The sequence below is a fragment of the Vicugna pacos genome, unplaced genomic scaffold (assembly GCF_048564905.1).
Source record: "Vicugna pacos unplaced genomic scaffold, VicPac4 scaffold_19, whole genome shotgun sequence".
NCBI lineage: Eukaryota > Metazoa > Chordata > Mammalia > Artiodactyla > Camelidae > Vicugna > Vicugna pacos.
The window spans coordinates 23,536,958-23,609,046 of record NW_027328740.1 but is presented as its reverse complement, the minus strand read 5'-3'; the positions used below and the strand labels follow the sequence as shown (position 1 = coordinate 23,609,046).

Sequence of the window (72,089 nt, the reverse complement as noted above, 5' to 3'; positions counted from 1 at the left end):
GATAAAAGAAATCTAAATTTTTAAGATTAAATAATTATCTACTTCACACACCCATGTAATATTTATGCTATTAAATTAACTAAGTGCATCACAGTACAACATTACTAAAGAATATTGAACTATTAAGTATCATACCCAAAATATGCAGTATTTGTAAAGCTGTATTTTAGAAAGATGCAGAGATAATTACCCTAGTGAATATGTAAGAATTAGGTTCCAATTAAATGTAAACTGCTGCATTTTCCTAAACAAATATGGTTAAGATTTAGGTATGTAATATGCTTATAAATTATGCCATAATATTTTAGATAGGTTTAAAAGATAAATTTAGTATTTAATAAAATTGTTTTATCATAAATTTAATTTTGCTAATAAAATATCAATATACACAGTGATAGAAAATAAGTTGGAATTCAAGTTAAGCAAGACAAATTTTCTATATAGACTACCAGAAAATATTTTCTATATGATTAACATTTTTAAACACATCATGATTGATGTAGTTCATTTATCATGAATTGTACATTTATCTGGAAAATCAACCATTATTAATAACAAAGATCTTAAATTACTCCACAGTAAAAAAGAATAGATGATTGAACCTTTACACTGACCTCAGTAAAACCTCAGCAAGAGATTGCTATTTGCCAAAGGGATGAAAATTCAAGCCTTAATCAGATGATTTTTTACATGAATGGATGCTATGTTTTTCTCTGTATAGCTTCCAAATTTTGTGATGTTTAACACACTTACATTTGTGTCTTTCAGCCAGAGGTCCTCGGCAACAAGCTGATAGCCCACAGGATATCTCCTTAAAATCTATGTGGCTGTCATGATTTCCACCAAAAGCATTAAATAAACCTGTAAAATAGGAACACAGACAGAATAAATCACAGCCAACAAACTTCCTGTTAATAATGACATGCTTATGAAAGGAGGCATGACTCGCATAAACTGATTTAGTTTTTAAAAGTTATCAGTAGTTTCCACTGTCTTAGGAAGTTTATTTTTTTTCCCCTGGCATAATTATAACCAAAATTTAACTTCCTAGAAGAAAATACTATCATTTAGTGTTTGGTTTTGTCTGCATACCTATCTCTATCTTATATTAATTCCAAAAGTCAAAAGTGATTGTAGAATGTAAAAAATAAAAATGTATTTTAAAAATTTAACTGGAAAAAAGTCAGAGACCACAATTATCCTACTTTGGAAAGACTAAGAAGAAAAAGGAAAAAGGAAGAAGAAAAGTTGAACTCTATCAAAGATATACTGTGTTGTTATTAATGAGCGTCATACGGCTCCTTCATGAAGCAAAGAAAACTAACACACTATATTATAAGAGACAGAAATTCTGTACTGCAGTCTTCATTGTACCACTTAATCTGTACAACTAAATATATTAAATTTCAGAAATAAAGGACAATATATAATCTAATCCTGTGGTTTTTAAACTTTTCATAAAAAATAAAAGGAATCATTTTATTTTCAAATGAAATGATTTCTCAATCTCTAATTATAAAAAGGTAAAAACATAACTGCACTGAAGTGGAAACCCTGTCTGTTCTAGCTACCCTAACAAATAAATATTTCTAAAACACACTAGAAACCTGAAGAATACAGACTGTCTATTTCAAGAATCTAATTCTGTGCCCTCAAAGAGCAGAAAATTGGAGCTAAGAAGTAGTTAAATGACTTGCTAAAAGTAAGAAATTTTTTTAAAAAGGTCTGAATCAGAAGAAAAACCCAAGCTTTCAGATTTCAAATACAGTTTTTGGGATTATCACCCACAACTGCTCCTTGTAAACCTCATTTAAAATAAATATATATATATATATATATATATATATATATATATATATATATATATATATATATAGTAGTGAAAAGTTTAGAGCTAAGTGGGGACCTTAAAGATGGTCTAGTGGTTTCTTAATTTTTTAAGGGTGGGGGAAGGATACAGCAGTGGAACCTTCTTCTATATAAAAGAAATACAATAGACACTCCTCAGTTGAGGAAGAGGTGGGGTCATGTGTGGAAGCTAGAGCTTTGCCTATTCAGTGTCCACCACCCTGACCCTGCACCAGATGCTGAGGCACCGCCCTGAAGCACACTTTCATAATGATTGTCTTGGTCAAACTGATTTTATATATGAGAATATTCAAGTGCAGAAAGGTAAACCGACTTACACAAGGCTCCAAAGGTGGAACAAGGCTCACGTGTTTAGCAAAGAACATTTGTAGAAAATAGAAGGATTCCCACCTTCACTCAGAGATGGACGAATTGGTGGTGAAGCCAATGGGCCAAATGTCTCTAAATCAAATCATCCAGTTTGGGATTGAGCCCTCAGCAACCAATAGCATTTCTCCAGATGAATGATGTCTGATTCTTCCACTGACAATCAAATCAAACAAGATTATAAAATCTCACTCTTCTCTTCTGGACAATTAATTAGTTCATCCTGATAATGTGACTTCTAAATATACATTTTAATTTCCCAGTTAAACTGTTAAAATCTACCTAAAACAAAAACTCTGAAAGACAAATATATTGTATCTAAAGTGGCATGAAAATTAAATTCAAATTAACATAAAAGAGGCTTTAAAATGGGAAAAAAATTTGCAATTTCCCATTAAGCAGGCTGTTTAATTCCAACATGTAAAATAATAAACTAAGATACTTATTTTTTTGCTTCCCAAACTTTTATCTGTATTTGCGTTGGTGATTTTAATCTCTTATCTTCGGTTTGAAAATTCTTGATCATAGTCTCTCCTGGCTACACAGGTAACACACTAATAGAAACTATGTTTGATTTATCCTGTCACTATGGTAACCACTTACACACTTAATACTTATTAAATAAATGTACAAAGGGGATAGACCTAAGCTTCTCCTTCTTGGCCCTAAAATTCTTACTACCCCTCCTATAAAGGCAGGAGCCTCCTCTGTAGGACAGAGAGTAAATGTATCTCCTGAGAAGGATTCCCCAACAAGGGCTGTCTTTTCAGCGTGCTTTTAGATGTTTTTATGGGACATTTCAATAAAAGGATCAAGGACCTAAGCTTCCCAGTATGGTGGGAGTTGTGATGGGCATGGGAGGATGCTCACTTGGGAGGATGAGATGTTAAAGACACTAACAGTGAAAAGGACAGGGCAAGATGAAGGGCGATTTGGAAACAGGACCACAGAGATGTGACATCTACTTCCCACTGTCATCTAAGTGATACCTACTTGAAAGAAACATTTCTACAGTTAAATTCTATAATGGGGGGTTATTTAAATGAAGCACACATATACTCAATGAGTAGATCACATAATTTTTAGAGATTCAGAGTGCAGTAGCATTTTCAGAGTACTTTTTACATCAATAACTAGTATTTATTAATTCCTGTGTGCTAAATAAGTATGTGGAATTATTTCCATTTTGCTTTTAGACTTACTACAGCTTAACCTATTCACTGCACTGATACAGAGTAATTTTTCTAACGAATAAAAATGATAATGTACAACCTTGTTAAAGATTCTTTAATTTCACCATCACCAGATTTATGAACATTTAGGCCTATGTGTCAGGCCCCATTTCTTACCAGCTTTTTCACCAACACCTTACATTTAGGTTATATTGCATTACCCAGAGGTCAGGAAATGTTTTTCACACATCCACATCTTTATTAGGTCCTGTGTCCTCTGAGGAGAAACATTCTCCCCACTTTCACATCCTTCCATTTTACAGCCTAACCACTAATCCTTCTCTAAACACCTTCTAATGCTTTCCAACCTCACCAGCTACCCCAGGATTTTAACTTCTCTCTTCTGCAACTGTCCTCCACTGTATATAGCATCCAATATTCAAGTGAAGTATGAGTCCTCATTTACAGGTCTGTGGCCTCTCTAGATTACAAAGTATTTGGATTCAGTAACCTTGTCCTTTTATCACTGTTGCTGCTAGAGTTCCTTTCATAGGACCTGATACATAGTAACCACACAATAAATACTTCCTGAATGAATGAATAAATGAATGAATAGCCAAGGCAATCTTCACAGCCAAGGCTTCCCCAACCCAGGTCAGTATTCTTTCTGTTATATCAAAGAGACTCTGCCGCATGAAACAATAGACCCTGCACATTTTAACAAATGTATACAATTATTAGGAACTATTATTAGAACAGAGACTAGCACTACTGTTCTCATAGTTATGTCACATAAGTAGTGTATTAAAACTCGTTCTGATTTCTTGTTTATACAAATCAGCTGTCTGTCACCAGTTTAAATATTAGTAATTTAGAAAACAAAAGATATTGATTTATCTACTCATCAGAAATCATTACGAAAGATCTACTTACATACCTCTTTTGTCAGTTTATATACCAACTGGAAAAGAAGGGGTGTACAGTCAACTCTGAGAGTATAATTCCTGCAAAATAAATAAAAGAGAATCTTAATACCTCCAAATGGACTACAAACCTGTATTTAATTCTAACTTTATTTTCTAATTATAAACAATATATAACAGATTTCAAATTGAAGGCATCATTCCTGGAGAATTAAAAATAGGGTGGACCCTACAGATTATCATATTCAGTGAAGTATGTCAGACAGAGAAAGGCAAATATCACATTCCTTCACTTATATGTGGAATGTAAACAAACAAAAAAAATGATACAAATGAACTTATTTACAAACCAGAAATAGACTCATGACATAGAAAAGAAACTATGGTTACCCAAGGGGAAAGGGGGAAGGGAAGAGATATGTTAGGAGTTCAGGATTAACAGATATACACTATTATATATGAAACAGATAACCAACAAGGACCTACTGTATAGCACAGGGAATTATATTCAGTATCTTATAATAACCTATAATGGAAAAGAATCTAAAAACATGTATATGTATATGTATATGTATATGTATATGTATATGTATATGTATATGTATATGTATATGTATATGTATATAACTGAGTAACTTTGCTGTACACCTGAAACTAATATTACAAATCAGATGTACTTCAGTAAAAAGAAATAAATAAAATTTTAGAATAGATAGGTAGGGAGATAAATAGACAGACAGGCAGACAGTCTGGCTAAAACTAAAACACAAGGTGGAAATAACTCTTCAGGAGCCAGAGAGGCTGCAGCACACACTCAGGATAGGAGACTGCAGAGGCAGACTCTGCTGCTAAGGCTGCAGCTCCTGCAGTAACAGTAAGGGTCATTGCTCATTACGGCAGCAGTACCTAGGGGTCTTTGGCAAAGGAAGTGTTAAGGCCATAATGTTCATGTTTTTATTCATTCATTCAATTCAATATCAAGACTTTAGACTAGAGCATGTCAGTAACTAACATGTGTCCTGTGACACTTACCTAGAAATAACCATAATACGATGAAAGCCTACAGATGCACATGCCACATGTCAGGGTCAAAAGGAAGTCTGTAGTGGGTGCTTATTTGAGTTGTTCCAATACATACAGGAACTATTTCTGTATGAAATATTTTAGCCCAACTTTTAAAAATAGCTCCACAGGAAGAATGTCAAAAGTACTAAAGTTTTAAGTAGTAATCCAAGATACGCAAATGGTAAATAGACTAAAGAAATTAGGATCAATAGCTTAGTTATGAATCATATTGATTCATTTGAATCATAATAATGTTCTCTCTGGTAAAATGGAGAAATGGAGGTATTATTGAGGCATCTCATAGAAAGAGGATAATCCTAGTTTATGAGTTGGAGTTGATAGACTTAAATACTGGTATACTATTTAATGACAATCTGAAATAAAATTTACCTTCTGTGTATGAGTCTGCATTGATATATGCAACCTCTCTCTCCTGGAGTGTTTTCACATTGTCCTGTAGTTGAAGCAAAGCAGTCATTTAACTCACAGCGTTTACAATTTTGGAAATACAAGCAAAACAAATTAATTCAGTAAAAGAGTGGTTTGCAGATACCATTATAAATCAAACACCTATGCTTTTGACCATAATTTTAAGAAAATGCTATTAACTGGTTGATAATATTAATGCAATTAAAACAAGAAAGAAAAATATTAGTGATGCTGTAACCACTGTTCATAGCAAAAGCAGGGATACCCAGAGGAAAACTGCCCCTGATCCCCTGCACCATAATATGAAGGGGGAAGGCTCGGAGATGCTCAGCCTCACCCTGGATCTACTGGAAGAGGACTGCTCAAAGTAAGGCCTGGAAATCTGTATTTTTGAAAGGTGTCCCTGGCAATCCTTACGGACATTAAAGTATGAGATCACTTGATGTTGGGGATCCAAGTAACTTTACCATATTAAAAGTGAGGAAGTTGGAAATTTGATTTATCAAGAATTTTTTGAAAGAGAAGATATTGATGAAAAAGAAAAATATAGGAGGGGAGGATAGAGAAAAAACTAGAGGGAGAGAAGAGTGGCTATTAGGACAAAGACAAGACATTTCTCACACATACATGCACATACGCACACACATTCTAGAAAAATACAGCAGAAGAAGACTAATGCCATCACACACATGGGAATATGCAGAGAGAACTCTTTTCTTCTCTCTGTTTCTCTCTCTCTCTCTAGCTTGCTACCTTATAAAAGCAGTTACAGTAAATACATTTAAAGCTGTGAGTGGTCATCCAACAAATGAGAATTCTCACCTCTGCACTTGACCACATGGGATAGATAACAGCTGATTCTGCTGCAGAGTTTCCATTATGACAGAGCTACAGTAGAAATAAAAAAGATTCCTTAACTATATGTAAATATAAATGTGCTGCCGAATATGATCAAGAAGCTAGTAGAAAATGGGAAACAATATTCAAATTGTCTTTTAACTCACATGAATTTAAATTAATGCAAGGCATATTATCTTGTATCTTGGATTTATTTTATCTGTATTTTAAGCTGCTTAAATTATAAAAAGACACATGTATTTCTATATACATGTATTCACAAGAAACTACATATTTCTAAAAGTAAATGGCCTTAATGAATAAGCTCTGATTCATCTAAATAAGTGTATTATGAAATGCATGTTCATAACACCAACATAATAATAAGACTTTGCCATATAAGTGGAATCAAATGTGATACAAGTAACTGTGATTTTATTCCCATACTTATTTGATTCATATTATTACTTTAAAGTATGCAGAAATGAGTCAGAAGGAAAGCATTTTAAAAACCATTCACAATAATAAGAAAGATATGACATTCTTTAAATCAATTCTATAAAATTTGGACTCATAAATGATGAACAAAACAGAGGATAGTCACAGGAAAGTGCTTTTTGGTGCACCTGCCTTTAAAAAAATACACAAGCCTACCTTGAACATGTAAGAACTTAGAGTTACTGGACAGAGAGCCTAAGGGAAGAAGATGAAAGAAGGGGGTCTATGAGAGACACTTTAAAATAAAGCATTAAGAGTCAGTGACAAATGAAAATTAATCATAATTGAATTAAAAATAAATCCTTGAAATTTTAGAGTAATTCAATTTACAAAATCATTGTACTATACTTCCCAACCAGACACTTTTGTAAATGGTAAAATATACCTATGGTTACAATTTAGTATGGAATCCATAAAGGAGAGACTATAATCAGAGTATAGTCATCTAAAAAGAGCATGTTGTTTTCCTGGATAGAAGAAATCCGAGGAAACTGTAAAAACTTGAAAATTAATGCCAAAGATCTAAATCAGATTTTCAATAGGCTAATTCACTTGTCAGAAGCAGCTTCCTAGGTTTGACTATTTTCTGAGCTTACAGATTTTACTTACTTATCACAAAACCAATATAAATAGAAACTAAAATATTTTAAAAATAATGAAAAAGTTGGTTTGTGCTTAGTAATTAAGAGGTTGTTCTGTTTTGCCAAACTGATGTAAAAGCAAAACCAAACTCTATTTCTTAAATTTTCTTGTTTTTATCCAAATTAAAACAGTATCAGGTAATGGAACACATCTGTGATTACCCTGAGATACATGTTGACCAAGAAGATATGTTTACTGTCTTAGTTACCTCAGCCCATATGTGGAACCCAGAAGTCCAAATTTTTCTGCATCCCAGCTGGCAAAAATGGCAGTTCTTCTCAGTCTCCAGCTTGTAATCATTGTTAACATACATGGTTAGGTACATCTGCCTAAAAACAAAGGAATATTCACTGAAGTCACTTTCTGTCATCACTTGCCAAGGAAACATTATTTACCTCTACTAATCAGTTTTCCAAAATTCTGGACAACTTCTTATAAATCAGCAGTTCCACTGGTTAGGTCAATACCTCCAAATACCCAGAGGTCCTGATGATCACCCAGAATAACACATCTGTCTGGAAAGGAAGGCATTCAAAAGAATGACAACTTAGAATGTATTATAAAGAGCAGTAATTTATGTTTTTAAATTAAACTTCCTCCTGCTTGAGTTTCCTCCATAGAAAACCATCAAGGTAGTATCTCCTTTTAAAATTTATCTTTTTTTCCCCACATTTAATTATATCACATCAACCAGGAAAAAAATATTAAGAGTTGATTAAGATTTATCTTCTCTTACTCCTGTAATCTTTGTAAAAACAAAATGTTTTAAGACATTTTAAAAAATTCACCAACTCACCAAGTTTCACAGATCCTCAGGTAGTTCTGATTACATCGTAAATGCTTGTGATTTTCTTGATGTTATGAACATGCATTTTAACCTTCCTAGAATTTCACAAAGGGAACAAATTACTTCACATAGAGCATTATGTCTAACAGGTTCCTTCCAATGTTTTATTATAAGTCTCAGAAGTACAGAAAACTGTTTAATAGGATGATAAATTCCCATATGCCCACCACCTAAATTCAATCATTGTTAATACTGTTGAACTATTTGCAAGCGAGTTGCGCAAATCATGACAGTTCTCTCCTATGTATTTAAGAATGCACCTTACGGTGAAATAAAAAAAAAATCAGTATTTTATATTTTTCCTCCCTCATAGCTCTATTGTTGGTATTTATTTAAACTCCAAAATTATTATTCAACATGAAAAAGAATCTTGTTCTTAGCAATTTTTTTTTAAAATGTGTATTTGTCCATTTAGAGCTCAAATCAATTAAGAGATATAAGCCCCAGGTGCTTTTTTTGATATTTTGACCAGGGAAAATTTCTGTTTCTGACTTTTCTCTTAAACTGTTACTGAAGCTACATGCTCTGTTTTCCTTGTGTCTGTATTTATCTGTTTATAAATCACATTTTTCATTGTGTACCTCTAGAGGGTATTAATACATGAGATAATAAAGTCTCCTATGTTAAAGGAACTCTGTTCTAATTGAGTTAAATAAACACTTTTTAAAAATTCTTATAAAATAAAACTGAACTTCTGTTTCTGACTTTTCTCTTAAACTGTTACTGAAGCTACATGCTCTGTTTTCCTTGTGTCTGTATGTATCTGTTTATAAATCACATTTTTCATTGTGTACCTCTAGAGGGTATTAATACATGAGATAATAAAGTCTCCTATGTTAAAGGAACTCTGTTCTAATTGAGTTAAATAAACACTTTTTAAAAATTCTTATAAAATAAAACTGAACTTCTAATACCTTAAGAGTTCTGAAATTTTAAAACAAGCTTCTTACAGAACTTGTAAAATACTTGCAGAATCCAAATTCAAATTGCTAAGGCAAATCATTAATCAACAAGGCTCATTCAACCATTTTAGTTTAATAAAAAACAGCTATCTCCTCTCTGATTCATCAGTGTGAAGTTTCCCTTTCCCTCTACATTTCAAGCCAGTCAAACTAAAGTTCTGATCATGCCATGCTATTTCCCAGCCCTGCACAAGCTGTCCTCTGCAGCTGGCGTTTACTGCCTGTCTTGATTCCGTGGAAATCTTACTGTTTGTGTAAACTTAAGCTCAATGAGCACATGTTCTGTGGTCATGCCTCCTTAATACCAGGGCTGTCCGGGGTTAGTAACAGTAACGACTATGATGGTAAGCGCACGGGGCCATGTAGCAGTTACGCGTTCACCACTGTGACCACCTAACCCACCCCCACAGAAGTGACCGGTGAACTTCGCTCCTTTCCCCCTTCTCTCCTACTCCTTCCCTTAAGTTAACCTAGTATTTTGCATATACAGTGTTTTGACAGTTATCTGAAACACTGTTTTAAACCGTCAGTTGAAAAGGGAAGACAAAATGTTACACCTGGCCCAGAGGAGGAGAGGGGTGGGGAGTGGCTCAGAGGAAGTCAAACAGGACGCGCGGCCTCGGATCACAACACAGACCCGTTCCTTCCCGAGTTTCGCAGCCGGGAAAGCAGAGGCGTGGGGCCCGGACCGCTTCGGGGCCTTCGTGGGAGGCCGAGGGAGGGACGGAGACCCGCGCAGCGCTGGGGAGGGGCCCGCAGGGATTCACCGTCTGTGCAGCGGCTCCTGACCCATAGCTGGGAGGGTGGCGGTGGCGGTAGAGGGTGCGGTGCCGGCTGAAGGGGCTGAGGCGGCATCGGCGGCGGTACCGGCTGACGCGGCGGCGGCTGCGGTGCCGGGTGAGGGGGCTGGGCGTTCGGCGGTGGCGGTTGAGGCTGTGGTGCCGGCTTAGGGGGCTGAGGCGGCGGCGGCTGCTGGAAGGACTTGAGGCACTCGAAGGCCTTCGCCAGCTTTTCCAGGTTCACCATGGCGGCCTCCCGCCACGCGGGGACAGCCCCCGGAGTCGCCGGGCCGACCGGCGGCTTCGGTCAGCAGCGGTGGCAGTGAACGGGGCTCGGGGACGCCAGCAGGTGAGGACCCCAAGCGCGCGGCCATCTTGGAGCCGTCCCGACAGTCCCCGCGGCTCTGCGTCCTGCCACGCTCGGCCGGTGGGGCGGGGCCGGGCCGCGGGATTGACAGCCAGCGTCAGCGGCCTCCGCCAATGGCTGCCTCGCTCGCCCCTTGGGCTCAAAGAGCCGCCACGGCTGCTGGAGTCACTGCCTTTCTTCCCGGCGAGGAGCGGGGGGTACTGCACGGGGATCGGGAGGGCGGTTCGGGGGCGGGGTTGCAAGGCACGGCGAGGAGGATGGGGAGGGCGGGTGACTTGTGATTGAGGGTCTCTCTCGGCGAGGGGTGTCCCCGGATGACGCATAGCATGTGGCAGGGAGGCCGGGCAGTGGGCTGGGGGCCCGAGACCCCAGCGGGGCGCTTTCCCACCCCGCGGCGCGGGCGGAGGGCCGGCTCGCCGGACAGCCTGCTATAATATGTTGACTGTTACATGTTTGGCCTTACCTTTGTTAGTAGCCTCAAATCACTCCTTGTTCACCTTCAGGATCATTACCATAGATATACTTCTGACAATCCTCGTACTTAACTATGTTCCCTCATGCTACAGGGGCATGCACATGCTATTCTCACTCTTAGAAATAATCTTTTACAGATCAATCCCCTACTCCCCTCAAGGGATTTGACTATCTAATTCCAATCACTCTCATTGCTCAGCTAATTTGTGATTTCATAAAGCCCATTACATTAACATAATTCCTTAATACCATGTAATTCTCCTTTATCACAATTATTAAAGTATACTTTATAATAACATAAAAACGCTTCCATGCATGAAGGTTGATATTCAACAATTAAGTTCACTGTATGAAGTTGTAAGTACATATACTGTATATTATGAAAAATGTTAAGGAATTACATACTATAGTTAAATTCATTCATATTTTTTCATAGAAATATGGAAATATTTATTCCAAGTTGGATCATCACTATATGTGTGTGTGTATATATGTATATATCTTTCATCCTTCATTCACATTATAAGTTCTGATAAAATATTGCCAACAATTAACTTTTATACCAAGGAAGGAAGGAAGGAAAGAGGAAGGAAGGAAGGAAGGAAAGAAGGAAATGGAGGGGTTTTAGAACTCTTGAGATTGAGACATATTAGATAATAACTCAGATCTGTACATTTGTATATGATAATTATTTTCCTGAAATTATATAAAAACGCATAAAAAAACTGAAAGCTAAATATAAAATTATTTACAACCCAAATTTGAGGTTAATTTATATCTTCAATTGATATGCATTTTTTTAAATTTAATACTGCACTGTTCCATTGCTATAATCAAATTCATAAACAGAAAACTATATATGATATATAATCCTCTCACCATTTATAACATCTCCGAAAGCATTTTTGAAGCAGAATATTTTATATTTAAAGTGTTTATCATTAGAAAGGCTGTGAATAATTTAACACCATTAGATTTAATTTACTTCATCGTATTATTTTTTCAATACATGTGAAATAATATCTTATATGGTTTTGAGTCATTCTTTAAGTAGTTTGTTAATATTGTGTAATAAGTGAATTCATGGAATATTGTTATAGAGTTAGACATTTTTATTTGAAGATGTCATCTTTTGTAGTATAATAGTAAGGCCATTATTGTAGGAATGTGAAGGAGTTTGACATTGCTTTTAGTAAAATCATCACTCTAACGGGCATATTGGCAATAGCAGCATGTGGTTAAGATCATGTCAATTTTTTGTAAATCTTTAACAAATTCTGAAATCACTCTGGTTGCTTGCAAATTTATAAAACACAATTACTTAGTGGAAGAACAAGGCTGTAGTCAGTGCATGACAAAGGAATGCTGCTTAATAAATAAGTGAGAAGAATTAAGTTTAATTCAAGGAAAGCAGCATTCTTAAAATATTTTGAATTGATTCGAGAAACAGAGATTTTATGATTATTTAGCAGAGTTTATATAGACATTTATGTGTGTGTGTGTGTATCCTTCATCTCTGTATCAATTCAAATAAGATTTTGCCAAAAAAATAAATTTTAGAGCCAAAAATACCAATCAAAAAGAAAGAAAAGAAGAGGGAAGGAAAGCAGGAAGGCAACTTAACATCAAAAAATTTCATCATTATTTAAAGTAAAGATCTATATCAACTAAACATTTGTATTGTGACCTCCACATTACACTAAAACTTATGCCATTTACCTACAAATATAAGCTTTTATTTGCTTCTACAATAAATAACACATAAATTTAATGAAACTGCAGCTCAAAAGGCGGAAATAGCATTAGAAATTCAGTCATCCAGTGCAGTATCTAAAGCATGGGTATGACCTGACTCTAAGCAATCAGAGAACAACCAAGAAAATGTGCCAAACTGTTGGATATCCAGATTTGTTCCCAGGGCAGGGAAATAGGCCTATCAAGATAAGTAAAAGAATATACCATGTTTAAAGCTTAATTATAATGCAAAATAGATATATATCTATATCTATTTCAAAATGTTAAATTTAAAAGTGGACCAGAAAAAAAATAAACAAAATTACTTCTATAGAGAAAATAAAGAATAGCCTTGTCTTCTTCTATTAAAGACTGACTAGCCACAAAATATTATGGAAATAGCTATAAAGCTTTGAGAGAAATTATTATAATTCTATAATTGTGTTACCACTAATGTTGTTATGTTTGTAGTTAAGCCAAAGTAATACCAAGACATTCAAAGAATCAGAAGGAATGGTAACTATATATTTATCCTAAAAAATAAATATAAATACTAAGAAAAGGATACATTTTTTAAAATTTAAGAAGTACGATATGATTATATAAATGCTATGTTAAAGGGTATTGAGTCTACAGGTAGACAAAATAAGGATCACGTCTATTTTGAAAATATTTCAAAATAAATGCCAATAAATAAAAGTAATTCTTAAAATGATACTTCCGTCTAACTTGTTTGATTTTGTAAATGCATGTTACTTTATATCAATTTGCATTATTGATTATTATATGGTTAATAACACAGATACAATTAAAAGAAAATTATAAAAAAGTTGAGATAGCAAAAATAACTTTCTTTTCTAATATTTACAAATAAAAGATTAAACAGTGAATTTTTTATCAATCATAAGTCTTTATATTTTCAGTAAAATATAAAATTATAATGGAGAAAAAAGTAAGCAAAAATGATTCAAATAAAAATGTTAAGGGGAATAATCGTTTATAACATTTGACATCTACCTCTGCTTGGTACTATAACCAATCACAAGCCACTGTAGCCACTGACCTCCAACACTCCCTAAAAGTTCACAGTGGAGATCAGGAATGGAGCACATTGTGCTGTGGGAAAACTGACAAAATAGAGCTTCAGATAGATGTTTTCAGGAAAAGATTTTATAAGCCCCAATTCTTGCATCTCCTTATATCGAGAAGAGCACTAAATTCATTAATGGTGATGTCTGCTCCTCATATCTGGCAAAAGAACTCAATGTGTGTTTGATTGCACGTACTCCCCTTCACTAAAATTACATATATAATATTGAATTTCCCCCTGCCTCTTCAGAAAAGGTCCTCAGAGCCATCTGAGGTGCTGTCTCCTAGATTATAGTTCTCATTTTGCCCCAAATAAAACAACTCTCATGTTATACAATTTTATTTTAGTAAACAGCATGTATATTAAAATAGTTCAAAACATTGATGTAACAATTGGTGAAAAGATACCTCTGCCTATATAATTTCAAATTGAAATAAAAAAAAAAAACTGGGCCACCATGATAATGAATCTGTGTAAGGAGAGACATTTTCAGCATGATGAAGGGAAGATAAATCACTCGAAGCTTAAAACTATGCATCTGGACAAATTAGCAGTTGTGAGAGTAATAACCAAATATACTTCTAGAAATAAAAAGGATGAAAAAAAATTTACACCCAGACATCTTCACAGAGAGAATTTCTGGAGGATGTACTTCAGCCCAGTCTGCTTGATGATCTACAATCTGGTCCAACACAGAGGGGAAGGAGAGACCATAGAAAGAAGCAGAGCCCTGCAGCTTAGTGGGCAGCAGGTTTTATCAGCAAGATAACTTACTTATGAGACTTGTCTTGAGCAGCCACAAGAGTCTACCTGCAACCCCACCAGAATCTTAAAAGTTTATATAGAAGCCTTAAAATACTGTCCGATGGTCTCGGCAACAACCACATTACTGTCACAAGGCTGAGTACTTGGTGGGGCTTCTGCAGGGAAGGCAAGCGAAACACATTCCAGTAGTCATGTCCTCTTGATGATCCCTTCAAGACTGATCCCTATCAGGTATAAGTAGTGGGGAAAAAGAAGAAAAGTAAAACAGAGTTAATGACTTCTTGGATATGTAAAACATTTTAAAATTTCTGTGCAAAATTTATAATTAAAATAATGAGTATATTTTTAATGATACCATTCTGGAAGTCTCTATATCAAAGATTAAATTTAGTTAATTATGGGCTTGTGAGTAATATTTTTTCTGTTTCTAAATTTCATAACCTATATTATTCACTAAAGATTTTTAAGAATTTAGTTACAAAGTTAAAATCATTTCAAATGTATATATAAAGAGATATTAGAATGGTTATTTTAATAGAAAAATGACAGTGTGAAGCATTAAAAACAATGTAACAACATCAGTAAAGCTGAGTAATTATATTTCTTATGGTTTTCACAAATAAAAAGTTACTTTGTTATTAATAATTATATTTACAGTCTTTGAAAACCATCAGGGATTCTCAATATAGAGTGTCTATTGTTCATAAAGCAAAATTGTGTGCATAATTTGATTCTAGGGCAAAAATATACATATATATAATATACACACACATAATACCCAGGAATTACTTACAAAAAAGAATGTTTAATTCTTTATTTGTTACATTACAGTAAGATTTGATTGTATTTTTTATTTGCATTTCTAAATTATGAAACATTTGATACATACAGGTTATGATTATAAAATATTTATCCATTACTCTACCACCCAAACTGAGAAATAAAACATGACATTTCCAATATATTTACTCTTGCTCATTTATGTTGCTTAAAACTAAAACTGATATAACTACATTTTATAGTAATAGGTATTTCTTTCTGGTGTTTCTTTTTCTATATTTTTATTTTCAATAATTTTTGCAGCATGTTTAAGTGTTCCTCTTGCAAATATCCTAGAGATTCCCCCCAAATATCTGAGAATTTATGCATTTTAATGGATTTTAATAGGAAAATTGACTCAATTTAGGCTTATCCATATGTATTATTGACTAATTTATTTATGACTTTATTTTGTTTTCCACATATAACTTTGTTCATTAATTTTCTTTTTTTTGAGTGACTTTCTTTTGTTTTTCCTTCAGATGTGTTTTTCAGGCATTAAACACCTCATTCGTTATACCACTGAAGTTAATTTCATTTATTTCATACTTGTATAATATTTTGGCTATTTCTAGATTTTAAAATTCAGGATGACTTTTCTACAAAACATACATTTCAAGAAGCTGTCTTCTAATCCAGTTTTGCCAATATTATATAAAAAACAACCTGTTTATTGTTATTTTCTGATAGTTATTATTCTATCCTACACAAGGATAGTTAAATTTTTTCTAATTATATATTTTTATATATATTTTCTACTTTATATCAAGAAAATAGTCATGTTAACTGTTTTTTATATTGTAAGTTCATTATGGTATTTTGCTCCATCTTTGGAAATTAGTTTCTGCTATTTAAAGGATTATCTAGTCCATATTTTGAGTTTGTTCACTTTACTTTTTGATATAGCACCAAAGGCATGATCAACGAAAGGAATAATTTCTAAGCTGAACTTTAAAAAAAATTACAATTTGTTTTCTTTGCAAAAGACATTGTCAAAAGAATGATAAGACGCCACAGATTGGGAGGATGCATATTCAAAAGATATAGCTGATAAAAGACTATTAGCCAAAATATACAAAGAATTCTAAAAAGCTCAACAATAGAACATTAAACAACCTGATTTAAAAAATGAGCAATTTACCTGAGCAAATACCTCACCAAAGATGATGACAGATAGCAAACATACGAAAATATGTTCAGCATTATATGCCATTAGGAAACTACAAATTAAAACAAGAAGATACTACTACATACCTATTAGACTAACCAAATGTAGAACACTGACAACACCAAACATCCTGCCAAGATGTAGAGCAACAGGAACTCTTACTTATTGCTGATGGAAATACAAAATGATTAAAACAGTTTGGAAGGTAGTTTGGCAGTTTCTTACAAAACTAAATGTGCTCTTACCATAAAATCCTTCAAGTCTACTCTTTACAGTTTACCTAAAGGAGCTGAAAACTATGTCCACATGAGAACCTACACAAGGATATTTACATCAGATTTGTTTGTATTTATCAAAACATGGAAGCAACAAAAATATCCTTCAGTAGGAGAATGGATAAACCATAGCACAATCAGACAATGGATTGTTATTCAGTGCTGAAAATAAATGAGCTATTAAGCCACAAAAAGATAATATAGATCCTTAAATGTATAATGATAAGTGAAAGAAGCCAATCTACAAAGGCTATGTATTATATGATTCCAACCTCATGATATTCTGGAAAAAAACAATACTATGGAGATAATAAAAAGATGAAAAGATGCTAAGTGTTATGAGAAAGGGAAGATTGATTAGGTAAAGCATAGAGGATTTTTAGGGCAGTGAAACAATTGTGTGTGGTACTGTAACAGTGGATAAATAACATTGTACACTTGTCCAGACACATAGAGTATTCAACACCAAGAGTGAGTCCAAAGGTAATTATGAGTGATTATAATGTGCCAGTGTAGATAAGTATATATTTATATATGCTGCTGGGTCCTATAGATCCCAGGACATGGGCTTTCTCTGGGAAGAATGATTGTTGAATCAGGGTCTTGGTCCTCTCACATATGTAGATATAGGGTAGACTGATAAAAAAAGAATGTCTGGATATTGAGAAATGCAAAATTAAAGTGAGAAGATTTACAGTAATAAAAACCAACTAATCCCTTGAAGATTTCTAGATTAATTAGACAAAAAAGAACAGGGAGGATTTTCTTATAGAGTTTCCAACCTTTGTCTAACAATTTGTACACCTCACAGAATATATATTTTTAAATGTACATATAAAAATGACAAAAAATAACTATATAGTAAGTCAGAAAGGAAGTGTCCACAAATTTCATGATGCTAAAGTTGTACTATTTTCATAAAAATAAGTAAGATAAAATTTAAACAACAAAAATGGCTAATTGTCTGGCTAACTGAAATTTATAAACCTTTTTTTGTAATTAACTAAAACATGTACTTTATTATTAAAGCCCTTAATGTGCTTTTATTTTTATCCTATTTACCTCTCTTTCTTCACTACGGAGTATCCTGAGATTTTAAAATGCATTCTCCTGCTTTTCTTTATAATTTCTTGAACACACTTATATATAAATAAAATGATATCATTTAGTTTAAGTTGCCATTTATATTTATTAAATGTTATATTGTTGTTCAATTTCCCCTGAAACATTCTCTTTACTGCAATTTTTATATTTAGAATTATTAATTTTTATAAAACTGAAATTTTTAGAATGCAACGTAAAAATTACTCCATTAATCCATTTTCCAAAAAGTGGATATTTGAGTTATTTACAATGTTTGATTACTATAAGCAATGATGTTATAAACATACTTGTATATTTATCTTGGTGCACACTGAACACAGGCAGAAGGTTGAAGGTAACTTAGGAAAGAAATTGCTAGATTTCGTGTGTTGAAACCTTTAATTTATAAGGATATTATAATTTTCTGAAGTTAATGTAATAGAGGAGAACAAATCTGACTTTATATTAGATCTGTTCCTTTAGCTTTGACCACTGTGCCCTGTTTCCTAGGCTTGGTCTTGCTAGCTTTGCACTCACATAAAGATAACAAGCTGTAGAATAGAGAATAACATTTGTTTGTTGGAGGTTTACAGGGACACCATGAACTGACCCACATGGACAGCTGCAAGAACAAAGAATTTCTACAGCAAGATGTTTGCAACAACCAACCATACACCCTCCCTTGTTTTTTGTTTGTTTGTTGTTGTTGTTTGTTTTTGTTTTTGTTTTGTATAAAAGAAGCCTGTATTGTGACTGGACCTGGATGGTTCTCCAAGACATTATTCAGCCATCCTCTCGGTCTGCCAGCTTTCCAAATAAAGTCGCTATTCCTTGCCCCAACACCACATCTCTTGTACTTAAAGTTTAAAGTTTAAACTTAAAGTTTCACGTTTGGGTAAGTGTTTTTCTAAGTTTTCTGCTAAGTGTTACTGTCTAATATTTATGGCTGGAATTTACACTCACCTAAATTTCTTCAAGAATAACTTGACTATCATTGGCTGTGTCTTTTTCCATATAAATTTCAGAGTAAGTTTGTTGAGTACCATTCAAACCTCTGCCAGCATTTAATCATAGAGATTAAATCTGTGAATCACTTTGGTAAGATTTTATATGGTTAAAATATAGGCTTTCCATATTCATGAAGAAGCTATATTTCTCCATTTACTTTTGTATCTTTAATGCATTTCCACACAGTCATATTTTTTTTTTCTGATGGCTCACAAGACTTTTATTTGGTGAATTTCTTTTCTTCATATTTTCTGTGGTTAAAATTGTATCTGTTTATTGTATTTCTAACATTTTGTTTCTAGGCATAGAAATACACCTGATATTTAGTCCCTGAAAACTACTCTTTTATATCTATTTTTTTAACATAAACAGTTTAGATTATTTCTTTCAGATTTCTAGTAAATAATACATTTGATTCTGTTTCTTACTAAGTTCTTATGTACCTCCCTTACAATGATGAATGGAAGAGGTCATAGAGGATATTGTTATCTTGTTTCTAATATTGAATTTAATGTTTTTACCTTTTTTTATTAATCACAATAGTTTACTTTGGGTGTTTTTTTTTCCAGATATTCTTTGTCAGAATAAAGAAGTTCTTTCATTTCTTGTTTTCTAAGAGATTTTATCAGGAATAGTATTGGACTTTAATCACGTACTTTCTCTGCATCTTCTGAAATAATCAATTGCTTTTCCCCTTGTAGTTTTGTAATCTATTAGTGTACCATACTACATTAATTTATTGTGTACAGGCAAACTAATTTGCATTGTTGGAATAATCCCATTTATTTTTACAGGTCAATTTTGCCTACAGATTCATATTTTTCTACTGTATTTACTTATTTTTGTTCTGTTATTTTGTGTGATAGTAAATATGAGACAGTTTACGCTTTAAGAATTAAATATGCAATGCTGAATCTCACTTTTTTCATAAGGGGTACCTGAGCTCAAACTATTTAAATTGTGAGTTATGAACAAGTAACATTTAGTCAACCTGTGATGAAAGAGTCATGGTGACAAAACGCCCACTATAAAACTATGTAAAGTGAACGCTAGGTCCTTGCTTCACCTAATCCACATAACTGGATATTTGCATTTGCTTTTCTCACAGGAGGGTACATCCTTCTTTTAATTTTATATTTATATATAATATGCTGGAAGGAGCATATTCTTGTCAGAGATTTTATAGTTACTAAAAATTTAATCTAATTTTAAAGGGGTCAATGTCAAAGTGTACCAAATAACTACTTCCAGAGATTTGAGGTGTGACCATAATCACTGAAAATACAGTTAATTTATGCCAAATGACTTTCTATTATTAATGTACATATGTACATGAAAAGGTTGTTTTAGTAAATTTAGTACATTATACAAGGACTAACAATACAAAGGTCCCTAAACATTTAAATTTTCATTAGTAATATATTTATGTGTGATCATTGTTTTAATCATGTAATACTATTTATTGCTCATACATGATATACCAAAATCATGAAAGACATAGCTCTAAGGACTAGAGGTGTATAATATAAAATAAGAGTGTGCTTTATTTTAAGGAGTTAACAGTTACATATTAATGGCTTTAAGTCTAGCATGTATTTCTTTCTCTTAATGGCCTTGAATTTTTATATTTACATTGCCTATTTGTCATTTTTTGAGCCAACTCAGATGAAACACAAACACAACTCTAAAAAATTACCTAAACACACTGACACAACTTTTTTTTAAATCAAGAAGCAACTCCATCACTGTCTTCCATGTTTATGTAAACTGGTTAACTACACAGGGAGCTTACAGGGCCTTCTGAGGAGAATAATTTGCCTATACTTTGATGATCACTTAAGAAATTGTCATGGATACATTTGGTAGAATATAATCATTCATATTATTACATTTATACCATTGATGTTTTCACTGTTTCTGCCTTTGTTGCTTGGCTCTTAAATTATAGTTAAATAATGATGAAGCCTCTGTTTCCTTAAAACAGGGAACACATATTTATACTCCTGTAAATATTTTTAAATACAAGATCTAAAAAGAAAAACATATCTGATATTGCAATCACTGTAAAACACAGATTCATTTGTGTTTGTCAGCTATGGGTCTGCAACAAAACATCCCATAACTTAGAGGCTGATAAAGATAAATATTCTTATGCACTGACTAATTGTTCAGCTGGGGTTCTAACTCAAACTGCTGACCCACTGGGCCAGCTCTGCTGAGACCTCTGATGCCCTCACTTTTGTTTAGTTCTAGGACATGGGTTCAGTTCAGGTCTAATCTTAAGTGCCTTTGATTTGTTTGAAACCAATCAGCCTACTCAGCATGTCTTCATGGTAGAGGTAGAGTACAAGAGAGAAAGCCCAGTGCATAGGCACATTTCAAGCCTTGGCTTGCATCACATCATATCTGCTGGTAGCCTAAGGGCCAAAGCAGGTTACAAGTTCAAGCCCAAAAGTAGGAGAAGATAAATACTCCTCATGTGGAAATATAATGGCAAAGGATATTCTAATATGCACCATAACCTTCCCTGACCTCCACTCAAAAGTTCCCCACTGAAAATTAGAAGCTTAATTGTAATGGTTAGTAATTTTAAAAAAGATCTTTTTTAGAAAAAGGACTCTATATTAATGCTTTCTATATCACTGACATTTAAGACAGTGCTGGTCACGTATTAGGCACTCTCTAAATGTTTACTGGCTAGCTGGCTGGGTGACCTGGTGTCAGACACATAGACATGTTATCAATATAATAATGTCCAACTAAAAGAAAGTTACATTATTGTACCAAGAACTGGATTGTCTTGCCCACGCAGTTTTTAAAAAATATGCATATAAAATATAATATACAGTATAATTCACTCAATTCACAATATGAAACACAACAATGAAGGTAATATTCCCACTGGGTATTCCCCATTGACATTCTCTGATGTATTAACTCTCCTGGAAGGAGTTGCATTAATTATTAGATATTTAATTAGATTTTCACTAATGGTGTAAACACAATATGAAAATTCACTTTGATTTGCATTGTCATTTAGATTCACTAATCAACTGAGAGATATGAACAATCGTGGCAGGAGACTGAAACTTCAGCATTGAGGGGTTTTTAAAATATGCTTGGCATCATTAGATGAACATATAGTCTCAATTACAGAATGTGAAATTCCATTAAATTACCCCATATGAGTCAATGCCCAGAGGACCATTTTTGATCAGGGTAGAATAACTCATTCTCTAGGACCTTAGGATGGAAAATTTTATATTTTAATGAAAAGTAACATCATGAATACTCTTTATTCCTTCACTGTAAAAGGCAGGAACTGTTATTCCCCTTCAGTAAGTATAACAGTTGCTTGAAATAATAAACAGACTTTGAATTTAAAAACTAGAAAAATTCTTTGTTTTTGTTTGTTTGTTTTTGTTTTTGTGATTTAGATTCCACGTATGAGCGATCTCATATGGTATTTTTCTTTCTCTTTCTGGCATACTTCACTAAGAATGACATTCTCCAGGAGCATCCATGTTGCTGCAAATGGCATTATGTTGTCAGTTTTTATGGCTGAATAGAATTCCATTGTATAAATATACCACATCTTCTTTATCCAGTCACCTGTTGATGGACATTTAGGCTGTTTCCATGTTTTGGCTTTTGTAAATAGTGCTGCTATGAACATTGGGGTGCAGATGTCATCCTGAAGTAGATTTCCTTCTGGATACAAGCCCAGAAGTGGGATACCTGGGTCATGTGGTAAGTCTATTCCTAGTCTTTTGAGGAATCTCCACACTTTTTTCCATAGTGGCTGCACCAAACAGGGCAGAAGTAGACTCACAGACAGAGAATACAGACTTGTGGTTACCAGGGTGGTGGAGGGTGGGAAGGGTAGACTGGGATTTTAAAATTGTAGAATAGATAAACAAGATTACACTCTATAGCACATGGAAATATACACAAAATGTTATGATAACTCACAGAGAAAAAAATGTGACAATGAGTGTGTATATGTCCATTTTTGACTGAAAAATTGTGCTGAACACTGGAATTTGACACAACATTGTAAAATGATTATAAATCAATAAAAATGTTAAAAAAAGAAAATAAAAAAATAAAAAATAATAAAAAACTAGAAAAATTCTGTACTTTTTACTTATTTTGCTAATGTTTTTCTTTATAATATTAGAAGTAAAAATCACAAAGTCACTTGGGATCTATTGTCCCCCCCCCTTATTTTTTAGTATTGGCTAAATGAGCTAACCCTGCAAATAACACATTATCTTTGCCCACAACAGGCATGTGTGTGTGTGCCCCCACATACACAACACAATATATCCACACGCCCTCCTTACTACTATTTATTGTAGTATAAAATCTCCTTAGTTTAGGACCAAAGTCATTGTTTTGAAATCTATGTCTCTGATGAAAACACAGAAATTAATTCTTCACTGCCTCTCCTATGAAATAGTCATTGTCAAACACTTGCACTGCTCTGTAACTACTGACTACATGTCTTTCACTATCTTAATAAGACCACATACTCCCAACATCAGGCACTGTGGTTTGAACCTCAGTCTATATACCGTGTACATAACAAGGCCTAGCCCAGATTTGTTTAAAATCTGTTTTCTGCAATAGGGCCATAGGTTTGATTGGGATAGTCTCTTGCAAAGTCTCCTTTGATTTTTGTTTAAAATGAATTTCTAATTCCTCAGTTGTCTTAGTTATGATAAGGTTTGCAAACCCAAATGAAATTGGAACACACCATAATCAACATTTGTATGAATGAATCATAGAAATATGTGCACAATTGGTAAAATATATACCACAGTGGTTGGTGTAAGTAGTCAGTTGTATTACAAAAAACAATAATAAAATAAAACAGGCACATGAAAAGTTCAGTAAATTATACAAAAAGTTTATTTACGATCTATATAATTTTTCTTACTTTATCTGGGTAATTTTCTATTTTATCTATCAAATGATAGGATTAAGAAAGATAATTTTGAAATTTCTCTTCATTTCCAAGAAAAATATAGTAGAACTTTAGAAATCTATATATTAATGGCATTTGCATTTATTTATACACAGTTCCTATGTGTTTCTGGCTAGAAGTAGAAATTACTGGCTTAAATGTGTGCTGGTTTCCACTGTTCACTAGCTAAAATTGAAGTAAATAACTATTAAAAATAATAACTATTTAAAATTCAAAGCACTGAATTTTCTTCCAACTAATTTTATCAGAGCAGCAGTTACATAAGATTCAAATCTATATTTATATTTTTCTTGGTAGTACATGAACTTCAGAATTCCATGTAATAGAATTTGTAAGCTATCCACCTCTTTGTATGTGTCATGAATATTAAATTATTAATATATTATCTTAGAAGTTACAAGTAAGGATTTAGTCAACAAATGATTATTGAATTTTTTATGTAAATTTTGTGCCCTGCACTGTAAAAATTTGAAATCTACAATCATAGACTATAGAACAAGCAGATATACACAAGACAAGTTAAGCCCACACTGTTTCAAGAGGCTTCTATTTTTAAAATGTATTAAATATTTATTTTCACAGATTGATGTGTTTAGGCAAATCGTTTTAAAATATGTTGTCACAATTACTTTGGAAACAACAATAATTTTTATCACTATCCTAATTTTCAGTGTATATTCACATGTGATTCCAACAACTATGACACTGAGTTGCTGAAGCAAAATCAAACATTTTAGAAATAAAGAAATTAAAGTATAGGAAAATTAATTGACTTGCAGCAATTTTTTGCACTGTCATCTTGGCTAAGCTACAATAGTTTACAAGAATCCCCTATCCTGTATGATACTTTGTTAACTGGCCCAAATAAGAAATTCTTTTTACAAATTTTGGAAGGGGAAAATAAAGCAGCTCATCTGAAATCTGTTATTTTAGAGGTACGAGTAACAAACAAACAGATACATGTGGATTCTAGCTAGTTCTTGCTGTCTTTCGCTCCATACCCACATCATCTTCCCAAATGAAACTCTTGCTGACCAAGAGCCACTGAGACCCAACAGATAATTGGAGACAGCAGCTTTCCATAATCTTTTCCACCTTTCCAGACCCACTTGGGCAGCCCAAACTGCTTTATTTCAAAGGGTTGGATATTGTCTTTTCTCTGATCCTCCAATTCTCCCTTTTAGAAATTTATGACCCCAGCAATACACACAATTTGGGGAAGTGCTATCACATATCTAACCCTTTTTTACATAATACTCATATTTGTTTTCATTTTCAGATTGAATATGACTGAGACATAACTTTGATGAGATCACACTGTTATTAAATGTCAGTATTGAAAATCAAATATTTCTTACTATTTCTCAATCTTGAAAGAAAAAATATTTCCAAAAAAAAAAAAGAGGATTTGTTAGGGTATGTATTTACTCAAAAAGAATTTGGAAGCAAGAATAAGAGGTTTCAAGAGAGAAAGAAGTGAGAAAAAAGGAGATAATCTAGCAGGAGAGAATAATTCATGCTTAAGAATGTTTTCATGGTACCCAATGCTAACTGCCAGGTGGCTGGTTATATCAGAAAATACTGGTATAATTGATAACATGGAAAACTTTCAAAGCTTCATGCTCTTAAATTTCATTGAGGATAAAAATGTCCTGATTTTGTATATAGGCTAGATATCCTCATATGTGTGTGTGTGTGTATGTATGTGTGTGTGTGTGCACACACACATATATATATCTCCAAATTTCAGTGGATTAAACAACAAAGATTTAGAATTTACTCAAGCAAAGTCTGTATCCAGATAAGAAGCGAGATGAACTGTTCCACAACCAGAAACTCAGTGATTCAGAACAAGGAAAGTACCACCATCTTGAAGCAACATCATATGGAGCTTACTGCCTCCTCATGGGCATCTCAGAAAAAGAGGCACCTGCAGAGCCATTGCTGGGTTTTCCATGCTTTGTGCCAAAACTTATACATGTAAATTTGACTCATGGCCATTGGACAAAGCTAATTACATGACCTCAATTATCTTCAAGTGGATAAATAATATAGTCTTGCTTATGCACAGAAAGGATACTAATGAACACTGATAATAATTTTTCCATAAAGCTTAATATTTGAAATATTTGACTTTGGCATAGGGCTTTATGGTATTGGGTATATTATCTGTTAAATTATCTGTTCCTCAATTTTCTCACTAATAAAATGGAAGGCAGTAATATTCCACTATTAGAACAATTAGGGGATCAAATGCAGGCATATAGCACTCAATAATATTAAACATTATCAAAATCATCATTATCATCATCATCATTCTCTATATCTCTAGTCTTTGACAACATGTATCACTGAGGCTGATAGATTTTGACAAAAAAAATATTAGCGTTGAAAAGAATTTTAGAAATTACGTACTCTGGTCCTGTCCTTTCATTTATGAGAAAAGAGATGTCCATCAGTTAAGTGACCTTCCTGGGCCCAAATCTCCTTAACAGCAAAATTGGAAACAGATGTCTAAGTCCAGTGTCCTTTGTTCTCAAGATAGGGAAATTAGAACTTTCTATCAAGCATAGACTGAAGATATCCAACTCTTTTGTATATTGCTAAATCTGTTCCATGTTACCTTTGCTCATTTTACTCCATCGATTAATTGACATTTTGTAATTAATGAAAATCTTCCCAAAGGTGCAAGCTTAATGACTTTATAAGCATGGCAGAAATATGTTGATATAGTAAAGTGCTTATTGCCTAAGCAAATGCATTTTCCAATTTCTAAGAACTAGTCACCCAAGGAAATTTTGCTTACTGTGCTAAAAATTAGGGATATTCATGGGGGGAAATGAACAAGAAAAAATTAAAAAGAGAAACTGTTATTAGATAAGCTTACTTAAAATATTTCATTATTGAAAGAAAGTAGTATTTGACTGATAATGATACAAATGATTTTTTATTCTCCCATTTCCACCAAAACAGAAAAAAAATGCTATTAGAATTGTATGGATCAATAAAACCTTACAGAACACAAAATAAAGAATATAACTAACATTCTTGCCAATATGAACTTTCTTTGGGGAAGAAATTTGTACCATCTGGAAATATATGAATAAGACAGAAAAGGCCAGGTGACAAAAACACATAAAATTGCTTAATAAATGGATAAAACTTAAAATGCTAAATGCCAAAATGTCAAAATTCCACTTCAAGTTTAGAAATGCTATTTTAAAAGACTTTCCAAAGCATTTTACCACTTTTATATGAAATAAAAAATTCCCTTTTAATCACCTACAGATGCACAAGAACCTCATTTAGACTTACAAAAAGACCAACCAAGAAATATGTTTGCTATATCCATGGCATGTTGCTGACACAAAAGAGAAAAAAAGAGAGAGTGTTGACTTTGTGTGTGTGTGTGTGTGTGTGTTTGTGTGTGTATGCATGTGTTTGGGGAGGGGCAGGAGGTTTGAAGGTGAAGTAGACAGGGAAAAACAGGCTTTGTTTATGGTGTTTTAAACTTAAGAGATAATAAAAACACTGATGTAAATTTATTTAAATCTGCAATGTTTCATCATTACAAAAAATGGAAATCAAAATGCATTAAGATTAAAGAAACCTAGATGCTAAAAATAGATAGATGTTTTGCATAAATGAACTGCATCTAAAAACTGTTATTCTCATTAATGTGTATTAAGAATCACAATTTCAATTTATTTGTCAATTATTCCTGAGTTAAATGAAAAATAAAATTAAAAAGTCACAATACACTCTGTTATATCTTTCAGAACAGAATGGGTCTTTAAACAGAACAACTTTCAAGCAATGAATTGGGGGAAGTACATAAGGCAGAAGTCAGAAATGCTAGGTAGGAAAGTACTGTAGTTGACCAGGAGAGAGTGTAAAGTGTTATAAAAAGCTGGATTTATTGAAGAATTTTTAAGGAGATAGAATTGATGGGCTTATGTACTATTTAAAATTAGGACATGAAGTTGACAAATATAGATTGACCTTCATTCAAGATTCTTGCTGGAGTAACTGAGTCAAAGGAGTGACTTACAACAATAGAGAGAGTGGGGAAGAGACAAGAAGATAGGGAAATGCACCAAGTGTAGTGAATTCAGTTTAAGATATGTTGGGTAATCTGTGCCTGATTTTAGAAGGCATATGCAATTTTGGTATATAAATGAGTACTAGTTTAAACCACAGATTTTGATATTATTCTAAAACTGTATATAAAGGACGATCCTCAAGAAGACCAGCATTTTAGGCATTATAGGGGATGGTAAATTCAAATTTTTTAGAGACTCTTAAAGAATCATAATAAAGATGAAAAAGCCTGGAAAGAATAGTGGATTTGATAAAGAAAAGAAAAGGCTATATATTAACCGATGAGGCCTGCAAAATACCACAAACTACGTGGCTTAAGCAGCAATTTATTGATTAGGATACTAAAAGTCTGAGATCTAGGTTTTAGTGGGGCTGATTCCTTCTAGGGTTTCTCCCCTAGTTTCTGGTGGTTTTCTGGCAGTCCTGAGAATTCCTTGGTGTGAAGAAGCATTGCCCCAATCTCTACCTTCATTTTCACGTGGCATTGTCCCTGTGTCCATGTGTATCCATGCTCTAATATTCCCTTATCACAGGGACTCCGGTCATATTAGGTTAGAGGCCCACACTAGTCCAGCATGATTTCATCTTCACTAATCACACCTTCAACAGCTCTATTCCATATAAGGTCACATTCTGAGGCAGCCAAATTTTAGACTTCACATACAAATTATACAGGGACACAGTTCATTCTATAACAAAATTCTTGCTCAATGGTAGAGTGCATGCTCAGTATACACAGGATCCTGGGTTCAATTCCCAGTATCTTCATTTAAAGACACAAACAAACAAACAAATGATAAATAGATAGATAGATAAACAAATAAATAAATACCTCCCCCATCAAAACAAAATTTTAAAAATATGATCACAAGGAAAGTCATTTTTACTAACCAATTTTAATTGGTGGTAGAGGCTGATGTTGAAAATCATTTACTTAGTTTAAAACATAAACTAGAGACAATAAATTTAAACTCATTTAAAAAGGCACTTGGATTTGAAGTGAAGGCCAAATATAAAGACACGGTTAGAAGAGGGAGATTGATCTTGAATTAAATATGAGAAAAAGATAGATGTTCATTTTTTTATTTAATTTGGCCTACCTTGAAATTTCTTTTGAGAAAGTATTCTGTGGAGATAGACCTGGACTGCCTGGATCTATTTCTGGAAGTAGCATGGTCTAGCAGAATGAGTAAGAGATTTTGAGTCACAAGATTCACTGTGTGGTTCTGGATCTGAAATCTAAACTGTGCAACTTTGAACATGTTTACTGACCTCTCTCGGACTCACTTCTCTTCAATTGTAGATAATAGCATTCCTGTACCAGAATGTTATGAAAATTAAATATTATAATGTTGTCTAAATGCACTTTTATCAAAATATTATATGTGTATAATATTTTTATATTGTCAGCATCATTTTATTCTGTCTAGCTATAAAGCTTTAATAAACATTTAGAAAATGGAGAATTTGACTTCCTCTGATTGCCAGAGCATAAGAAGGATTGTTAGAAACATAACCATCTTTCCAAAATAGTACAACTTTTTGTCTTAAAATACTAAAGGAATGTATTACTATAAAAATGTGTTGTATTGTGGCAATGGCAGAAACAAATCTTAAGAAAACTTTGTGAACATCACTCAAGACACAGAATGTGCAAACCAAATGGGCAGCAAAACAGAAATATTTTTGAATTTAATAAAATAGTACAATTGCATTCTGGTGCATGGACATCAACCCACAGGAAATATTAATAGATATTATACTCACATTTATAATTCAATAAAATGTAATTTTATATCTTTTTTAAAATCAGAAAACACTAATAAGATGGATTGATTAAATTAGATGTGAGTAATGACTATGATGCCATTGAGAAAATGGTAAACCACAATGTTGTTTCAATCACAAAAGCCCTCGGTGTTTGCTTCCCCAAAATAAAGCAGATAGTGCCCTTTAAAGATTGATATGAAAAATTTGAAATTGTGACTTTTCTCATCTTAAAGTGCTTTTTTCTATACAGTGAATTAAAGTGTGTTAAATTTATATTCTATTTACCTGTAACATCAGGTTGTCTGACAGACTATAAGACTGCATAATTTATCCAAAAGTTTAATTGAATTAAACTAAATAAGGAGATATATTATATATATCTATATATAATAATATTATATATATGTATATGTATATAAAAATACTAAAAAGTAGCTTATTTTTGGGGGGGTGCACATTGTAAGAGGAGAAGAAATCTATCGTGTCATATTCCAGAGCATTCTGTGCCCACCATCCCCTCCAGCCATCCACAGGTAGTGTGATTGCCCTGATCACCTACTCCAATTACCCCGCAAGCAAGCTGCATGTAAGGAGCATGACCTCAGTGTTTCACATACAAAAGGGAAACTTAAATCGTCTTAGTGCTGTACTTAGACATTTACACTGAATCTGTCATTCTAGCCAGTGGCAGAAATCTCCAGTTGAGTATGCTATGGAGTTTCCTATTGAAACACTCATCTTCACCCAGCATCTTCATGATGTGTTCATGTTAGTGATCAAAATGCTCAAGTACACTTCTACAAGAAAGTACATGTATTGAGGAACACATAAAAACAGAAGTACCCTAAACTCATTTGCCTTATTGATTGAGTATATTTACATGTTGTCTCTTTCCCGAAACAAGTGGAAACATTTCTTCTTCTACTTTCCCTTTGAATGCAAATTACTAAGGATTTATCTCCTGGAAAATGGGAAGAATGTATTACTCACCTCTACAGTAAAGTGTATAGTATAATACATTATAGTATAATATAATATGTAGCATATATGTTATAGCATGTATAACATAACATATTCTATATGTGGCATGTGTATGTGTGGTAAAGCTGTTCATGTTGGTTGTTGAAATACTTGTCATCTTCTCGTTGTACTATGGGTGCCTGGGGGTCTGTAACACATCACAATTTTATGTATATTTTGTTCTCTCCTAAAGTAATTATCAGGACTAACACAGATCTTCATATGCATTAAGTCCGATCAAAATTTACTCAATGAATAGTATCATCCAAATATATTTAAAATAAAATACAACTACCTGTCCCATGCTCTAAGCACAGGCTTAAAGGAACCAAAAATAATTATAACAATCTCATAACATCCTGAAGGCCTTCAGTGTCGAGGACAGAGAAGTGTCTAAAGTTTCTTTAGAACACAGTTCATCTCTTTCACAATAGATCAATTTTGCTTTTGGCATCTGATAGTTTCTCCTCTGAATGAGCAGCTGACTTACTGAGAGCAAGTGACGTTAGAGCAGAGGAAGGCAGGACACAAATGCTTACTCTTGATTCTGAAACTCACTTTTCTTTTCTGTGAGACAAGGGTTGAGAGTCATAAAACTACAGGTTTATGAGGATTTACACTGATTCTTTGTTAAAGGAGTTGTGGGCCAGACTGCCAGTTTTCTATCATTCAATGTCTGCTGCTCCTTTCCTGGGTAGAAATGATAGTTGTTCTTATCTGGGAACATTTCCCAGCATGACTTGTAGCTAGATTTATTGACTAAATTGTAGTCAGCCACATATAAAAGTAAGTGTTACTTGTTCTTTGAGTACAATTTTAAAGGGTTTCAATGCCCTTCTTCATCCTTCTTCTTTTCAGCTGCCCCGGATACATATGCGCTGGCTTGAGGACCAGCATATTGAAAGAACTTGAAAATGGAATCCCACCTCCACCCTACTGCCCTCCTTAACAGAAAAGCAACAGGACTGGTTCCTGACATTGTGCCCTGTGGAGCTGTCATTACAGCTTAATCATTCCACTCACCAGAGAACTCGACATATCACATCACATGTCTTAAGACTATTTAGGATGATGGCACACATTCCAAGCCAACTTTATGATTTCCTTATTGGTGATCTCCTACTATTGAAAAGTAAAATGTCCTCCCAAAGTTTGTTTTCTGACGTTGGTTAAGTGTCCACTATCAGATTGCCATTCTCCCCTCTCTTTTCTCATGTTCTCCTCTGAATGGATAGCCATCCCTTTGTCATCATTTTGTCTAGTTTTCTAATATCCTAACCATTCTCTTAATTTGCAGTTCCATCTCCTGTATACAAGGAACATTATTCTGGAAGACACTTCCCTGAAACATGAGTTTCAACAGAAACTTGGGGGCAAGGGTTCTGCCCATACAGTGAGAACAAGCAATTATAACCTTAAGAGAGCATGGGAATTCTGATGTCACTACTCCATGATTCTTTATTTTCAGTCAATAAATAACATGTACCTCTGATGATGGCTGTATGGTCAGTCAACTCAAGATGGCTGCTCTCTATACATCTCCTGCTTGACTGGTGCCTGCTTCACCTACACACAACTCACATGACTGATCTTTTTCCTTCATATTTGCCCCAGGCCCCAGCTAATGACTGTTCTAGATTTAGAGCGGAACTCACCACTATGCTTATCATAGGGGTGGTAAGAGCCATGACCCTCTGCTGATTACCCTGGTAACCAATGAGCCAACCTGACATCAACTCCCCTATAACTGGTAACCTTTTCTTCCCTAACAGGAGCAAAGACTGCCATCATGTCCTGCCCTCCAACTCCCACACATGGCAGGATTTTGCTCCAGGACTTTGCTTCAGATGTGCAAGATCACCCTAATCATTAAACTATTGATTATCTCTGTTGCTGACTCTGGGCTTTTTGTCAGGTCTTGAAGCTGGGCAAGTACAGGGCTTGTAGACCTGCAGGGTGCAGTCCAGTGCTGACATAGCTAATTAATATCCTCACATAAAACACTTTGTTTTTATAAACATAATGTAACTAGTAGCCAAATTGGGTTCAAAAGAATAGAAATACATGGAGATCAGAAGCAACCTTAGCTCTAGGGTCCCTCAGTAGGATATCATGTTACAGCACAAGGCTTGTGGGGAGAAATGAATAGCAGGCACAGCTTTGTCCATCTCTTATCTAATTCTCAATAGTTCCTTCCGCTATTGGACCAACCTGGGATGTGTCTATGTCCATCCAAATACTATCCCTTTCTGAAACTCTTATGAAAATTTCAGTGCACAGTCATGTTAATTATGATGTTTCACTCATGATGCCACTTAAACATATCATCATCTTGCATTGTTTCAAAATATTGAAAGTATGTAATTACTCTAATTATTTATGTTGCCTTATTTTAGTTGTAATGGCTATATGTTTTTCCAGGTTTATTTTCTTCAATTGTAAAACTGCTGAAGCAAAGTAGATCTACCCAGTGTTTCACAATGATACCCTGTACACTTTGCCTTCCCAAAATGTTACTTTAAATATTCTATTTGAAGAGTTTTCTCTCTCTTCACACTCTGTGTGAATAGTGTTCATCCTTCAAAACGCAGTCAATGCCGGTGACTCCAAAAGTGTCATTCCTCTCACAAAAGAGTATCTGACCTTGTGACTATGCTTTTTCTCAGAAAAAAACATGAATTTGCATAATTTGTTTGGAAGTTTCTATATACAGGTATATCTTATTTTATTGTGCTTCACTTAACGGTACTTTGCAGATATTGAGATTTTTCCTTACAAGATGAAAGATTGTGGCAACCTGGTCTCTGGAAGTCTATCACTGGCATTTTTCCACATTGTATCTCTCTGTCACACTTTGGTAATTTTACCAGTATTTAAAACTATTTCATTGTTATTATATTTGTTATGGTGACCTGTGGTCTTTGATGTTACTATTGTAATTGTTTCAGGGTGCCATGAACCCCACCCACATGAGATGAAAACCAGATTCACAGATGATGTGTGTGTTCTGACTGCTCCATTGACTTGACTGTTCCCCCCTCTCTCTTTCTTTTCTTGGGCCTCACTATTCCCTGAGACACAATAATATTTAAATTAGATGTGTTGATAAACCTACAGTGGCCTCTAAGTGTTCAAGTGAAAGAGGAATCAATCAATATTTCACTATCAATTATTATTTATTGTTATTTTAAGAAATTGCCAGACATCTCAACTTTCAGCAACTGCTAGCCTGATCTGCCAGCATCGAGGCAAGACACTCCACCAGTAAAAAAATTATGATTCACTGAAGTCTCAGATGATGGTTAACAGATTTTAAAGTATTTTTAATTAAGATATGTGTATTGTTTTTTAGATATAATACTATTGCAAGCTAAATAGACTACAGTGTAGCATAACATAAATTTTATATGCACTTGGAAACCAAAAAAATTATGTGGCTCATTTTACTGTGATATGTGCTTTATTGTAGTTGTCTGGAATTGAACATGCAATATCTTTGAGATATTCCTGTATACCTTCTTCTATCATGTATCTAATTATGTCCCTATGAATCTAGTTTCATATCTACCCATATATCACTTAGTTTGTAAATGCTAAGAAAGTTAATACAATTTTAGGTACCACTTCACACCTACCAGGATGGCTATCATTAAAAAATAAAAGATAAGCAATAACAGGAAAGAATGTGAAAAAATTGGAAACATCATACATTGCTTTGAGTCGAGGGGATGTAAAATAGTGAAGCCAATTTGTAAGGCAGCTGGTTCTTCAAAAAGTTAAAGAAAGAATTATCATATGATCCAGCAACTCCACTGTTATGCCCAAGAAAATTTTAAAAATACGTTCAAAAATTTGTACACAAATATTCACAGCATCAGTATGCATGATAGCCCCAAAAAGAAAACAAGCCAAAGTCTATCAATAAGAAATTGGGTAAATAAAATGTGGTATATCCATACAATACAACATTATTTGGCCATAAAAAGAATGAAGTTCTGATTATGCTAAGTGAAAGGAGTCATACACAAAAGGCCATATATTGGATTCCATTTATATGAAATGTTTGGAATAAGTAGGACGACAGAGAGAGAAAGTAGGCCAGTGACGGTCAGGGTCAATAACCAACTGATATATGGTTAAATAGAGGACTGACTAAATTATAAATAATAAGCTAAAGAGTACTTTGAAAAAATCCAATCCAATTTTCCTCTTTTTGTTTATTATTTTTGTTGGCCTTCTTTTTCCCTTTTAAATTTTTTTAGTTTCTTTCTTTCTTTCTTTCTTTCTTTCTTTCTTTCTTTCTTTCTTTCTTTCTTTCTTTCTTTCTTTCAACTGAAGTAAAGTCAGTTTACAAAGTTATGTCAATTTCTGGTGCACAGCATAATGTTTCTGTCATATATGTATTCATACATATATTTGTTTTCAAATTATTTTTCATTTTAGGTTGCTACAAAATACTGAATATACTTCCCTGTGCTATAGAGAAGAAGATTGTTGCTTATCTATTATATATATAATAGTACATATATCTACAAACTCCTAATTTATTCATTCCCACCTCCTTTCACCTTAGTAACCATAAGTTTACTTTCTATGTCTGTGAGTCCATTTCTGCTTTGTAAAGAAGTTCATTTGTGTCTTTATTTTTAATTTATTTTAGATTCCACATATGAGTGATATCACATTTAATTTTTTTTTTCTTTCTGGCTTACTTCACTTAGAATGATAACCTTCAGGTCCATCCATATTGCTGCAAATGACATTCTTTTATTCTTTTTATGGCTGAGTAGTTTTCCATTCTATAAATATTCCACAGTTTCTTTATCCAGCCATCTGTCAATGGACACTTAGGCTTCTTCCATGTCTTGGCTACCTATATATAGTGCTGCTATGAACACTGGGGTGCATGTATCTTTTTGAATTAGAGTTATCTCCAGATATATGCCCAGGAGTGGGATTGCTGTATAATATTGTAACTTTATTTTTAGTTTTTGTTAAGGAATCTCCATACTGTTTTCCATAATAGCTGTACCAAACTACATTCTCACCAGCAGTGTGTGAAGGCTCCCTTTTCTCCACACTCTCTCTTGCGTTTATCATTCATGGACTTTTTAATGATTGCTTTTGGTAGTGTGACCATTTTAACAATATTAATTCCTCCAATCCAAGAACATGGGATATCTTTCTATTTCTTTGAGTTATCTTTAATTCCCTTAATTAATGTTTTCTAGTTCTCCTGATAAAAATCATTCCCCTCCTTGGTCAGATTTATTCCTAAGAATTTTTTTAAATTGGATGAGATTTTAAAAGAGATTGTTTCTTTATTTTCCTTTTCTGATATTTCATTGTTAGTGTGAAGAAATGCAACTGACTTGTCTATGTTAATCTTGTATCCTGCTACCTTGCCAAATTTTTTATCAGCTTTATTAGTTTTAGTGTAGAGCCTTTAAGGTTTTCTATATGTTGTATCATGTAATCCACATTTAGTGACAATTTTACTTCTTCTCTTTGTATTTAGATTCCTTTTATTTCTTTTTCTTGTCTAATTGCTGTGGCCAGTACTTCCACTACTCTGTTGAATAAAAGTTATGAGAATGGGCATCTTTGTCTTGTTCCAGATTTTAGAGGGAAGGTTTTCACCTTTTCACTGTTGAGTATTATGCTGGCTGTGGGTTTGTTATAAATAGCTTTCATTATGTTGAGATATGTTCCTTCTATGACCACTTAGGTAAGAATTTTTATCTTAAATGATTTTTGAATTTTATCAAATGCTTTTTTTGCATATATTGAGATGATCATGTGATTTTTGTCCTTTCTTTCGTTGATGTGGTGTATCACATTGTTTGATTTGTGTATATTGAACCATCCCTGTGATGAATCCAACTTGATCATTGTATATGATCTATTTATGTGTCGTTGGAGTCTGCTAATATTTTGTGAGGGATTTTTGCATCTATGTTCATCAATGATATTGGCCTATAATTTTCTTTTTTGGTAGTATATTTACGTGGTTTTGATATTGGGTGATGGTGTCTTTGTAGAATGAGTTTGGTAGTATTCCCTCCTCTTCAATCTTTTGGAAGAGTTTGCGAAGGATCAATAAGAGTTCTTCTTTGTATGTTTGGTAGAATTCCCCAGTGAAACCAAATGTAAATTTTCTTTGCATTCTTCATAGGATGTGTTAGAGCCTTTATGACTACCACTCTAAAGCAAATAGATATACTAATGGGCTAACATAATTAAAAAACAGGGTAACCACAAATCAAAAGCAGGGTACACAGACCTACGGTTGATGCCAAACACATCCCCAATGTGCACCAAATCTCCACTCATTTGTCTTAGAGGCACAGTTCCACAAAGGCACCAGGAGAGCAAATCCACCACCTCTGCCTGGGACTGGAATGACAGTCTTGCCTGTGATGTTGCAGGGCCCCTGAGTAATGGTTCATGTTTCAGCCCCTCCTCTGCCCAGAAGACGAGCACCAGCAGTTGTACCGCTCCAGAGCATGCTGAGAAGATGGCTGTGACTGAACCCCTCCTCTCTTCTCACAAGAATGCTCATCAACATTGGTGCAAAGCAACACCCTGTGCACTAGTAGAGATGGCATCTATGAAGGTTGCAATGCACCCCTCATCCCACATGCAATGGTGCTTTCTATGGAGGGACCCAGATTGATTTGCACTCTCTTCTAGACACAGCCCGCACCACACTCCAGGCTCCTGAGGCTGCCTGTGTGCAGTCAACCCCAGTCCTCTCCCCAGGCTCATCCGTGTAAGCCTGAGTTCCAGCAGCCCAGCCCAGCCTGTCCCCACTGGCATGCATCTTAGGCTAGGATTCAAAGTGACTCTCACTGCTGGTTTCTCTTAGTTCTTTCTGCTAAGCAGCTGCTGCTGCCTCCTCTGAACCTCTGAAGCTCCTGTTCTGTCCCTGTGGATCTCCTTGCTGGTGAGGAAGCTTCCCAGGGTGAGGGCAGATTTCTTTCTATGCTGATCTCTTTCTGTGAAGAATATCATGCACCAATTTCCTTTTTCTTTCTTCTTTTTTCCTCTACCTGGTTTTGTGGGGCTTTCCTTGTATTTCCAAAGTAATAGAAATTATGTCAAATTTCAGGAGTTATTCTGTGTGAATTGTTCTGTATTTGTATATAATTTTTGGTGTGTTCATGAGACAGGGTGGGCCATGTGTCCTTCTAGTCTGTCATCTTGTCAATCCCTTTTCTGGTTTCTAATTGCCATACATTTTCTTAATAACACCAAGTGTAAGTGCATAGCAGTTATATGACTGTCCACTGCTGAGCTTCCCTAAAGAGTATTAAAGAATGTGAATGGATCTACACTTAAAAGTGCAAGTTTTCAATCTTTGATCTCAATTTTTCAAAGGCATTCCTTGCAGTTGAAGTCAGTGCTTGGCTGTGTGGCTGAAATGCGTGAATTCAGTCGGTGAGTTTATTGACGTTGAACAGCAGGAACTTGTAAATACAGACAGTTGAAATTGTCAGTTTACTGATAAACCCTTGCATGGGTAAGCAGTTGAAAGTCCCCTGCAGTCAGCCTTGCAGAGCAATCTCTAGTAAAACGGTAGAATTTCTTAACTTTTCTCCCCATTTTCTGCCCTAAAGAAGTCAAATACAATTCCTTGGTTTGACCCATTTTAATTATTCACAAGAAATACCATGCACAAAATTTTGCAAATGATGATTTAAGATTAATATAAAATAAGGAGAAACAAAATATGAGGTCAAGCTATGGCCAAAGGTGCTATTTTAAATACCAACATCTAAAATTTAATATGGAAATATCCTATCTTTTGTTTCTAAGTTATTAAATGGAAATAATTCACCTTTTCCCACAGAAAAACCACATAACATTCAGATATGAAGATACAAATATGTCTATGTCCTTTTTAAGACTCAAATAAGCTGAATCATCTATAGAAGCAAGTACTGATATTGCCAAGTACTGCACTTCTTTCCATTAAGGCTTTTCAAAATTTGCTCATGACAGGTAGCTGAAGTATATTTTAAGTTAGTGTGTTATTTTTTCTTTCTAATTTGTTGGTAGAGATTCCATATCCTTTCACTCATATCAATTTTTATTTAACATGCAAAATCATTGCAGGGGAATGAGCAAACTGCATAAATGATGGTCATTTATTTAGATGGCCAAACTCCCTTAGCCAAGCACTTCCCTTTAGCATAGTTTAATTTAGTATAGTTTAATTTTGTACTGAGAAACAAAGCTGACCTTATGCTTGTGTTTCAGAATTTGCATTTATGCAAGTTTAGTAAAACAGGAATAATTCTATTTGTATTATATTATCACAACCTTTCAAAAGTGTATCTCAAAAAAGTAACTATTTTTATTATTAAGAGATATCCCAACAAGACGTCATAAAAAATGACATGTAGAACAGACTGTGAAATAAATATTTTAAGGAACAATTAGGCCCTTTGTCCCATTCAATTTCTTGCTGATTAATTTTAACTACCATTAATTGAATTTATCTTCAGCATGCTGAGTAAAAAATATCTTAAAATCAAATGTTTTGTATAGGAAATATTTTTTCTATTTCTACTGTTACAATGGTGAGATAAAGAGACATTACATCCTGAGTTTTTGCTGGTGATTATCATAGTTACAGGAAAGTGGGTAAATGATAAAAATAAATAGTAGTAAATATTTGTTTAATCAGTCTATGTTTAAGTAACTTTTGTTGTCCAGATATAATAAAAAGTCAATAGTTTAAAGTACTGTTTCTTCCTTCATTATTTATGTGTTCACAGAAAGTTTATTTAATATTCTTAAGCCTTGATGTTTTCACCTTGGGAAAAAAAAGCTAAAATAAATTCTGGGTACAATAGAACCAGTGTTGGAGAATTAAAGAAAGAATTTATTTTAGGGCCTGACATGTAACAATTTGACTACAAATCGTTCCTTCCTTACCTTCTTTTTCTCTTTAACTCCCTCTCATCTTCCTCTTTCCCTCTCTTCCCTACTTTCTTCTTCCTTCCTGAATTTAATAATCAGATTTACTAGCTAGCAGGACCATTTTACTACCTCTGTAGATCCAGTCATCCACAATTATAGCCATCTTATTCCACATTATATTAGTGTGATAAGCACACATATAGATTACTTTTATCAAATATGCAACTTATAGTTTTGATTTTAAGTTAATTAGCTATTTAATTCAGATTGTCCATCATTTCTTAGAAGTCACTGAGTATTCTTTCCAACACTTAAATGAGATATGTAACCAATGGAATTTTTTCAACAGAATAGTGAAATTGAATTTTAACAGTGACATGCAATAGTTTTATGGATATTTATTGATAGAATTTTGTAAGATCTCTTCTGTAATGTATACAGTATTTACATTTTTCCACCTGTCAAAGAACTCCAGGATTTGATAAGAGAGGTTCTAATGGATCATGTGTTAAAATGCATTGGTTGCTTGATCCTTATAAAAGCATGTTTAGTCATTGCTGTTTTTGGTAGTGGCTTTACCAAAAATTCTGACAAATTTAATTGTGATAGTTAACAAATAATTGATAGATTATGTGTTAACATATAACATAGAATGAATAATTGAATACAAAAAATTCAACATGACTACTTCTACTCTATTGAAGTGTTCATATTGACAACTACCATCTCCTTACACAATAGTTGCATTTAGTTAAATGTCTTGAAAAACATTATTTGGAAAACTCAAGGTCGTCGGGAGCCAGAACCTTTAATGTGCAATTCATTTTCACAATTTATGGTTCTAAGAGAGTTGCTCCAAGTCAAGATGAGGGAATCTGTTAATCAAAATTGGCAGAGAGGTACAGAGAGGATTGCTTCCAGGTACTTTTCTTTTTTCAAAGACACACAGGCATTGTGTGAACAAGACACTACTGTTGTATTTGTTTTTGAGTTAAGATTTTATTGATGAATTCTGATCAAAATAATTTATACATTTTAAACTTGCACTGAATGAAGGGAAAATCTGCACAAGATGGATTGGTTAGATTGAACTTTGTATTCTCTTTTGACAAGTGTGTGTCCCTATACTTTTGCATATAGATCAAGAACAATATTTCAAGGTATTCTCACCAACAGCAAGCAGATCTCCAATTTAGAGTGTCTTGTCTTGCTTTTAATTTGCGTTTAGAGTGTGCCTTATTCTAGTTGGGAAGTTGTAGTCTCACTTCTGTAAGTGGAATAGTGAAGCTGTTTATATATCTGAACTTGTTATATGTTGGTATCATTGTGTCTGTTGGGGACTGGGAAATAAATAAGCTTAATAAATTGATTCAATTTTGAGTGTGTTTGAATTTAATGAAACCTAAATTGTACTGATTAATTCTCAACACTATAATTACAGGTTAATTTCAGATCACTGAATTGTTTTACTTACATCAGGGCATCACAGATAGGCTAGAATGATATGTTGTAATATTTTGGATACAGTTATTTTGGTTTTCACACTAATTGAAAGTTTTACCTCCATCTCTGCCAAGGACAAAGGGACAAGAATACAGTTGTTTAGAAAATGATACATTTGTAGACCATCTGATGTTTCCATAGAACTGCATGAGCATTTGCTTATAAGAAGGAATTATGCCCCTCTTTTTACTGTACAGATTAAAGACAAATCAGGAGAGAAAATATTAACACAGACAATGAGAGGGCAAAAGCAATATGATTTGTTAATTACTACAGGAATGTAAAATAAAGGTGAAAAGGTACATCAGTGAAGGTTAACCTAAATCTTGAATTGTGAAACAAGCTATAACCATGTAATTAAGCTGAACTATTTACAATTGTTCAAATGCTTTAAATTTTTTTAATCTCAAAATCTTTGCTCAGAATGTTCTTGCCTGTTTCCTATTAGCTTGTTATTTATTTTGAAGATTTTTCAGAATTGCTCCATATTATCCTACTGTAACTCTCCTCTGAACTACCCTCAGTAGAGTTAAATGTTTCTTCCATTGTGCTCCCTTAGTAGCTAGTACATACCTTTATCATATAACTATTCAGATACTTGTTTATCTCTTCAGCTTGACCTTAATCCCCTAGAAGTCAAAGCTTTGTTCTATTTTTTCCATATCTCCATTTCCTAGTGCATGCTCCCAGATTTTATTCCTCTACTCAAACCTTACTATTGAATCTATACTGGAAGTATCTTCTCTAGACACTCTTTGGGGAGCCTGATTTTATGACTTATACTATCAGCCCAAGACATCTCTCATTATACCTCTAACTTCAATCTGATCACCTCCTCTGAAGTTTGACCTATACTCAGCTTTCCACCTGACATCTCTGCTTTAGTGCCAGAAAAGGTGTCTCTAACACACTTTGCAAACTCATCTCATTCCTTCCATAAACTATGTCCCCTGTTTTGCTGCTTAAGCTCAGGTTTAGGGGTCATCCTTGATACTTCTGTATTCCTTAGTCCTCACATAAAAAATACCACCAATTCCTGATAATTATATTTCCAAAAAACACCTTCTTGATCTTCAACATCATGGCCACCACCCAGCATCTTCTAATATCTTTCTCTCCTTTTATTCACTGAATTTCAGTTGCACTGGACTCTGGTGTACTGAAGACTGTGACTTTTACCCATCTCAGTACTTAAATGTGATGATATTCTATCAGAAAAACATGAATTTGAATTCTTGGGCATGGCTATATCCTTCTCTTCACTCAGCTCTCAGGTTGATTTACTTCTTTTAAGGACAATACTGGGCTACATATTCTATACAAGAATCTGCTACCCTGATTGTTTTCTTACAGAGAATTTGTCTCTTTCTTAGTGCTTAAAATCTCATTATTTTGTATTCAGGTCTGCCTTTATTATATAATATTCATTTCCCCATTCTAATTTAAAAAACATGAAGATAGTAATCATCTCACCATTATGTACCAAACATGTAGAACAAAGCCAAGCACATAAGAACACCATAAATATTTGTTAAAAAGATGAATACATAGATTGAGAAAGAATCAAGAGAAACACCATAATCAGAAGGATAGAGGATGCTATAATACAAGCTTCATGGAGGGAAGCATATTTTGTTTTAAACATTATATCCCTTTGTCTAAGGACATCCTGATGTGTTATATGTATTCAATATTTGTTGAATAAATGTAAGAATTTAGAAAGCAATGCTTAAAGCAGTTTTGAATGGCAACATCAATGTCAGGATATAGATTCAAGAAAAATAAAATTAAATTCTTCCACATACATGAGACACTTCAGTTTTTACAAAATTTCTGCTAACTATATTCACTGCCTTATCAATCAGTGAATAAAAGGGGTAACAGCAGTTTTTTGTGTCACGGTATAAGATAATGTAATCAAGATAATGAAGAAGCAGAAACAACTTAAAATCAAGGAACACAGTAATAAATGGACTAATTATCAAAATGACTTTCATGGAGAAGAAAAAATAACAAAAAGCACTCATTTTAAATTTTGATCTGTAAGTAACAAAAGCAAAAACAAGAATTTAAAGAAAAAAATTAAGTATGCATTTAATGGTGTAAAACTTCTATTAATATTGGTTTTCTGTCATTTCATACAGTAGTTATCCAACATAAATTTGGAAAAGCCAAAAAACAGTTGTTGCATTACTGATTACAGACAAAAGTTTCTTTAAAACAAAGACCATAAAGAAAGAAAAGGAAGGACATTTTATAATGATTGAAAGAGTGATACAATATGAGGATAGCACAATCATGAATACTTATGCACCAAATAAAGGAGCACCTAAGTACATAAAATAATTACTAACAGATATAAAGGGGGAGTCATATTTGTAGATTTCAACACTGCATTAACATCACTAGATAGATCATCGAGACAGAAAATTAATTAGGCAACAGAAAAATTAAATAATACAATAGAAATTTTACACTTGGTGGATATTTTCAGAGCATTACAACCCCCAAAATAGGATATAAATTCTTTTCAAGTACACGAGGAACATTTTCCAGGATTCATGATGTACTTGGGCACAAAAGAAATCTCAGCAATTTTAAGAAGATAGAAATTACCTCAAGCAACTTTACTGACCACAATGCCATGAAGTAAGAAATCAACAACAGAGAAACAAAGGAGAACAAAGGAAAAAATGGGGATTAAACAATATGTTAGTAAAAACCCAATGGGTCAATGAAGATATCAAAGCTGAAATGAAAAAGTACCTTGAAACAAAAGAAAATGAAAGCAAAACCATACAAAATTTATGGGACACAGTAAAAGCAGTGCTGAGAGGGGAGTTTGTAGTGATACAGGCGTTCCTCAAAAATGGACATCCACAAATAAACAATTTAACCCACCAGCAGAATGAACTAGATAAAGAAGAACACACAACCTAAAAGGCAGCACAAGGAATGAAATCATCAATAATGGGGAGGAAATAAAAAAAATAGAGATTAAAAACACCATAGGAAAAAGTCAACAAATCCAAAAGCTGGTTTTTCCAAAAAGTAAGTAAAATCGACAAACCTCTGTCCAAACTCAAAAAGAAGAACAGAGAGAGAGCACAAATTAGCAAAATAAGAAAGGAGAATGGAGAAATTACAACAAAAAATAGAAATATAGTATATCATATGAGAATATTTTGAAGAGTATATGGAATCAAACTGTATAACCTAGAAGAGATGGACAAGTTTCTGGAAACATACTGTCCAGCAAGACAGAATGAAGATGAAACTGACCACTTGAACAAACAGAGCACAAGAAATGAAATCAAAATAGCAATATAAAACCTCCCAACAAATAACAGTCCAGCAGCGGATGGATTCACAGCGGAATTCTACCAAACAAAAAAACTCATACCAGTCCTTCTCAAATTTTTCCAGAAGATTGAAAAGGAAGGAATACTCCCAAAGACATTCTATAAAGCCACAATCACCCTGATACCACAACCAGGCAAAGAAACAATCAAAAAAGAGGATTATAGGCCAATATCACTGATGAACACAGACGCCAAAATCCTCACCAAAATAGTAGCAAATACAACCCAAGAACACAGAAAAAAATATTATGTATCATGACCAAGTGGGGATCATGCCAGGGACACAGGGGTGGTTTACTTAAGCAAATCAATGTAATACAGCACATCAACAAGAGAAAGAACCAAAACCACATGATCATCTCAATAGATGCAGGAAAAGCATTTGATAAAATTCAACACCCACGTATGATAAGAACTCTCACCAAAGTGGGCATAGAGGGAATATATCTCAGCATCATGAAAGCTATAGATATCAAACCTACAGCCAGCATAGTATTCAAAGTTGAGAAAGTCAAATCCTTCCTACTAAAATCTGGGACAGTAAATGGATGCACACTATCACGACTCCTACTCAAGATAGTCTTGGAAGTCCTAGCCACAGCAATCAAACAAGAGAGACAGGTAAAAGGGATGAAAATTGAAAAGGAAGAGATAAATGTCAAACTATATGCAGATAATATGTTACTATTTATAGAAAACCCTACAAGATCCAGAATGAATTTACTACAGCTGATCAAAGAATTCAGCAAGATAGCAGGTTACAAGATTAAGGTTCAGATATCAGTGGCATTTCTTAAAGCTAATGATTCAGATAATACTATAGAGCTACAGTCAACATGACAGCACTGTATTGGTAGTTAAACATACATATAGGCCAATGGCACAGAATAGAGAGCCCAGAAATGAAACCGAAAATGGTGAATTAATCTTAGACAAAGGAGGCAAGAAATTACAATGGAAAAGAGATAGTCTCTTCAGCAACTGGTATTTGGAAAACTGGACAGCAGCATATAATTCAATGAAGCTAGAACACCATGCACAAAAATAAACTCAGAATGGATCAAAGACTTAAACATAAGGCAAATTACAATAAACCACCAAGAGGAAAATATAGGCAAAACGTTATCTGACAAAAGTCTCGAAAATTTTCTCATAGAAGAAATAAAAGCAAGAATAAACAAATGAGACATCATGAAACTTACAAGCTTCTGCACAGTAAAGAAACCGGAAGTAAAACAGAAAGACAACCTACGGAATGGGAAAAAATTTGCATATGAAACCATCAAAGAGTTGATCTCCAGATTATATAAGCAGCTCATCCAACTGAAGAAGAGAAAATAAACAACCCAATGCAAAATTGGGCAGAAGACCTAAACAAGCAATTCTCCAAGGAAGGCAAACAAATGATCAAAAAGCACAACAGAAAATGCTCCATATCACTTATTATCAAAGAAATGCAAATCAAAACTGCAATGAGGTATCACCTCACACCAGTCAGAATGGCCATCACTGAAAAATCCACAAATGACAAATACTGCAGAGGCTTTGTAGAACAGGGTACATTCCTTCATTGCTGGTGGCAATGCAGCTTGGTGCAGCAACTGTGCAAAACAGAATGGAGATCCCTTAAAAGCCTAGGAATAGACTTATCATATAACCCAAATCCCGCTCCTGGGCATAAATCCACAAGAAACCCTAATTCAGGATGACACCTGCACACCAATGTTCATAGCCAGCACTATTTACAATAGCCAAGACATGGAAATACCCTAAATGTCCATCGAAAGTTGACTAGATAAAGAAGAGGTGGTATATTTATACAATGGAATAGTAGTCAGACTTATAAACTGACAACATAACGCCATTTTCAGCAACATGGGTGCTCCTGGAGAAAATCAGTCTACGTGAAGTAAGCCAGAAAGAGAAAGAAAAATACCATATGAGAATGCTCATTTGTGGAATCTAAAAACAAAACCAAACCAAACAAAAAATGCAAAATACAAAAGAGAAATAGACTTACAGGCAGAGAATACAAAGTTTTGGTTGCCAAGTGGGTGTGGTGTGGGAATAGATAGGCTTGGAGTTCAAAATTGTAAGATTGATAAACAGGATTGTACTGTATAGGACAGGGAAATATATAAAAGATCTTACGGCAGCTCACAAGGAAAGAAATGGGACAACAAATGTATATATGTTCATTGTAAATAAATAATTGTGCTCTACAATGGAATTTGAGACAACTTTGCAAAATGATTAAAAGTCAATAAAAATGTTAAAAAAGAAAAATACATGAACCTAAATATTACAGGTGTAAATATATATTAGAGAGAAATACAACTATGCAAAAGAGTAGTAAAACCAAAAATTTTGTTTTTGTTTTCTTTTAAAGATAAGCAAAATCAAAAAACCTCAAGCCAGGTGCATCATGAAGAAAAAAGAGATGCTCCAAAGAAATAAAGTCAGAAATAAATGTGGAGAAATAACAATTGTTCCAACAGATATACAATAAAGGGATTATTTTGTCAACACTTACATGCCAATAAACTGGACAACTTAGAAGAAATAGACAAATGTCTAGAAAGAGACAGGGATAAGAAGAAACAAATAATTTGAACAAACTGTTTACTAGATGAATGAAAGAATCTGCATTTAAAAAAATCATTAAAAGTTAGTGCAGATTTAAACAGCTCCCGTGGAAAACTGTACAAAAATTCAAAGCAGAACTTATGCTCTTCAAACTATTCAAAAACAGTGAAGATGTGGGAAACTCACAAATTAATTCTATGAAGCTTTCATCATCCTGATAGCAAAGCCAACAAACAAAGTACAGGCAAAGTGAATTTCAAGCCAATATCTTTGATTGATATAGATGTAAAACTTCTTAAAAATATTATTAGCAAGCTAAATCCAGCAATACCTAAAATGAATTATACACCATGATCAACTTTAATTCATTGCAGGATCATAAGAGAGGTGGAACACACATGAAATCAATCAGTTTGATACATCACATTCACAACAGAAAAAGGGAAAGTGATGTGGTCATCCCAATAAATCCATAAAAACAGTTCAAAAACTTCAACTTTTCCTCATTGAAAAAGCAGCAACAATAGCAACAACAAAAAACAACAGAAACAACAACAACAGAAACCTCTTACCAAAGTAGGATTCAGGAAATATATCTCAACATAACTAAAGTCATAAATAACAGACACACAGACAACATAATATGCAAATGTGAATAACTGAAAGCCAAATTAAGGAATAAGACAAGGATGCCCACACTCACCATTTCTATTAAACACAGTATGGGAAGTCCTTGCAACAGCAATCGGAATAGAAATAAATTTATTCAAGTTGGATTGAATGAAGTAAAACTGTAATTATTTTAGATGACATAATAACCTATATAGAGAACCCTAAAGATTCTCCAACCCAAAACAAATAAAACTAATAAAGACACTTAGCAAAGTAGCATGATTCATGATTTATATACAAAAACTGTCACATTTCTTTACACTAACAATTAAATATTCCATAATTTTAAAAAGTCCATATGATATCAGGTCAAAAATGAAAAACCTATTAATAGGTTTGAATGAACCAAGATAATAATATCAATAGGACACTGATAAATAAATTTGAAGATGATGCAAAACATAGAAAGAAATCTCAAGGTCTCAGTTTAGAGGAAATAATATTGTTAAAATATACATAAAACAATGATATCCTCAAATATAAAGTGATTCATATCGAAATACATGATATATTCCACAGAAATTAGAAAAGTCCTAACATTTGTATGGAACAGCAAAAGTACCAGAACTTCAAAAGAAACAATGAGGAAATAGAAGAAAGTTGGAGTCACAACCCATAACCCTCCCAGATATCAGACTCTATTACAAAAAAAGTAATCAATACAGCACAATACTGGAAAATGAACAAACGTGTATATCACTGGAACAGAACACAGAGGCAGAAATAAAACATCACACCTATGGTCAAATAAATTATGACAAAGGAAACAAAAATATACAATGCCTATAAGACAGTTTTCAGCAAGTGATTTTGAGAAAGCTACACAGCTACATGTAAATCAATGAAATTAGAACACTCCCTCACACTGTACAAAAATATACTCAAAATGTTTTAAATATCTGAATCTAATACATGACACAATAAAACTCCTGGAATCTAACATAGGCAAAACAAGACATAAATTGTAGCGAAATTTTCTTATGTCAATCTCCCAAGCTGAAAACAATAAAAGCAAAATAAACAAATAGGTCCTAATTAAACTTAAAACCTTCTACATAGCAAAATAAACAGAATGAAAATATGAACTTCCAAATGGGAGAAAACATTAGGAAACAGTGCAATCAACAAGAGGCTAATTTCTAAAATACACAAATCGTTCATATAACTCCATTTCAAAAATCTACAAACAACTGAGCCAGAAAATGAGCAGAAGACAATTCCCTAAAGAAGACACACAGATGACAATCAGAAACATAAAAACATGCTCACATAGCTAATCATTATACAAATGCAAGACAAAAATTTAATAATGTTTTAACTCACACTAGTGAGAAGGGCTGTCATCAAAATGTCTACAAATAATAAACACTGGGGAAGTTGTGGAGAAAAAGGGACTCTCCAACCCTGTTGGTGGGAATGAATATTGGTGCATCAACTTTGGAAACAGTATGGAAGTTCCTTTAAATAATTAAAATAGACCTATCATATGACACAGCAATCCCACTCCTGGGTACATAAAGCATAAAACATGAAAACAAAGAATCCTAGGGTAAAATATAAGAAGTACACTCTGACATTGGACTTAAATTGATTCTACATGTCTCCTCTGGCAAGGGAATCAGAAGCAAAACTAACAAATTATGATTGTATCACTCTAAATAGATTTACACTGCAGAAGAAATGATCAATAAAATGAAAACTCAACCAACACATTGGGAGAATATATTTGAAAGTGATATTTTTCAATTAAGTGTTAATATCCAAATATATGGCAAACTCTTATCGCACAACAGTGACAAAAACCAATCTATTAAAAAAAGTCCATAGGAAGTGAATAGATGTATCTGAATCAATTATCTGTAGAAAACATACCGTTGGCTAAATGACACATGTAAATATGTTCATAGTTATAAATTATTAGGAAAGTCATAAACCAAAAATTAGACAAGACCTCACAATTTTCAGAAGGTTCTCATCAAAAAGATAAGAAATAGATTTTGGTGAGGTTGTGAAGAAAAAGGAACACCGTGGACACTCTTGATAGGAATGAAATGTATTGATTCCATTGCATATATACATCAAATTTTGTTCATCTATTTTTCTGTCAAGGAATGTTTGGTTTGCAGGCTCCAGTCTGAAGGCTCTAGAGGATAAGCCCATGGGCTGAACTGATAAACAAGCTGTGAGGAATGTCACATATCCAGGCTGGATAAGAAATGGCCTGCTCATTGCATGGCTGGAGAGCCTATGCTGGATAAGATCCTTATAGGGGGACAACCTAAGACAGGCACAGCCAGCTGGATAAGAGATGGCCTACTTAATGAAGTTCCGTGATGAACTTTAAAACAATCCTTGATCATTTCACATCCTGTGCTTACTGCAGGAGCATGGGGACATAAATAGCTAAAGATTATTAACATTGTTATAACTTAGATGATATGTGAGGCATTGTGCATGTCATATATAAACCCTTTCTCTAAGAATCAATAAAAAGAGAAATGCTCCGCTTCTCTCCGCAGTGTTTGTGTGTATTTGATATCGTGCCACTGACATGGTTAATTTAATTTGTTGGGAGTATCTTAAAAGGATGTTGCATTGTATACAATGCTCTTTTTGCACCTGTTGAAACGATTATGTGAGTTTTATTTCTCATTCTATTAGTGTGGCATGTCACCTTTATTGATCTGAGTATTTTGAAGTATCTTAAACCAAGGGATAAATCCCTTTACTCATATATGTGTATGATACATTAAATGTGTTGTTGAATTCATTTTCCTTCTGTTTTGTTGAGAATTTTGACACATATTTTCATCAGGGATAATATTCCATATTTTGCATCTAATGTCCGTTCTAACATTGTTATGCAAATAAACCAGGCATCATAAAAGAAGTTTGGAAACTTTCACCCCTTCAAATTCTTGAAAGATTTTTGGAAGAATTAGTGAAAAATTGTCTTCAAATACATGACAGAATTCACCGGTAAAGTCAACTTGTAAATTTTTTCTGGTTTGTGAGGTTTGGATTACTGATTTACTCATACACACTTTTGCCTTATTTAACTTTCTAATTTCTTCTTGATTCAGTATTGGAAGACATATGTTTCTGGGAATTTGTCTTTTGTTCTAGGTCATTCAAATTGTTGGCTAGTGTTAATTTCTTATGTGCTATGCATCTCTACAACATCAGTGGTAATATCTTCTCTATTATTTCTAATTTTATTTAAGTTTTTATTTTCTTAGACAACCTAAACGTTTGTCTACTTTATCTTTAAAAGAAACAGACTTTGGTATTTATGTTATCTTTTGAATTGTTTCTCTTGTTATTTGCCTTATTCTCATTGATTCAATTTTCTTCTTTATTCTTTCTGTTTTCTCCTAGATTCTTGATGTGTAAAGTTAAGTAGTGTGAATATTTGTATTTCTTTTATTACATTATTAATTAATTAATCTATTTATTTATTTACATATTTATTTTTTTATTTATCATTGAAAAGTGCCATTTATAATGCGTCAATCTGTGGTGTATAGCATAGTATCCCTGTAGATGCATATATTTCTGTGCCTATAAAACATTACTTCACAATATTTAACATACTGCCCTGTGTCATACAAAAGAAATTTTAGAAAATATCTATTTTTATATATAGTGGATAAATTTATAAATCTACTGCTCCCAAATATATCCTCTAGCAGCCCCTTTCCGCAGTAATCATAAAATTGTTTAGTAGATCTGCGAGTGTATTTCAGTTTTGTAGATGAAATCATTGTGTTCTTATCCAAATATTTTTTTAAGCTTCTTCATATGTAATGTCATGTATTATATTTCTTTCTTTTTCTGGCTTACTTCAATTAGATTGACACTTTTTGTGGACATCCATTTTGCTGCAAATGTCATTGTTTTATCATTTTTTATTGCAGAATATTATTCCATTGTGTAAATACGGCATAACATCTGAATTATGTCATCTGTTTTTGGACAATTAGGTTACTTCCATATTGTGGCTGTTGTATACAGCACTGCTAAGGACATTGTGGTGCAGGTGGCTTCTTGAAATAGGGTTCCCTTTGATATATACCCAGAAGTGTGATTGCTGGTTTGTATTTTAAGTTTATTTCTATCCATTAGAGGAAACTCCATCCTGGTTTCAAAAATGACTGCACCAAACTACATTCTACCAGCAGTGTAGGAAGGTTCCATTTCTCCACAGCTTCCCCAGCATTTATTGTTTGTGGACTTTTGAATGATGACCATTGTTACTACTGGGAAGTGATATATCATTATAGTTTTGAGTTGCCCTTCTCTGATAATGATAGCAATTTTTTTCCATATATCTTTGTGGCATTTGAATGGCTCTATTGGAGAATTGCTTGTTTAGGGATTCTGCACATTTTCAGATTGGGTTTCTTGTTTTTTTTTTAATATTATTAGGTTGTATGAAGTCTTTATATTTTGGAAATTAAGACTTTGTCAGTTGCATCACTTCTAAATATTTTCTTTAATCCTGTAGTTTGTCATTTTGTTTGGTTTTGGTTCCCTTTGCTGTGCAAAAGCTTATAAGTTTTATTAGGTCCCATTTATTAATTTTGCTCTTACATCCATTACCTGAGTAGGCTGTTCTAGGAGATCATTGCTGCTATTTATGTCAGAGTGTTTTGCCTATGTTTTCTTCAAGGAGATTTACTGTGTCTTACCTTACATTTAATTCTTCAAGATATTTTGAGTTTATTCTTGTGTATGGATTCAAGGAGTGCTCTAACTCCATTTCTCTGCATGCTGCTATCCAGTTTTCCCACAAGTTGGTGAAGAGATGGTCTTTTCTCTGTCATATTCCTGGCTACTCTGTCAAAGATTAATTGAACAAAGGCCTGTAGATTTATTCCTAGGCTCTCTACTCTCTTCCATTGGTCCATATGCCTGTTTCTGTACCAATATCATGTCAATGTCATTATTGTAGCTCTGCAATAGTGTATGGAGACCTGATGGATTATTCCTGAAGCCTCTTTTTTTTACTTCAATATTGTTTTGGAAACTATGGTTTTTTATGGCTCTATTTAAATCTTAGGATCATTTGTTTCAGTCCTAAAAAGAAATGTTTTGCATAATTTGATAGGAAATGAAATTTTCTTGCCTGATCATTGTGGCTAGGACTTCCAAGACAATATTGAATTGAAATTGTGAGAATTGGCAACCTTGTCTTGTCTCAGGTTTTTGTGAGAAGGGTTACAGTTTTTAACCATTGAGTATTTTGCTGGCTATATATTTGTCATAAATAGCTATTATTATGTTGAGATATGGTCCCTCTGTACCCACTGTGATAAGAATATTTTTTGCAGATAGGTGTTAAATGTTATCAAATGTTTTTTCTGCATCTACTTAGATTATCATATGGTTTCATGTCCTCTGTTTAGTTGATAAGTTGTATCACTATTGATTGATTGATTTGCATATGTTACACCATCCTTGTGTTCCTGGGATGAACCTAACTTGATAATGGTGTATGATTTTTTTTTACTTGATGTTGGATTCTGTTTGTTAATAATTTCTTAAGGACTTTTACATCTATGTTTATCAATGATATTGGCCTATAGTTTTCTTTTTAGGTAGTGTCTTTGTCTCGTTTTGTTATCAGGTTGATGTTGGCCTTAAGGTGTGAGTTTGGGTGTACTCTATCCATATGAATCTTTTGGAAATGTTTGAGGAGGACTGGTATGGATTTTTCTTTGTATGTTTGGTGAAATTCGCCAGTGAAGCTATTTGGGTCTTAATTATTGTTTGCAGGGATTTTTTATTTTATTGATAATTGTATTCCATTTCTGGTGATCTGTCTGTTCAAATGATCATTTTCTTCTTGATGCAATAATGGTGGGCTGAATGTTTCCAGAAAATTCTCCATTTCTTCTAGGTTATCAAGTTTGTTTTCATGCAGTTGCTCATGGTATTACCTTATGATATTTTGCAAATTTGATGTACTCTTTTAGTTTCTAAATTTTCATTTCTTATGTTTTTTGTGTTCTCTCTCTTTTCTTGTTGGTGAGCCTGTTCTGAGTTTTGTCAATTTTGTTGACTATTTCAAAAAACAGTTTGATTGATTTTTTTCTATTTTTTAATCTTTATTTCAATTCTTTCTCCTTTGATCTTTATTTTCCCACTTTCTGCTGACTTTTGGTTTTGTTTGCTCTTCTCTTCGTGATTAGTTTAAATAGAACTTTAGATTAGTTATTTTAAATTGCTCTTATACTTTGAGGCTGACATTGTCAGAGTGAACTTCCCTCTTAAGACTGCTTTAACTGTATTCCATAGACTTTGTGTAGTGTTGTGTCATATTTCTCAAGATATTTCTTAATTTCTTCTTTAAAATCCTCACCTCCCCAACTTTTTATAGTACCATTTTTTTAATTTACATGCTGTCATTTTTTCTCCCTGTTTTTCTGTGATTGATTTCTAGTTTCATGGTATTATACTCAGAAAAGATGCTTGAAATAATTTTTATCTTGTTAAATTTGTTGAGGCTTTTCCTGTGCCTCAGTACATAAACTTTCCTAGAAAATGTTCCATGTGTTCTGGAAAAGAATATATATTCTGTTTTGGGGAAAAGTAGTGTTTTGAAAATATCAACCAAATCCAATTATTTTATCATATCTTTTGGTATCTTTGTTCCCTTATTAATTTTCTGTCTGAAAGACCAGTCTAGTTATGGTAATGGGGAGTTATATTCTCCTACTGTGATTGTGCTCCCATCGATTTCTTCCTTTTCATCTATTAGTGTTTGCTTTATGTATTTAGGTGCTCTTATATTGAGTGCATATATATTAATGAGTATAATACCCTCATTGTGTGTTGCTCCTTTAATCATTATATCATGTCCTTGTTTATCATTCTCTATGGCCTTTGTTGTAAAGCCTATTTTGTGTGAAGTCAGTACTGCTAGTCCTGCCTTCTTGTCATGGCCATTTGCATGGAATATATTTTTCCATCTTCTGACTTTGAATTGATGTGTGTTCCTCTTTCTAAATTGGGTCTCTTGTATGCTTCATAATGTAGGGTCCTGTTATATTATCCAATCTGGCAATATATATCTTTTGATTGAAGCACTAATTCCAATATCATTTGTAAAAATTATTGATAAACTGGTGTTTATTTCCATTTTGAACTTCATTTTCCAGTTGATTTGGTATTTCCTTTATGTTCATTTCTTTATCTTTCTGTGGCTTTATAAGTTTTCTTTTATTATCTTGGTTTTTTTCTGGCTTTGTGACTTCATTGTAAGATTTTGACTTATGGTTACCCTGTTTTGTATGTATATTGACCCATTACTATATCTGTTTATATTAACTGAAATGAATACAAACTCAAACGCATCATACAGAGAACAGAAACAAGAAGAAAATACTCTGTTTTGTCCTGTTTCATGCTCTGACACATAAAAATTTTGATGTCTTTTTTACATCATATTTATACTGCTGTAAGTCATTATATCTATTGCCTTTCTAATTATGCCTTTCTCCTTTCTATAGCATCCTGCTTCTTTATTTTTAGAGTAGATGTTTCATTATTTCTTTTTCTGTTACCGAATAGTTTTAGTATTTGCTTTTGTGGAGATTATTTAACTCTCCTTCTATTCTAATGGATACCTTGCTTGATATGTTATATTAGATATCAGATTTCTTTCATTCTGGACTTTGAATTTGTCTTGCCACTGCCTTCTGCCTGTTGTATTTGTGTGGGAAACATTTTTCAAAATATAATGTATATAATTATATGTATGTAAAGAATAAGTTCAAATGAAGTAAACAAATTAGGAGAAAACCTATACGTTAAAAAACAGAAAACATTGATGAAGGAAATTAAAATTGATCCAAAGAAATGAAAAGATCTCTTATGTTAATGATGTGAAACAATGTGGTTGAAACAACCATACTTCCCAAATGAATCTACATTTAGTATGATTCATGTCAAAATACCCATGAGATTTTTCCATTAAATAGAAGAAATAATTTCAAAATTTATATGTAACCACAAAGATCTTCAGTTGCCAAAATAATCTTGAAAAAGAATTTAAATATAGTAGTGTAAAGTTCTCTGATGTTAAACAGTCCTACAAAGCTTTAGTAACTTAAACTACATGATACTCGCTCAAAAACTGACACCAATCAAAAGAAGAGAATAGAGTAACCAGATATATTCCCTCACACCTATGATCAATTAACCCATGAAAACGGAAGCAAGAGAATGAAATGAAGAAATGAGATTCTCCTCATAAGTAGTGCTGGGCAGATTGAACAAGTGAAAGATAGATTAGAGTATTTCCTCACATTGTATACAATCAGTAAGCACAGAATTCCTTTCATTTATTAAGTTTACTTATATTCCTTGCACCTGTAATTTATAGATCTATGTTTAGAACTGTTGTTTCACTTATCAAATATATTCCTATTTTATTCTTTTTGGTATAAATTTACACACAATTGTTTTCCTAATTTCTCTTTCTGATAATGTTCTGTTCCTATATAAAAATGCAATTGATATTTGTTTATTGATTTTGTATTCTGCAAGTTTACTAAGTTTGTTCATTATTTCTAACAGTCACTGGAGGAGTGTATGGAGCTTTCTATCTATGTATATTTAAGTCATCTGTAAAAATTTTACTGCTTGTTTACCAGTTGAATGCCTTTTATATTTTTTCTTGACTAGTTATTCTTGCTAGAACTTCTAGTAGTGTAATTTAGGACTTGTGAAATTGAGGTACTTTTCTTATTACTGGACCAGAGGAAAAATTTCCTGTATGTTAATATTGAACTTGAAGATAGTCATGAGTTTTTAATATATGGCTTTTATTATGTCTTGTCATATTCTATCTAGAGCGAATTTGTTAAGAATTTTTTTAAAAGTTAAGATCAGATCTGTTAATAATTTTCCTACATATTTTGAGATTGTTATTTTCCAATTATTTGTTATTTAACAGATGGTATCACATTTATTGATTTGTGTATGTTAAATAAAATTTATGAATCAGGATTAAGTCCAACTTAACTATACTTTATAATACTTATAATATGCCATGAATTCAACTTGCTAATATTTACACAGAATGGAATATACAAATACTGAAGGAAAAATTTACATTGTAGATTGAGTGAATATTTATTTATTTCAAAATTTTATCTCTCATTTTGAATTTGGCTTATGTTTAATGAAATTTATGTCTAAATAAAGAATACAAATTTTGGTAGAGCTGGATTTACTACAGTTTAGTGATACAAAACCTAGCTTTTATTAACAATTAGTGTACAAAACACTTGCCTTAAAATGCCGCATTATGCTAACAATGCCAACTGTTTCAGGTCTGAGAAACATATTGCTTCCTATAATGCATTACCTGGTCTTTTCCACCGAAACCCACATATACTGTTATTTCTTTGTTTTTGATTGTTTGTTTTCCCCTTAATGAAGGCACTGTTTATTGAACCCAGGATCTTGTTTATAAGTGTATTTATCAACCTCATTTTGGAACACTTAACAGAAGCCCCAAGAGTATGGATTATAAAGATGACAAGAAAATTTATTCCTTCTAGGACTGAAAAACTTCTGAGTGAAAGAATGGCAAAAGGTGATAATTCATGAATTACAAACAAAATAAATATGTTATTTGTTTTACTTATAGCACTGAATTACAATTTAAAACAAAAATTACCCCCTTAGGGATTTCTCAAGTTTGATTGATAACTTTAATCTATTTTTATTTCATAAATATTTACCATTTATTAATAAACATACCAAATACACTGATAATTATTCTGCTCATGTTTTGAATATAGAGCTACTTATTGTAAAGTAAACAGATAAATAACTACTTCCATCTCCAAATAAAATTGTTTCACTTTAATTACAAATTATAATGTAATAGGTATAAATTTTCTGTACAGGCTTAACACAAATTTCACTTTAAATTCCATAACTTTAAAATTATTTTATATATTTTGTGCATTATTTATACTCTGTTCATAAATCTGTTATAAATTTGTGTACAAAAGTATGGAGATTGGTTTTATTTCATAGACCCAAAAAATTAAATTATTTAAAAAGATTTTGTGGGGATAATATTTGCAGATCACACTATAAAAATAAGTATCCTATATGTTTCATTTTAACTGGATGAATGAGAAATAAACACTGGCTTAATGTTACACTTGAGTTGCTAGGAGACCAGTCGTTTTGTGATGTCGCATCTTCTCAAGTTGAGAACCATTGTGATGGCCTAGCAGTTTATCTGTGCAGGCCTGCCAGAACAGCATTTGTAGCAGCAGTGCTCAAAAACATGCAGATTAGAAAAGTAGCAGTAGAAAAAGTTATTTGAGATGACACCTGTTTCTTCAGAAATTCAAGATGTGTCTCATAAAGACGGACCAACTGGTTCAGGAAACTCTGGTAGATCTCTATTGTGTGATCAAACAATCTCTGGGGACTTGTCTTGAAGTCTATGTTTGAAGAAAATGCTTTTCAGACTTTGTCTGAAGAATCCTTGATAAAAAGACTATGTTACATACATTGTGTCTCAGAATCAGGTGTAGATAATGATTTTCGTTCTCTGACATTTCCAGGAAAACTCTGGAAAATGGCTGGGAGTGACCAATTTAAATCCATCTGGTGGGGTTATACTGGATCTTCCATAGTGATTGGTGAAGCTGTCTTTAAGAAGGAAGTGTTGGAACGATAGGCCCCTTTCAGATTATTTGAAACTGGAAGTATGAAAAGTTTACTTAGACAGCTTAACATTTATGGGTTTAGTAAATTGCGGCAGAATTTGCAAAAATCTTGTCTAGCTGACTTTCTGGCAGAAGAGAAAGAAGTCTCTGTTTTAAGCAAGGAATTCAGTAATTGTAGTTATGACTTGGTAACGTATATATAAAATTTTATTTTGTATATCAAAATATGGTAATATAAATGTAAAGCAAGATTTTGAAATTCTATAAAACTACAAAGGCTGAAATTCTTTATTTTTTCTAAAAATTAAGACAGTGCCTTAACTATTCAAGATTATGCAAAACGTTCCTAGCAACTATGAATCTTAAAAGAAATCTAAATGAAGGTATTAAAGCTTTTTTTTAAAAAGTTGCTTTCACCGTTGCTGCAAATGCTAACTTCTTAAATTTGATGACTATTCTATTTAAATGTGTATATTCCAAATATGGAATTTCAAAATATAGTCAGCATTGTACACATTTTTATGATAATATCATTGCATAGTAAACGTGAAATCTGAGATTTTATAGGTTAGGCTTAATATAGTCTTGTGTTTTGTTTTAAAATATTACTAAAATTTTTCTCCTTTGGTTTTAGCTACAGTTCTGCCATAATCGAAATCTTAAACGAGGTTGTCCCCAGGTTTTAGTGAGAATAAAAAGAAGAGTTGTGAATAAAAATGGCTCTCTGGTATTTTCATTGGCTTAAGATTTCAAAAAGAAGCACTTTAAAGCAGAGGGTAATGTGCATAACCATAATTCTGGTTTTGTGGCTGACACTAGTGTAGAAAGTTCATTTTTACTTTCTGCAAATTTAAACATGCCTCTAATAAGAAAGCCGTCTACTAGCCACGTACTTGGTGATACAACTAACCTGATCAGAGGTGATTTTTCTCCTCCATCATCAATGTCATTTAGACCACCAGAACAATATTGCAGTGGATCAACGTGCTATTTTAAATCAGTTGACCACTGTCCACGGGCACTCTCAAAGCAGCTACAATGAAGCAAATGGCTGTGGTGTGAACTTCATTACAACTACAACTTCTAGTTCTCAGTAAAGCATCTTGTCTCCCATACAGAGCAATTATTTTGGACTAATGGTGGAGCCTTCTACTTTTCCAAAAAGATATCACAACATATCTGCCAATGAAGGTCTTTTCCTAAACTTCAACTGGGAGTACCCCACGGTTTCCAGTGCCAGTGATAGCTGATACATCAGCTACCTCTCTTTCAAGGCCAACTTATCAGCCAACCTCAGTTTATGAATGTCATGCTAATTACAACTGATCTAACAGAGGACTACCAGATTATGCAGGATAACAAAGATTAATATTGATTTGGCATATGTCGACAAATATCTGCAATTTTCTTATTTGAACAACAAACATAGATGTGTACCTGTATTTTCCTTATTTTTTTTAAAATAGAGTAAAGAGTTATACTGGAGACTAAGATAACATTTAAAGAAAAAAAGAGATATTTGATTGATATGATCATTTGATGGAACAATATGGGTATAATTTTAAATAATTTCTTGGAAGGAAGAATAGAAAATGGAAGAATTTGGAAAAAGAATATAACATGGAGAGAGGTAAAAGTACTAAGTGATTTCTGGTTCATCCTGGAAAGTATTAAAAGTGTTAAGTCAGGATAGTATGGAACGGATGATAAATGCAGGAACCGGCCCAGGGATCATGGTCTCTTTTATGTGATTCTTGGAATCATAAAGGTCACATGATGTAGTCTCGGATGGCACAATCAGAATGTGGTAGAATTTAAGAAGTAATTTTATCTATGGTCTTCTTTGTGCTGTTCTCAAAGCATTCCAATTGATGCTTTTTTTCCTGTCCTGAAGAATCTATGCTCTATTTTATAGTCAATAATTTATGTTGCTTTTATGTTCCAGCCAAAGGCAAGCTTACATCCTCAGGGTGGCAGTTAATGCCTTTCCAACTCTAAGCACACAAACTAAACATAATTTAGTCATTCCTTTATAGATCTGGCATCTGACTACCTTAGCATTTCTTTATGTTTCACTATTTCTGGAGATACATCGATTGAAATACTTGTCAAGAGAGTTAGCTCCAAACTCACAACTTTTGCTCCAGCTAATCCTTGGAGTTAGGATGTACTCCTTTTACCTACTAAGATTTTCCCAGTCCCAGCACAAAAACCACCTCCTCCAGATGTTTTCTGTCTATCCCCCTTTCCTTGTCTAACTTGGATAATAACACAGTAAGCAAAGCACATGCCACAGGATGAGTTTTAGTATTTAGTGAATGAAAAATACATGTTGAATTTAAGCAAAATCTACTTTCCTGAAACAACAAAACTCTCATAGTTTTCAAACTATTTCGTTATGGTCTATACACTTCACCAAAAACTAGCTGTTTTCATAGCACAAGGACTATTCATTCAAGACAGTAAGTTGAGGTAGGTACAAGAGGTAAAGTAATATTTTCCTTTTAATTCATGCCTCCAGAGGCCTAAAGCATTCCATTCTCATTTGCTGGATTTTTTTCCTGTCTCTTCATCACCCACCCACACAAAAGCGCTGATTCTCTTCCCCTTACCAATAAGTATACTGCCTTCTAATTAATTTACTTCTTAGAATCAGAGCATTGTCCAGAAGAGACCGTGTCATTGCAAACATTTAATGCAGGAATATACACCCCACATAAATTGTGTCCTTTCTAACCTTCACACAGGAAGTACCTAAGTGGTACTAGACCCTTGGTTGGGGTGGTCGCATTCAGTAACCAAATTGCAATCTAAAATGTGTGGGCTAGAACAAGGTGAGGGTGGTAGAATTAAAAATTTGTCCAACTGCAAGAATACCAAATGTATACAGATTTTAGGAAATATAAAATATTCATGGAAGACTTTGATTAATTCCCATTAATTTAAAATAAAAGGTGAAGCATTTTCAGAATGTGAAATACCCTGAAATGCTGGAAAATTGTTGGCAAGGTCAGGGAGCCTAAGGCTTCTGCTCACAATCATGCAGAAAGTGTCAGCTGATAAGACTGGAATGGCAACATTGAGTCCTGAAAATGTGTCACCATATGTGAATAAGCCTTTGATAATCTGGAGAATGGGCAAATGAGCCAGGGTAAGCTCTAGCAACATCTCACCAATATGACATCTACCAAGAGAAGAAAAGAGCCCATTTGCAGCAGGAGATCTGTGTCTGGACAGCAGTGGTTTCTCCTGAAATGAAACATCAAGCTTTTAAGTTTGTCAGCTGAACTATGATGGTGATTATTTTGTTGCTTACATTAGCAGTCTGGGGTTCAGATTGTCTGGTTCAGCAGGTAGTTTCCAGCTCTATTATCACACAGTGGGTCTTAATGTTATCATCATGACAAGTTTCTATACTGGTAAGTCAAAAGCTACACTTTAATTTCAAAATTAGAAATCCTAAAGAAGAATATTGTTTGTCCATCTGTAGTTTTCTACCTGGGAAAATCTAGACTATTGGCAAAAGTACAAAAGTTGACTGGTGTTTGAAAACTATACTCTGATCTCTGCCCACTGAATTCTTCATACTAAATACTACAAATATTTGTACCACTGTGTGTGTGTGTGATGATGGATTGTTAAGCAGTAACTAAGTTTGTCTTAGTTGAGTCATCAGTGAATTATTCCTCTGCATCTGGCAGAATCTCTGTGAATTAAGAATTTCATTGATCCACCAGGTTTTCTCCTGATCAGAGAGAGGTAGATTATCTTTCTCCCAGTATACTATTTGTTACATGTTTATTGAATCCCAAGCTAATGCTAGGGCCAAGCCACTGAACCCTTGAATTGGACAGAGGCATATACAAACTCCAGTCCCCAGAGCCCAGCACAGGACTGTGTCCCCCTTTTAATTTAAGCTTATATCAAATTTTTTTTTAATTCTCATTGTTGACACAACTTATTTTGTCTTTGAACACCCCTTGAATAATTTATAGAGACTGAACCGCTGATTTATTCCCTTTAAGCTACAAATTGCAATAACCTTTCATTCCTTGGACTACCTGGATTAGAGTGAGTGTAGTCATCATTTTGAAAGCAGTCCTCAGTACTGAAAATGCAGAACCTTTACATTCTTTGCCCAGCGCTTGAGCGATAATGTATGTTGTGGATCTCAGTTATTATCCTCACATCCCATAATGCAACCATGAGAAAACAGCACATTGTTATCCAAAATCAAGTTTTTGTCAGTATTGCATTCCCATTGAAAAACAGTTAAGAATTGTAGGAGTTCTAAGATTTTAACATTCTGAGATTTTTAGCAACCTAGCATGTTCATTTCTTACAGATGCTCTTGTGGAAATGAGACTTTCGGTCTGAGACAGTGAACTTTATCACTCACAGTAAGAGCAGTCAGTTTTAAATTTGTATCCATTCCCTAATCTCAGATGAATACACGAAATGAAATGTTGTTGCTTACAGAAGCAGTGGGCTGTTAACATGAAGAAAGTTTAAGGCATGGCAAAACACTAATTTTATTGGTATCCTTATGTATAATTTATTAGAATCACTTATTTATTAGTATCTTTACCTAGGATAAGTATATCATTACTAAAGTTTACTTGATGCAAAAAGAATCATGAGAAATGACATGGGAAAAAGTGACAATTGACTTTCCTTTTTTTCTTCCACTTTTATTGAGATATAAATTGCTTAAAACATTGTGTAAGTTTAGGTGCACAGGATAGTGATTTGATTTACAAGTATCATGAAATAAATATCATAGCAACTTTAGGGAGAATTCATTATCTCATATAGATAAAATTGTAAAGTAATACAATGTGTCTTTTGGTTGTGATGAGAAACATTATGGTCTACTCTCTTAACAACATTGATATAGAACATAAAGCAGTATTAATTTTAATTTTCATGTTATTACGGCGCATCCCTAGAACACGATTATTTTACGGCTGGATGTTTATAGCTTTTGAGTACATTAATCAAATCCTCCTTTCCCAAACCCTGCCTCTGTTAAATACAAATCTAATTTTTTTCTATGTGTATGTTTGTTTGTTTTTGAAGTGTATTTTAATCTAAAACACTGTGTTAGTTTCTCTTACACAACATACTCTTTGCTGTTTTTAATATAATTCAAACAGATCACCAGAATATATCTAGATATGTTATGTTGCTATTTAAAATATTCAATAGTTATTGGCTATTTCCCATATAGTACATTTCTTGTCCCTGACTCATTTAATTTGCAACTGGAATATTTTCTTTCTTAATTTCCTCAAATTTTCTTTTCCACACCCCATTTCCCTCCTTCTTGTGAACAACCTCTTTCTTTCTATAATTCCTTTTCTGTGTTGTTATGTTCATTTGTTATAAATTCCAAATATGAGTAAAATCATTCACCATTTGTCATTCAATTTCTGACTTAATTCACTTAGCATATTATCCTCTTGGTCAACCCATTTGTTGCAAATGGCAAGAACTTATTTTTACAGCTGAGTAATAACCCATTGTATTTTTATGTGTGTGTGCATATATATATATATATATATATATATATATATATATATATATATATAAATTGTGTGTGTGTGTATATATATATATAAATTAATCTGTACTTAAGATGGGTAGATATATATAGTATAAACACACATCTTCTTTATCCATCATCTATTGATGAGCAATTAATTTGCTTCTATATCCTGTCTATTGAGGATAATGCTGCAGTGAATATAGGGTTGAATTTATCTTTTCTAATTCGTGTTTTATTTTCTTGGAATAAGTATCCCGATATGTATATTTTGGATTATATTTCATTATTACTTTTTATTTAAAGCTCCATGTTGTTTTCCACAGTGGCATCACATATTTACATTCACACCAGCAGTGTATCAGGGTTGTTTCTCTTACATCCTAACCAACAGTTAAGTTTGCTATCTTTTTGATAATAGTCATTCTGCCAGGAGCAACATAAAATCTCACTGTGTTTTGGACTTGCATTTTTCTGATGTTTAGTGATGTTGAGTAGTTTCATGTGCCCGGTGGTTACCTTTCGCCCACTGTATATTCATTTTTTGTAATGGGCTTAATGACCATAATTGTCTGATTTCATTTTCAGGCATTCTGTTGTGTTCCATTATTCTGTATGTTCTGTGCCACTACCATATTCGTTTTAATACTGCAGCTTTGTATTATAGTTTAAAATCAGGGACAGTGATACATCTTCTTTGTTTTTGTTAAAGTTGTTTCTCTTTTTAGTTTGTTTCTTTTCTTTCCTTTTTTTTTAAGTGATTTCATCTCTTTTGGGTTTACATGTAAATTTTAGAATTATTTTTTGTAAGTTTCTGAAAATGCCCTTGGTATTTTGATAGGCACTGAATTTAATTTGTGTATTTCCATGGCTTATTCTGTCATTTAAACAATATTATTTCTTCATCTATGAACAAAGTATATTCTTTCATCTGTTTGCATTATCTTCAATTTCTGTTATAAATATTTTATAGATTTCTGAGTACAGGTCTTTTACCTCCTTGGTTGGATACATTTCTTGATTTTTTTTTTTTGTAATGCAGTTGTAAATGTGATAGTTCCCTCACTTTCTCTATCTGTTAGCTTGTTGTTAGTGTGTAGAAATGCAAGATTTCTGTATGTTAAATTTACATACGGAAAGTTTACCAAATGCAATGATACGCCCTAGTTGTTTTGTGGCATCTTCTTTAAGATTTCTGTTTAAAATATGTAATCTGCAAACAGACACTTTTGCTCCTATTCCTAATTAGCTATATTTTATTTACTTTTATTTTGGATAGCTATGGCTAGAATTTCCATACTATACTGAATTAAAGTGGTAAGAGTGTGCATTCTTGTCTTCTTCCTGCTTTTATTGGAGATGCTTTCAGCTTTTAATCAGTGAGTGTCATGTTAGCGGAGTTCTTGTCATATATGACCTTAACTGTGTTGAGGTGTGTTTCCTCATGTCCACTTTGAGGAGGAATATATTCATAAATAGATACTGAATTTGTCAAAACATTTTATGACTCTATTTAGGTGACCATATAATTTTTATTCTTCAGGTTGTTTGTGTGGTGTATCATACTCATTAATTTGTGGGTATTGAATCACTTTGCATCCCTGAAATAAATGGACTTAATCATAATGCATAATCCTCTTAATGTATTGTTTGATTTGCTAACAATTTAGTGGTGTTTTTGCATCTATGCTTACTAGTAGTATGTAACCTGTAATTTTTGGAGATATTTGTTCCAGTTCTAGCAGAAGTGTGATACAGAAATGTGGGATAGAAAGCCTCCCATCCTCTCGAAATTTTTGGAATACGCTGAGAAGTATAGTTAATAGCTCTTCTCTAAATGTTTGTCAGAAATCATCTGTGAAGCTGTCTAGGCCTGGAATTTTGTTTCTACAGAGATTTTTTTAAATACTTATTCAATTTCATTAGTGATAAACTGTTCATGTTTTCTTTCTCATTCCATTCTGGAGATTAAGTCTTTCTAAGAAATGGTCCGTTTATTCTAGGGTTTCCATTTTATTGGCATATAATATGTTGTATCATCATATGATGTTTTCTATTTCTTTGATATAAGTTGTAATTTCTCATTAATTTCTGAGCTTATTAATCTGTAACTCTCTTTTATGCTCATGTGTCTGGTTAAAGTTTATCAACATTATTTATGTTTCAAAAGCCATTATTTAGATTGATTAAATGTTTATATTTTTAATCATTATTTTATTTAATTATATTCTGTCCTTTCAGCTGACTTTACTTCTACTAACAAGTTTCTTTTTATTATATTGATATGTCTTTTGGTGGTAAGAATATGTTATAAGAGAGAGATGTTTCTTATTTATATAAGTGGGATTATTTTGCTATAAACATCCCTATTAATACTGTTTTTGTTATACCCCATGGATTTTGTTTTTGCTGTCATTAATCTTTATATATTTTTTATTTGATTTCTACAACAATCCAGTTGTTGTTAATAATGTTTGTTTTACCCTCCACACTTTAGTATTTTTCTCAGGTTTTTTCTTTTTATAAATTTCTATTTTCACAGAATCCATAAGTTTCTTCACAAAGCAAGGAGAAAAATAATAAAATTTGAACATATATCTGAAAGTCCCAAATTTTCTAAAATTATTTTGAAAAATGATTGAAGCTGTAGGTATTACCCTCCCTGAGTTTAGAACATACTACAAAGTTACAGTAATCAATTCATCAAAATATGGCACTTATAGAAACACAGAGATCAATGGAACAAAATAAAGAGTCTGAAAATAAACCCACACACTATGATCAGTTAGTCTATAATGAAGGAGACAAGAGTATAAAATGGAAAAAAGGCAGTCTCTTCAAAAAGTAGTTCTGAGAAAACAGGACTGTACATGTAAAAGGAAGATGAAAAAGTACTTCCTTCCATAGTACAAAAAAATGAGATAAAAATGGATTAATTACCTAAATGTAAAGCATGAAACTATAAAATATTTGACCAAGAACAGGAACAGAACTGACTTTGACATAAATCATAGCAATCTTTATTTTTGATCTGTCTCCAAATTAAAAAAAAAAGGAAAACTAACAATTACAGTTTTTAGTTTACTGAGGAAAAAATAGATGTATTCTGCGATAAAGGGATTCTATTTCTTTTATAAGTGTGAAATGCAAAAACTTTTGCAGAGCAAAGGAAAACATCAACAAGACATATGATAACAGACAGAATAGAAGGAAAAATTTCAGACAATGAGAACAATAAGATGTTAAAATCCATAATATATATATAGCATATTAGACTCAATATTTAAAAATTAAAGACCTCAAATTAATAACAGTTGAAGAATCTTCATGGAAACTTTTCAAAAATAGACATGTGGATGATTTTTAGACTGATATAAAGAAACATAACTTTGCTATTCATTAGGAAACCATAAATCAAAACCAGAATGAAATAATCTTACAGCAACCAAAATGGCTATTAACAAAATATCTACAAATGACAAATATTAATAAGAATGTCTATAAGAGGGAACCCAGGAACAATGATGGTGGAAATATAAATTGATGCATCCACTAGTGTAAAAGTGAGGACGGTGCACAGAAAACTAGAAAAAGAAGCATTATATTTTGCAGCAATTCCAGTTTTTGGTATAAATCTGAAAAAAATGTAAACATTAACTTAAAGGATGTATTACCCCCAGTGTTCTTAACATCATCATTTATAGTAGTCAGGGGTAGAAGCACAACTCAACTGCCCATCAACAGATGATTGGCTGAAATAGATGTGAGATATAGATAACATAATAAATACTTCATCATTGTATAATAAAAAGTAAAATTCTGCCATTTGGAACAATGTGACTGGACCCAGAGGGTGTTGCACATAGGAAAATAAGTCATACAGGGAAAAACACTCTACGTTGTAACTTAAATTAGGAAAATAAAGATATAAGTGAAACAATCATAAGAAAACAAAAAAAGAATCACATATATATGTGTAGTGTACCAAGTAGTGGTTTCCTGTGGGGAAAGGGTAGAAGGATGGAGAAGACAGAAATGTTGAAGCTACAATTAATAAATTAGAGAACCAAAAGTACTATATTTACAGCACAGAGAATTATTTTAATAATTTAATTGATTTTAAAGAGATTATAGGGATATATTTTAGTAAAATGTGCATGTAGGTGGGTAAAACATTGAAGAAAAGAACCCAGGAAATTCAAAATATTTTGTAGTACTATGATATTAAGGGAAGTGATTTGTTCACTTTCTTTAGTGTTCTTATAATTTCCTAATTAGAATTTAAGCTTTTAGTTGTAAAACTATATAATTTCAAATGTGACACTAGTTGAAACTATTTTTGTCTCTCCCCTTACATCTACAGTCAGTAAAACGTTCACATCTGAACAAAAATAACTTCAACACAAAACAATACTCCAGAACGCATGTGAACAGGTGAAGTTCAGTGGACTAAAACACACAAAGGAGGCTGAACTGAGGGAAGACCAGAGTTGGTGTCTGCAACCAAGGCCCCCTGAATAGGATATCTGAGTCCATAAATTCAAAGAACCCAGTAGAAACAGGATCTCAGTGGATCACACAGATTCGGCCTCCAAATGCACCAGTACTCATGGTCACAGTTAATTAGGAGGGAGCCACAATGGAGACAGAATTTCCATCCTTCGGACACTGAGAGATTCATGAAACTGTCCCCACTCTCCATTCACAGAGGTGGAGACAAGTTACCTTGCAACACTGGACATGGCAAAGGCACTTGCCTGATTCCAAATACCCACCTTTCTTTACACCTTTCCTCAATGTGTACACTGATTCTCAAGGGATATCAGATAAAAGGAAGGGTTCTCCTTCCCAGTGACAACAGTGGCATTAACTATCAGAGAATTCTAAGAAGTGACAATGAAAGCACATCTTTTATCCGCACAGTAGCGTCAGGAAAGTGCTATTTTAAAATGTTATCAGAGGTAGCTCAGGTTAGTAAAACCAATAATTGTACAATATTGCAAGCTACCAGAAAACAAAAACAAGGACTCCAACTCCCAATCTGTTATTTAGTGTCATCAGAGCAATAATCTATCAAGATCAAGACCAATCACAGTAACTTTATAGGGCACGCTAACACTGATAGACACACACAGACACCGTCACAGACACAGACACAGAAGCACAAGCACACACACCTGCACACACACACACACACACACACAATGTCAACCCTGCAGGAAACAAAGTTAAAGTAATTGTCTATTGCCATATAATCAATAGAGAATCCAAATAGAATCTCAATACAACAAACAAAACTGAGAAAGCAGTTTAGTGAGCTCAGGAATAAATGAAATGATGAAAAGAAATACATTACCAAAGAGACTGAAAATATAAAATAATCAAACATTATTGGAGGACCTGGAGAACTTAATAAATGAGATGAAGGATGCAACAGAAAGCATTCGAGGTAGAATGTCTTTGTGGAAGAGAGATTAGCAAACTCACCAATGAAAAACTAGAAATGATAGGAGAGGGCAGAGATTCAAGATATTTAAAAGTGGGGAAATTCTACAGTAGCCATTGTCTTCCTCAGGAAGTGCACATTAGTGTGGAATCCTGGAGGGGGTAGAAAGTTAGAAGGCAGCTGATGGTTTATTAAAAGAAGTAAAATTGATAACTTCCCGAACCTGTGCAAGGAACTGATATACAAGTCCATGAACCAACAAAACACCAATAACTTTAAGACAAAGGGACCTCCTTCAAGATACGTCATATGCAAATTGACAAGACAATGTCAGAGTGAAATTTTAAAGGCAGCCAAAAAAAGTTATGATAATCTACTAAGGAACCCCCATTAGGCTATCAGCAGATTTCTGAGCAAAAAACATACGCCAAGCGTAAATAAGATTGTATTTTCAAACTACTGGAATAAGAAATCACTCACCCAATAATACTTACACTGTTATCACTTACATATAAAGTGAAAGTAAAGACTTTAACTAACAAACCTGAATGAGATGAAAAAGCAAAACCGAGACACCTTATAAGAGGTGTAGAATAGAAGTCTTCTAAGAAATATAAAATGGCAAAAATATGCAAAACATTGACCAAATGCTAAGGAGAGACCACGAGAAACTTTCAACACTTTCTTTGGGTATGTTCTTAAATGCTACTATACTATATGGATTAAAGAGTGAAAAAGTAATCAGGGGCAATAAATATAGATACTTCAAACTGGTAGCATGTTCACAAGAGTAAAAGAAATAATTTGAAACAGTAGTCATAAAAATTAAAGTGTAAAATAAAACAATATTAAAGGAAGATGCTATCAGCGGAAAAAGGACTAAATTATACAGGATATGTTTTATTTTTATTTGAATTACAGTAGATGTAAAATATTGTGTAGTTTCAGATGTACAGTGTGGTGATCCCAACCACTTTGTAGATTATATTGCACTATGAATTATTACAGTAATTGTAACTTACAATTATTTTAAGCTATTGTATATAATTCCATATTCTATACAGATTATCCTTCTTGCTTCTCTATTAATGTATGCTTCTTTGTATCTGTCAATGTCCTACCATTGAATTCTCTTTCCCTTCCACTTTGGTAAACATAAAATTTTTCCCATATCTTTGAGTCTGCTTAAGTCTTGTCTATCTAATCTCTTTACCACTCGATCATGTCTCTATCTATCTATCTATCTATCTATCTATCTATCTATCTATCTATCTATCTATCTATCATGTACGTATGTATCTATACTTCTATTTTTCTGTCATCTGTCAATAGATAGCTATACAAAGATGTACACAGATATTTGTTATACTTTAGACTCCACGTATAAATTAAAATATATAGTTTTGTCTTCGTCTAAGTTACTTCACTAAGCACAACATTTACTAAGTCCTCTCATGATGCTGAAATAGCTATGTGTTATAGTTTTTCATGGCTGAGAAATATTTATTGCATATTTACAGAAACATCATTTCTTCTTAAGTCCATAGTCTGCTGTGGACTCTTGGATTTCTTCCCTGCCTTGCATATTATAAACAGTACTGCTTTGAAAATTGGTTTTTCTAAATTTAGGGTGTTTTTTTCCCAGATATTTCCTAGGAGAGGTATTACTGGGTCATATGGTAGTTAACTTCTTAGTTTTTAAACAAATCTGAATACTGTTTACCTTAGAAGTTGTACCAATTTACATTACTACCAAGAGTATACAAGAGATTTCTTACCTCCACATCATCTCCAACACTTACTATTTGTAGACTTTTTGATAATAGCCGTTTGACCAGTGTGAAGTTATACCTCATTGTGGTTTGATTTGCAATTATGTAATAATTAGTAATGTGAAATTTTATCACTTGCCTGTTACTCATCTGAATGTTTTCTTTGGAAAAATATTAACTCAGGTACTCTGCTCTTGTTTTTGATTGGGTTTTTGTTTTTCACCTTGAGTTATGTAACATAAATCAATGTTACATCTATTAACCTACATCTACTAACCCATGGTCACTTGCATTGTTTGCAAATATGTTCTCCAATTACACAGGCAGTGTTTTCATTTCATTGATAGTGTCCTTATCTGTGCAGAATTTTTCAAGATTCTTTAGGTCCCACTTGCTTATATTTGCTTTTATTTCTTTTGCCTTAGGAGACTGATACAAGAAAATATTCCTATGATGTATATACAATAGTGTAACACCTATATTCCCATCTAGCAGTTTTATAGTATCATAGTTTCCCCT

General features: G+C 33.3%; 1 long non-coding RNA gene across 1 annotated transcript; it reads left to right on the top strand.

Moving 5' to 3' along the window:
• The first annotated feature begins 58,410 nt into the window (after positions 1 to 58,410).
• LOC140693321 (uncharacterized) lies at positions 58,411 to 59,524 on the top strand. The gene is made up of 2 exons (XR_012069041.1): positions 58,411 to 58,529; positions 59,442 to 59,524. It is a non-coding gene; the product is annotated as an uncharacterized lncRNA (long non-coding RNA).
• The last annotated feature ends 12,565 nt before the right edge of the window (positions 59,525 to 72,089 follow it).